Source organism: Equus quagga, chromosome 7 (assembly GCF_021613505.1).
Source record: "Equus quagga isolate Etosha38 chromosome 7, UCLA_HA_Equagga_1.0, whole genome shotgun sequence".
Classification (NCBI taxonomy): domain Eukaryota; kingdom Metazoa; phylum Chordata; class Mammalia; order Perissodactyla; family Equidae; genus Equus; species Equus quagga.
Genome location: NC_060273.1, coordinates 43,685,831 through 43,757,919, shown reverse-complemented (window position 1 = coordinate 43,757,919; position 72,089 = coordinate 43,685,831). Strand labels below are relative to the sequence as shown.

Below are 72,089 nucleotides of genomic sequence, written 5' to 3'. Positions count from 1 at the left end.
AAAATCAGTGCTATATACAGCCCTGATAAAGGCATCAGGACAGAGGGAAGCTGAGGGAGATAGTCCATGGGTTCTTCCCCATCCTGGGTCCACATACCCTGAGAGAGCTCATAAAATTTACAGTTCTTCTCTTTAGGAAATGTACCAATGGGCAAGATTTGCAGACAATTTATAGGGATTTCCATCAATGCGTTTCAATGCCCATCCTAAACCCCCTATGTATGTGCAGATGAATTCATTAGTCTATGGGGAGAGGAAAACAGCTGCCCTTGTTGGCCTGCCCATGCTTCCTGTCCAGTCTAGAGTCAAGATAGTGCACAGTGGCTCAAATCATGAAGAAGAGGGACCCAGGAGAACTGTGTGGAAGTACAGAACATGACAAGACACTCAATTCTGCCCAGATTTCCCCTGAAATAGAAACACAGTATCCGGTAGTAGACACAGGAGTGTGTAAGGTACAAACACAGCTGTGGCTCTTTGCTCAGGGAGATGAGCTGTGGGTGAAGGATGGGGGCTCTTCTGAAACTCTCCTTTGCGCCCCCACCCCACCACTGTACTGTCTCTATTTGGGGTAAAACGAGAGTTCAGGAATGTTCACACTGAAGGGAGGGACTGGCATCTAGGATCTTGTGGAGGTGGAGATGGAGGTTATGTGGGAGAAGGGAAGATGAGATGGGAGAGACTGGGAGGGAAGGTGGGATCATGGCACACATTCTCAAGGGGGCAGTATCACCCCCAAGGTGGAGAAAATGGTTCTTGAGGTAAAAACTTAATGAGGCTGAATATTATTTTATCTTGTCTTCACTTTTATTTCCTCTTTCATAAAGTCTTTTTAACTACTCTGAAACTTTTTTACTGCTGTTTTGATGTGGTCTTAGAAATTTATATGAGGTCTACAGGTATTGAAAATTCTTCTTTCCCTAATTCTGGGTTCTACAGAAAGGGCCTGTGGGGCTGACATTTCCCACGGGAGCCATTTTGGGTCAGCCTGGAGAGGGCGAGGACTGTGGTCCCTGTGGTCCAGGGGATGGGCCCTGGAGCAGGGGCTGGAAGAACAGACCCAGAGGTGGGAGGGAGCATCCCTGACCCCAGCCCAGTTGGGTGTGTGAATAAGCCACGGGGCCGTGCTTGTCTCTCTCACTTAGCCTGGTCTTTGGGGAAGGAAATTCTCAGACAAATGACACCAACACACAGGACAGAGCAGAGTAATCCCAGTAAAATAGATGGCAGGCGCCAGGCTGAGGGCTGGAAAAATGTCTCTGAAAAACAGTCCACAGACCCCTCAGTGATTGCTGACTAGAAAGGCAGTTTGATTCTCAGTTAAGAAGTCATCTGATATCCCAAGATTAAAAAGGTATTTTTCTATAATTTCTCCTACACGTTTAAAATGTTATGTTTCTTTGTAAGTCTTACTCTATCTGGATTTATTTTTGTATGTAAAATGAGGTAGATGTTCAATTTCATTTTCTTTTACACAGCTGTGCCAGCATTGTTTATTTGCTCCACACACTCTTGCATGCAATGTCACCTCTGTCACATCAAGTTTCTGCTCGGGTGTCGATTTTGTTTCCTGGCTCTTCATTTTGTGCCGTTGTCCACTTGTCCGTCTTGGTGCCCATAATTTTGGCTGGCTTCATCATCACAGCTCTGGGCTATGTCTTCATATATACTAACCTAAGCTTCTCAGTTTCTTGTTTTGCTGTGTCTTGGCAATTATTGGCCATTTGCTCAGCCACATAAATTTGGGATTGACTTGTCTAGTTCTAAGAAAACTCTATTGAGATTTTCAATAGTATTATATTGAACATATAGATCAATTATGGGATAAGTGATATTTTAAAAATATGGTACCTTCTTACCTGAAAGAAGTTACATCTCTGCTCTTATTTTAGTTGTTGTTAGTGTCTTTTAATAAAGTCTTATATATCTTCATAAGAGTTTGTAAAAGTTTTATTGAATTTTTTCCTAGGTTTTTTTTTTATCATTATACATGGTATGTTGGTCTTTTTGTGGCATATAGTTATGCAATTTATTTTCTTTATTAATCTTATGAACATGAATTGAAATAATTCATCTGTGAATTCCTCTAGATTTTCAGTGTATGCCATCATATACTCTGAACAAGGAGGGCATTCTATTTCTTCCTTTCTAAAAGTCGTAATTCTTTTATCAGCTTCTTCCCTTGTTGCGTGGCTGGTACTTCAGCACGGTGCTGAACAGCAATATTTAAGGTTGTCATCCTTATTCACTTATTGAGTATAAATGGCACACCATTATGTATGATGTTTGATATAGGTATTTTTAGATACTTTTTAAAAATAGTTTTCCTCTATTTCTGGATTCACAAGAGTTTTAATAATGAATGGATGTTGAAATTTATCTAAGCTTTGTTTACATCTATTGAGAACATGATAATTTTTCTCCTTTGATTAGTTAAGGTAAGAATTACATTAATATAAATTCCAGTGTTGACCTTGCCTTTCATTCCAGGATAAGTTCAATTTGGTCATGATGTATTAGATTTTTTTTTATATCCTTTTGGTTTGAGTTTCCAAAAATTCTGAAAAGACTTTTATAGTTTTGTTTCTGAATAAAGTTGGTCAATACTTTTCCTTTTTCAAACTGACCTTGTTTGGTTTGGCATCAAAATTATGTTAACCTAACAAAATGACTGTAATATTTCATCTCATTCTGTTTGCTGGAAGACTTGCTGTGTGACTGAAATTTCCTGTTTTCTTGAATTCTTGGTGGATTTTGTGTATAAAACAATAAAGCTCTGATGTTCTCTTTGTGGGAAGACTTTTAAATACTCATTGAATTTCTTTCAAACATATGAGAGTGTTAAAGTATTTTTTATTATCATCGCTTCATTATATTGTGGTTGGAGAGTATTGTCTGAATGATGCTAATTCCACGAAACTTTCTGAAAACCATTATATGTGTCAGTGTTTGGTGAAATTTTGTAAATATTTCACATGTGTTTCAAAATAATGATTTTTGGTGACCAAGTCCTCTAGGAATATCTATTATATCAAGGTTGCTAATTCATAGAAAATATTCTATATTGTTGCTAATTTTGTCTACTTATTTAATCAGTTTTAGAACTCATAGTATTTCAACTTCTCCTTATACTTTTACTGATATTTACTTTATATATGTTGAGATATACTACTATAAGGTGCATATATATTTAAAATTTTTTATAATTTTCTAGTGAATAAATGTTTTATGTTTATGAAATAACTATCCTAATAAGGACGTTTTTCTTAAAACTTTTTTTTCTTCTGTTAACACTAATATATTTGTTATGGTGCTCCTTTGGTTAACATTTGTCTATTATGCCTTTTCACTTTTCAATTGAATTTTAATCGAATTTTCAATGAATACCTCATAGGGTTACATTTTTCTCTCATTAATTGCAGTAGTTGAGATGTTTTTAATCCAGTCTGACATTCTCTGTCTTTTAACTGACAAATTGTCTTTTTACGTTGATTCTGATTACTGACATACTTGGATTTACATTACTTGTCCTATTATTTTTCAATCTTTCCTGAAATTATTTACATTTTTATTCTGTTCTGTTTCCCAGAGTAACGTTTGAGTACGTATTTAGTAGTATGTTTTCTATAAAATGAGTAAACATTTTTTTGTTTTTGTTCCTGCAGTTGGTGTTCTTCAATTTTGCATGTGTTGACTTTGGAGGGTTGCACCATGAAGACAATCATGTGGTGAAGGAAGCACTTAATTCTTTTCCTCTGGAATGTTAAACAATTCTGTTTCCACCTAATCAAATGTTTATGATTTTATTTTTTATACCTCATTGACCTTTGAATTTCAAAACTAATCATTAAACTGAGCAATCCTACACAACGATCCTGAGACAGAGGCTCCCATCCTCCCTCTAGGTGACCCAAGCTTCCACCCCACCCGTGCCCCTCCTCCGCGCACTCACCTCCTATCCGTATCCTGGATCCCACCTCTCAACCTTAGTTGGGGAGCTGGCTGTGTTAGCGTCTACAAACATAGGTTCTTTACCCGCCACATAAGAGGGGCCAAATTAAAACTGGAACGCCAGGCTATGGCAAGGGAAGAGTTTTTGTTTTGAATGATTCCAGTCAGGAGACAAGAGTGAGCCCTCAAATTTGTCTTGTTTTATCTCGTTTCCCCGAAAGAGGGGAGGCAAGGGGTTTTAAAGGTTTTTGAGGAATGGGGCTCTTGTGTGTGTGTGTGTGTGTGTGTGTGTGTGTGTGTGTGGTGGGGAGTCAGTGGCCTTGGTGGTCTGAGCTTTCCTACCAGCCTGTGTTTGGCCTTGGGAGGCTGCTTGCAGGAAGGAGGAGGGGATGATAAGGAAGACAGGTGGGCGACCTTGGCTGTCTGTCTCCATGGCAGATGGTGGATTCTGGAGCAAAGGAGCCAGGGAGCCAGCAGGGAAAGAGTGCTTTGGTTTTAACCCCATACACACTGGGTCTAATGTAGGGGAGCTGATATCAAGGCTGGCATCAGATGGAGCATGATGTGCTCCCAGCATTTTCTTGGACTGTAAAGGAGGTCTCCCCAGCAAACAGGCTGTGTCTGTCTGTATTCGCCTTTGAGTCTGAGAGCAAATCATGTCCCTGTGGACCTTTCCACTTGACTGTGCGCTGAGGGAACCAACGTGAGGACTTGCAGGGTAGATGGATGCCTCCATCAACATATCCCATGACAGAAGTGAGAGGAGCTGAGCCCAGCGCTGGGGAGAAAACAGGGAAGGAAGGAAAGCAAGCTTGTATCCAAGGCCACAAGTGTTCTCAGCCAGATTTGTGAAGCTATAGACATAACACTCCCTGCACTCCATGTCTCCTCATTCTCTCTCTTACAGGCACCTATACAGTTATACGACTGCTATAAGCCCTTCCATGGTCTTTGTTCAGTTAACATGCATTTAACAACTGCTATATACCTGGATATTCCTAAGCACTAAATATGATGTGAATAAGACAGAACCCCTTCTAATGAGGAACTTTTCAAGAGCTCAGCTGAGGTAGAGAGAGACCTGAACTTTCAGCCATCAGAGTAGCTAATTAAACAAACAATGAGCCAAAATCAAACAGTGAAGTCTTTAATCATTCACTGTCTTAGTATATGCACATGCTGCCTCCTCCCTGCTCCATTTCCTCCAATTAAATGGCACGCTAGCCTAGGGCCAAGAATATCCTTGCAGGGGTGGGGATTATGTCACTGTTGACAGAGCCCTGAATAAGACTCCAGCAGTTTCATGGACTCTGAGGTCAGGAGGAGGATGAGGGGGTAAGGCTACTTGTGGAAAATTGCAGTGCACAGAGTTAGAGTAGGGACAAGTGTCTTCAAGTTTTCCCCCTCCTCTCCCAAACTCTGCCCAAGGCCTCAGGTAAAGAGACCTAGGAATGAAGGCACCTCAGCCAGGAATGCAGATATGTGGAAGAGCATGAAGAGCCAGGGGTGTTGGAGCCTTGCCTACAGCTAACTCTCCAGAGATGACAATGAGCTGGCTGTGCACCAAGGCTGGTGTGGAAGAGCCATGAGGCCTGTCAAGTAAAGCCTTTTTGATTGCCTATGGTCAGGCCTTAAAAATCACAGGTGGGATTTTCCTCAGGAACCAGACTCTCAGAACTCACTGACTAAACAGGGAGACAACTGTAAACAAACACGTTTCCTTGTGAAAACTGCAAATATGGGAGCATGGTCAAGTTAGCACAGAGGAGAGAGTGACTGTCAGGGAAGCCACACCTTCCTGGAGGTGACATTGCACCCTGCTGTGTCAGATAAATGAAGGTTTTGTAGGTGGACAAGATGAGAAGAGGGAGAAGCATGCCAGACCGAAGGTCAGGTAGACACCATGGTGCAGAAAGAAGACATGTCATGATGTGTTTAAGGACCTACGCTATGGACTGAATGTTTTTGTCCCCGCAAACTTTGTGTGTTGAAGAACTAACCTCCAGTGTTATGATAATGGAGGTGGAGCTTCTGGTAGATAATTAGGTCATGAGAGTAGAGCCCTCATGATGGGATTATGCCCTTATGTGAAGAGATGAGAAAAAGCTCTCTTCCCCTCTCTCCACCATCTGAGGACACAGAGAGAAGGCAACTGCCTGTGAGGAGGCAGGCTCTCAGCAGAAAGCGAACTGGCCAGCACCTTGATGTTGGACTTCCCAGCCTCCAGAACTGTGAGCAATAAATTTCAGTTGTTTGATCCACCCAGTCTACGACATCTTGCTATAGCAGCCCCAGCTGACTAAGATGACCGTGAGAGTTTAGTATTTCTTTTTTTTTTTTTTTTAAAGATTTTATTTTTTTCCTGTTTCTCCCCAAAGCCCCCCGGTACATAGTTGTATATTCTTCGTTGTGGGTCCTTCTAGTTGTGGCATGTGGGACGCTGCCTCAGCGTGGTTTGATGAGCAGTGCCATGTCCGCGCCCAGGATTCGAACCAACGAAACACTGGGCCGCCTGCAGCGGAGCGCGCGAACTTAACCACTCGGCCACGGGGCCAGCCCCAAGAGAGTTTAGTATTTCTGCACTGTGATGTGCAAGAAAGGATGTGTGTGAGATGAGGTCTGAGAAAGTGCAGAGGCAGACCATCGAGTGAATGCATTAATCCAAGGAATGTGGACCATTGCCATGTAGACTCTGAGGGCAGTGTAGCCCTGGAGGGCTATTAACTGGCTTCCAGCAGGTGAGTTATAGCCAAACTTGCATCTTAGAGAGCCTCCCAGGCAGCAACAGAGTAACCAGGAGGCAACCACTGAAGTTACTCAGGTGAGAGACGAGAAGGGTGAGAGAAGAGAAAGGGTATCAGAAAGTGAGAACCAGTAGCAGAAGCTATTTGGGAGTTTCATTCAAAAGGATCAAGTGAGGGGCCAACCCCATGACCAAGTGGTTAAGTTCGTGCTCCGCTTTGGCAGCCAAGAGTTTCACCGGTTGGGATCCTGGGCACGGACATGGCACTGCTCGTCAGGCCATGCTGACGTGGCGTCCCACATAGCATGGCCAGAGGCACTCACAGCTAGAATATACAATTACGTACTGGGGAGTGGGGGGTGGGGCTTTGGGAAGAAGAAGAAGAAGAAGGAAAAAAAAGATTGGCAACAGTTGTTAGCTCCGGTGCCAATCTTTGGGGCAAAAAAAGGATTAAGTGGAGGCTGAAGAATGTTTAACCTGACCTCCAATTTTATGACTTGAGAGACAAAGGAGCACATCCCCGACATGGGTGATCTCAATTTGATGATTTGTTTTCGCCCATCTTCCCACTCCAAACAGAACTTTCCCTCCACATGCTGCACTCTGATATTCCCCAAGGTCTAGACCAGTGCACAAAGACCAATAAATGATTATTGAGTGAATAAATGAAAGCAAGATTGATGGTGTAAGCACTAAGAAAGGGGGTTCAAGTAAGAAGGTGTAGACTTATCTCTACCTGCTCCTCTCACTAAGTAAAAGGATAAACCCTAGAAATAGCACGAGGCAACCACAAGGGAACTTGAAATGTGGAAAGAGAAAGGTGGACTCCTAAGGACCCAAGACCGGAAGAACAACACAACAGCAGAGCATCTTATAGTCCACCCTGTGCCTAGGAAAAGAAGGTGGCACAGGTGGGCTCACTCCTCTCCCAGATCACTGATAACACCAGATGGGCCCAGAGGTACCTGCAAAAGGATTGAGCAGGAACCCCACTGACAAGAGGCCATGGGAAGAGCTCCCGTCCCTTTGGACCGGAGACTCCCTTCCCTCACCCAGACACACGAGGGAGTCTGCCCTTGGGAAGCACCTTCTACTCAAACAGGCAACACCAGGACAAATTAGTGGGATCCTCAGCATCACCAAGTAGACTAAGCAGACCAAAATGGTACAGCAAAGGCTCTGAAAATTATCTTGTCCCTGGAAACACAACTGGCAAAAGTAGACCAGAGACCTGAGTGCTAAGCTTAAGGTGATTGCCTACTAAAATAGAAGCCTTAAATAGGATCCAAGTCTTAACATAAAAGCCAAAATGTCTGGGTTTCAACTAAAAATTAGCTATCATACAAAGAACCAGGAAAATCTTATCTTAAAGGATAAAAGACAATTGACTTAAGCCAACACCGAGGTAAACCAGATGTTGGGGTTATCTCATAAAAGCTTGTTAGCTGTCGTAAAAATGCTTCAGCAAATGACTACAATTTCTCTTGAAACAAATGAAAAAATAGAATATCTCATCAAAACGAATTTATTTTAAAAAAGGATCAAATGGAAATTATACAAGGAAAAATACAATAGCAAATAAAAAACTTACTGGATGTGCTTAATACTAGAGTTGAGGTGACGGAAGATAGAATTAGTGAACTGGGGATAAGTCAATAGAATTTACCGAATCAAAACAACAGAAAAAAAACAATTTTTTAAAAAAGACTACACCTCTCAGGGACCTTAAAAAAATAGCAAACATTTGTATCATCAAAATCCCAGAAAGAGAGGAGAGAGATCGTGCAGCTGAAAAAGTATTTGAAAAAAATGATGACTGATAAACTCCCAAATTTAATGAAAAGCATGAAACAACAGTTTTGAAAAGCTGAGCAAACGCCAAGTGGGACAACCCAAAGAAATTCACTCTTAGAAATAGAAAAACTAAGCTTCTGAAAACTAAGATGAAGAAAAAATCATGAAAGCAACCAGAGAGAAAGGATGTACTGTACATACAGGAACATCGATTCGAATGACAGCAGATTTCTCTGAAGAAACATTAAAGGCCAGAAAGAAGTGGCACAATATCTTTTAAGTGATAAAAGGGCTGTCAACAGGAAATCCTATATCTGGGAAAACTCCTTCAGAAATGAAGGAGAAATCAAGACATTTCCAGATGAAGGAAAACTAGAGAATTTGTTGCTTGCCAACCTAGCCTTAGCCAGCCCTGGTGGTCTGGTGGTTAAGATTTGGTGCTCTCATCACTGCAACCTGAGTCCATTTCTTGTTCAGGGAACCACACCACCATCCGTCGGTTGTCATATTGTGGTGGCTGTGTGTTGCTGTGATGCTGAAAGCTATGCCACTGGTATTTCAAACACCAGCAGGGTCACTCATGATAGGCAAGTTTCAGTGTAGCTTCCAGACTGGGACAGACTAGGAAGAAGGACCTAGCCAGCCACTTCTGAAAAAACTGACCATGAAAACCTTATGTATAGCAGTAAAGCATTGTCTGATATAGTGCCAGAAGGTGAAAGGATGGTGCAAAAAGACTGGCCGGGGTTCTATTCTGCTGTACAGGGTCACTAGGAGTCAGAATTGACTTGATGGCACTAACAACAAAACCTAGCCTTAAAGAAGGGCTAAGAAAATTCTTCAAACAAAGAAAATGATAAAAGAAAAAATTTTAGAACATCAGGAAGGAAGAACACGCGAAGAGCAAAAATAAAATAGACTATTCTCATAAGTTTTGAAAATTCACTTGACGGTTGAAACAAGTTATAGCACTACCTGACATGGTGCTCAAAGCAGTGTTATTTTAACAGTGGAGAGGGAAAAGGGACCTGAGTGAGATTTCCAAATTTTTCTTAAAGTGGTAAAGTGTTGATACCAGTAGACTGTGATCAAATATTTATGTATATTGTAATATCCAGAGTAACTGCTAAGAAAACTATACAAAGTGATATGCTCCAAACATTACAAATCAGTCAAGATAGGATCCTAACAAAAAATGTTCTAGTAACCCACAGAGGTCAAAAAGAGAGAAACAAATGAAGGGAAAACAGAGGGAAAGAGCAGAAATAAATGGCATGCTTAAGCCCTAAATCTCAATAATTACTTAAATGCTACTGGTCTAAATAAATGAATTAATAAATCAATTAAATGTTGGAAATTGGCAGAATTAGGTTAGAAAATAGCCCAAGTCTATGCTGTCTATAAAAAACTCATACCAAATACAATGACATAGGTAGGTTAAAAGTAAAAGAATGGAAAAATATATCCTATTGTGTTCACCCCCCAGAAGCAGGATGGACCACCCCCTCCAGCCTTGCTCAAAATTTGGTACAGATGTCAAGACCAATGACATCATACGTGCATCAAGAAGGTATGATAAAGGTTACTACTCACATCATGAGGCTTTCTGGGGAGACAGAGCAGGCTCCCCAGCAGATCTGAAAATGGCATGAGAGCAAAGATAGGAGACTGGTTTGCTTTTTACTGTGGTTAGAGGGGCAGGTTGAGGTATAGTTTCCTTCACATGTGGGTCAAGGATTCTGGGATTTGAACTCCTTGCTGAAACCAAATGAAGGCATGTCAGGGATATTTTTATCAGCTCACCCAGATGTGGGCAAAACAGGAAGGGAGTGGAGTATGGATTGAAAGTTGTCAGCGTTAAAGTATCAAAAAATGGAGTCAGACTCTTTATTACATATACCATGCAAACGTTAGTTTAAATAAAGCAGGAGTAGCTATATTAATACCAAATAAAGTACATCTCAGAACAAAGAACATGACAAGAGACAAAGATAGACATTCCATAATGATAAGAGGAGGAACACACTAAGAAGACATAACAATCCTAAATATGTGTGCATCTGACAACAGAATATTCATGAAAACAAATCCACAATTTTAATTGGAAATTTCAACACCTCACTCTCAGCGACTGATAGAATTACTAGACAGAAAATCAGCCAGAAAACAGGGTATCCGAACACCACAATCGACCAACAGGATCTAAATGACATTTATAGAATACTCTTTCCAACAACAGTGGAACACATATTCAAGTGCCAACGACCAACATTCACCAAGATAGATCATATCTTGGCCTGTAAACGAATACCAACAAATTTGAAATAAGTGAAATCATACAGAATATGAAACTTTCCCAGACAAACAAATCTGAGGGAGTTCATCACCACTAGACCTGCCTTACAAGAAATGCTGAAAGGAGTTCATGCTGAAATGAAAAGATGCTAATCAGCAACATGAAAACATACAGAAGTATACAACACACTGATAAAAAAAATACAGAGTCAGATTTAGAAAACTCCAATTCTGCAACAGGATGCTGTGTTACCCACTTAACTAGAGTATAAAGGTTAAGGGAAACGAGTATTAAAAATAACTACAGCTAATATAATTTGTTAATGAATAAATAATCTAAAAAGAGGTAAACTGTGACATCAAAAGTACAAAAGGGGAGGAGTAAAAGAGTGGATCTTTGTAGGCAATTGAAGTTAAGTTGCTATCAGCTTAAAATGGACTGTTTTATCTATGAGATGTTTTATGTAAGCCTCATGGTAATCACAAAGCAAAAACGCAGAAGATTCACAAAAGACGAAAAGAGGGGAATCAGCGCATATCACCATGGAAAATCTCCAGTTCACAAAGAGAAGAAGCAAGAGAGAGAAAAAGAAAAACTGGAAGTATGAAACAGCCGGAAAGCAATTAATAAGATGGCATTAGTTAGTCTTTGCATATCAATAATTACTCTACATGTAAATGGATTGAAATCACCAATCAAAAGGCACAGATTAATTGGATGGCTGATAAAACAAGGCTCAACTATATGCTGCCTACAGGAGACTCACTTCTTCTTTAAGAACACGCATAGGCTCAAATTGAAGACATGGAAAAAGATATTTCATGCAAGTGGAAACCAAAAGAAAGTAAGGATAGTTATATTTATAGCAGAAAAAATAGACTATAAGCCACTCAAAGCTATCTATAGATTCAATTCGATCTCTATCAAAATTCCAATGATATTTTTCACAGAAATAGAAAAAACAATCCTAAATTTGTGTGTAGCCAAAAATGCCCTGAATAGCTGAAGCAATCGTGAATAAGAACAAAGCCAGAGGAATCATACTTCCTGATTTCAAACTGTACTACAAAGCTATAGTAATTAAAATAGCATGGTCCTTGCATAAAAAGAGACACATAGACCAAAGGAATTGAATCAAGAGCCCAGAAATAACCCTCCTGCATATACAGTCAACTAATATTTGACAAGGGGGCCAAGAACGCTCTATGGGGAAAGGAGAGTCTCTTCAACAAATGGTGTTGGGAAACTGTATAACCACACAGAGAAAAATGAAATTTGACCCCTATCTTACCACTCACAAAAATTAACTTGAAATGGATTAAAGACTTAAATACTTACCTGATACAGTAAAACTCCTAGAAAAAACATAGGGAAGAAGCTCCTTGACAGTGGCGTTGGCAATGATTTTTAAATAGACACCAAAAGTACAAGGAACCAAAGTGAAAATCAACACGTTGGACTACATTAGACTAAGAAGCTTCTGCACAGCAAAAGAAACCATCAACAAAATAGAAAAGACAACCTACTGAAGGGGAGAAAATGTTTGCAAATTGTATATCAGATAAGGGAGTAATATCCAAAATATACAAAGAACTCATACAACTCAACAGCAAAAAAATATAGACAATCAGATTAAAAAATAGGCAGAGGAACTGAGTAGATATTTTTCCAAAGAAGACATCCAAATGGCCAACAGATACATTGAAAGATGCTCAACATCACTAATCATCAGGGAAACACAAATCAAAACCACAATGAGATCACCTCACACTTGTTAAAATGGCTATTATCAAGAAGATAAGAGACAACAAGTGTCGGTGAGGATGTGGAGAAAAGGGAACCCTCATACACTGTTGGTGAATGTGTAAATTGGTTCAGCCACTGTGGAAAACAGTACGGAAGTTGCTCAAAAAATTAAAAATAAAACTACCATATGGTCCAGCAATTCCACTTCTGGTTATATATCCAAAAGAAATAAAAACAGGATATTGAAGCGATAAATGCATTCCTGTGTTTATTGCACCGTTATTCACAATAACCAAGATATAGAAATAACCCATGTGTCCATCAACAGGTGAATGGGCAAAAAAGATGTGGTACATATATACAATGGAATATTATTCAGCCATGAGAAAAAAGGAAATCCTGCCCTGTGTGACAACATGGATGGATCTTAAGGACAATACGCTAAGTGAGAGAAGTTATACAGAGAAAGACAAATACTGTGTGGTGTCTCATATGTGGAATCTCAAAAAAACTGAACTCAAACAGAGAGTGGAATGGTGGTTAGCAGGGGTTGCGGGGTGGGGGAATGGGAGAAGTTGTTTAAGGGCACATACTGGCAACTAGTAGTAAATAAGTCTTGGAGATCTAATACACAGTACAATGATTATAGACAACAAAACTGTACTATAAACATTAAATTTACTAAGAGGCTAGATCTTAATTGTTCCTACCACAAAAAGAAATGTTAATTATTTGACACAATAGAGGTGTTAGCTAATGCTACAATAGCAATCATATTGCAATATAAATGTATCAAATCAATATGTTGTATACCTTGAACTTACACAATGTTATATGTCAATTATATCACAATAGAAAATTATTTGACCATAAAAAAGAAAATGAGGTAGATACATATATACACACACACACAATAGAATATTATTCAGCCATAAGAAGGAAATTCTACCATTTGCAACAACATTAATGAAACTTGAGGACATTATGCTAAGTAGGATAGTCAGACAGAGAAAGAAAAATACTTTATGGTATCACCTATCTGTGGAACCTAAAAAAGCCAAACTCATAAAAACAGACAGTAGAATGGTGTTTATCACGGCCTGGAGAGTGGGTAAATGGGAAGAAGTTATCTAAGGGTACAAACTTGCAATTGGTAGATAAATAAGTATTGTAGATCTAACGCACAGCGTAGTGATTATAGACAACTATACTGTAGTATAAACTTCAAAGTTGCCACAAGACTACATCATAATTGTTCCCACCACAAATAAGAAATGATAATTATGTGACATGATAGAGGTGTTAGCTAATTCTGCAGTGGCAATCATATTGCAATATATAAATATATTAAATCAACGTTTTACATCTTAAATGTACAATGTTATATGTCAAATATATTTCAATAAATTAAAATTTTTTAAAAAAAAAACAATCAAACAAGGAAATTTTAAAAAAGGGCAAAAGATCTGACAGATGGTTTGCCAGAGAAGATTTACCGATGTCAAATAAGCGTGTGAAAGGATGCTCTATGTTATATGTCATTAATGAATTGTAAATTGAAACAACAATAAGATGCCACTACATACCTATTAGAGTAGCTAAAATCCTAAACACAGACAACACCAAATGCTGGTGAGGATGTGGAGCAGCGGGAACTCTCGTTCATTGCTGGTGGGAATGCAAAACGGTATAGCCAATTTGGAAGAGAGCCTGGCAGCTTCTTACAAAACCAAATATACTCTCACCATACAATCCAGCAATTACACTACTTAGTATTTGCCCAAATGAATTTAAATATACATCTGCACAAAATCCTGCACGGGAATGTTTATAGCCAAAACGTGCAAACGACCAAGAGGTCCTTCAACAGGTAAATGGATAAACAAGCTGATATATCCATACGATAGAATATTATTTATTGATAAAAAGAAATGAGCTATCAAGATAAGAAAAGACATACAGGAAACTTAAATGCATATTGGCAAGTGAAAGAAACCAATCCGAAAAGGCTACACACTGTATGGTTCCAAGTACATCAATTCTGGAAAAGGCAAAACTATGAGACAGGAAAAAGATCAGTGGCTGCCAGGGGGTTAGTGGGGAGGGAAGAATCGGTCAATTTTTTTTGTAAACCCAAAACTCCTCAAAAAAAAATAAAGGCTAAAAAAACTCCCTCAACATACTCTGATCATACAATCCAGCAATTGTGCTCTTGGGCATTTATCCTAGAGAAATGAAAACTTATCTCTATACAGAGACCATGGAAGCCTTATTTGTAAAAGCAAAAAACTGGCAACAATCTAAACATCCTTCAGTGGGGGAATGACCAAACAAACTTGGTCCATCCCTACCATGGAACACTATTCAGCAATAAAAAGGAACAAATTATTGATACAGGCAGCCCAAGGGCATGATGTTGGGGGGAAAAGCCAATATCGAAAGGTCATATAGTGTATAATTCTATTATGTAACATTTGAGAAATGACAAAATTATGAAAATGGTGAAGAGATTAGCAGCTGCCAGGGACTGGGGAGGTTGGTGGGTAAGGAGAGTCAACGTGACTAGAATTCTCCTTCAGCTGCGGGCTTTCTGTGCCCTTTGGAACCTGCTCAGTCAAGTGACGGGAAAGCCAGAAGTGCTGAAATGTTGACAATCCTGGAGGCACATCTCACCAGTGGGTGCAAGAGGCAGAGGATGTTGGGGTGATTCTGAGCTGCTCAGAAGGTCCCAGTAGGACTGAGTCCCACTTGCCCACAGCAATAATCAGCTCATTAGCACACCTTTTATGGTTTTCCTCCCTTCTGGCTTCACTCTCCCCACTCCCTCACTTTTGTTCCCAGAATCACCTCCTAAACAAGCCACCTGCAGACGGGCCTTGTCCCTGGTCTGCTTTGGGGCCTCAGCCTAGGTCAGCCTGGCTGCTATTGGTGCTGCCGTCAGGGCTGGTGGGGGGCTCTCGAGCTAAGGGAACATGGTCTGGAGTCTCTCTGTTCCCCTGTCCAGCCCTCGCGTTGTCATTTTCCTTGCCCCTTTCCACCCTTTTGACTCTTCCTTCCCCTGGGGACCAGTGAGGAAATGCTGCTGTTGAGCACATACTCTGTGCCGACAGAGCTCTGTGCTCCACGCTTTGTATACATGAGTCGTGGAATCCTCACAACAGCCCTGTGAGGACATCATCTCCACGTCATGATGAACAAACTGACACTTAGAGAAGTTATGGGCCACAAAGCTCATAAGCAGAGGACATGGGCTTTTTAAAACACAAAATCTTTCTGCTCTGAGATGATTTCCCTGATGCTCTGCTCCCTCTCCAGAAAACAGACAGCAGTCAAAGAAGTGCCTCAGAAAATGAAGGAGAATTCATTTAAAAGAGTTTCTCTTCCGAGCAACACGTATGGATTTTGTTGTGTGAAGACAGCATGTGTTGTGAAGCCCTTATTTCCTGCTTCTTAGCTTTGTTTAGCAGACAGGTGGCAAGATGGAACCGGCACAGGGAGAAGGTGAAGACAGTTAACTGAACCTTTTACAGCCGGACACCGACGACTCAGAGACCTGTGTTATGCTCTAAGCAGCAGCCTTCTCTGTAAATTTTTTTCAATTACTCGACGTCCCATATGCTAGGCTTTGTGTAGTTGGTAACTGACAGAAGTGAATTTCTGCCCAGGATAAGCCAGAATCCAACTTATCCTTACTTAAAAATCAAAATACCTTCTCCCACCCTGTCACATACTACAGGGGTTTCCAACTCAGCATGTCCACAGCTGGGCACACTGTCTGCTCCCCAAATGTCCTTAACTGGGTCTCCTTCCACCCAGGCACCCAAGTGAGAAACCAGGGTCCTCTACTCCTGATCTCCCCACCAAACCCCACAGCCCACCTGGGACAGACAGCTTATTCACTAGAATATCCTTAGTGTATCCCTTCTCCACTCCTGTGGCTTCTTTCAGCACCCCGCTCCCAATATTTGTGGACTAGTATCATAGTTTCCACAGTACCTGAGTCCTTTGTGCTGCCCCGTCTCTTCCACACTCTGACGTTGGTAGATGCCAGGCTTTCACTAGGAGATGCGGGGGAATGCAAACAACAAAGATGCCCCCATCCCATTGTGCTACAATCAGTGGGGCTACAAAATTCAAATTGAGACAGAGAGCAGTCAGCCTGAAAGGTTTACCTGACCCCAGCTTGAGGAGACTGAGAGCCAAAGTGAGCAGGAGGGCCATGCATGTGTCTTGTGGATCAGTCTCACTCCGTGGAAACAGATGACAGCAGGGACAGGTGAACGGGTGAGTTAGAGAGAAGAGGAATCAGCACAGCTCTCTAGGCGAGGAGCCATGGAGAGGCTGAGCGTGAGCTGTCAGGTAACTGCACTGTTCTTCTTAGAGTCTCCCTGACATGGACGTGGCTGTATGTGCTAGGAGAGTGGGGAGTCTGGACTTTGAACCATTGCACTTACCGCCAGGCCATAAGCATCTGTCTCAGACCCAGAAAGCAAATACAGAAAGTGAGGGTAGGGCTGACTGGGAAGGGATTTTATCCTGGGTCAAGACTGTGCCCTGGGTGGGTGGCACGGGAACATCAGATGCAGGGATATTTTTGTCCAGTCTGGGCAGGCGGAGCTGTATAGGGGTGAGGATCTAGCCCTGAAAGAGAAGTCATCCCAGCACAGGGTAGTGGGGTGTCCAGGCAAACATGCCATGCTCTTTGAGGAACTAAGAGCCGCTGAGACTCACATTTCCTGACACAGAGGTAATTCTGCTTCTAATCATGAAGCCAGATGGTGAAGAACAAGACAAGGCTTTGGTCTGCAAGGATCCAAAGAATTGGGAAAGGTACCAGCGCAGGTTCAGGCACGGGGGAAAGGCAAAGACCCCTTCACTTGATCATTCCGTAGGTACGCTAAGCCCAGGCCCCCACAATGAGAGACTCTGCACTTTTTTCAAGTCCATAGAAATTCACAGAGTGACCACTCGCTATATCAGAACGCAGGTTCCCACAGACACCACCACGGAGAACACATGCTCTGACCATAACGTAACTAAGGCTCAAAGTAAATGAAAAACATAGGAAACTCTATACACTTAGAAATTGTTAACAACACAATTTAAATAACACGTGTCAAAAAGTAATCATAATAAAAGCTAGAAAGAATTTAGAATAGAACAAAAATGAAAGTACTACATTTAGGCTAAACTCCAAAACACTGACAACACCAAATGACAGTGAAGATGTGGAAAAACATTCTCATTCATTGCTGGTGGGGATGCAAAGTGGCACAGCCACTTGTGTGTTTTATTGAATGATAGTTCACATGCGATTGCATATGTTAGTTTCAGGTGTATGACATAGTGATTTGATACTTTTATACAGTACAAAATGATCACCATGATACATCTAGTTACTATTTGTCACCATACAAAGATATGTTTGTTTTTTAGGTTCCACACATAAATGAAATCATATGGTATTTGTCTTTCTCTGTCTGACTTATTTCAGTTAACATAATATCCTCTATGTCCATCCGTCTTGTCGCAAATGGCAAGGTTTCATTCTTTTTTTATGCCTGAGTAATATTCCATTGTGTGTATATATATATATATACATACACACTACATCTTTATCCATTCATCTGTTGATGGACACTTAGGTTGCTTCCATGTCTTATCTATTGTAAATAAAGTTGCAGTGAGCATAGGCGTGCATATATCTTTTTGAATTAGTGTCTTCATTTTCTTCAGATAAATACCCAGAAGTGGAATTGCTGGATCATCATTTGTAATTTTTTGAGGAGCTTCCATACTGTTTTCCACAGTGGCTGCACCAATTTACATTCCCAACTGTGCACAAGTGTTCCCTTTTCTCCACATTCTTGTTAACAATTGTTATTTCTTATCTTTTTGACAATAGCCATTCTGGCAGGTGTGACGTGAAATATTAATAGGTTTTGATTTGTATTTCCCTGATGATTAGTGGTGCTCAGCATCTTTTCATGTGCCTGTTGGCCATGTGTATGTCTTCTCCGGAAAAATGTCTATTCAGATCCTCTGCCCATTTATTAATCGAATTGTTTTTTTGATATTGAGTTGTATGAGTTCTTCATATATTTTGGATATCAACTTCCTATCGAATCTATCTTTTGCCAATATTTCCTTCTGTTCAGCAGATTACTTTTTTGTTTTGTTGATGGTTTCCTTCACTGTGCAAAAGCTTTTTTAGTTTGAAGTAGTCCTATTTGTTTATTTTTTATTTTGTTGTCTTTGCCTGAGGAGACATATCCAAAAAAACGTTGCTAAGACCAATGCCAAAGAGCTTATTAGCTATGTTTTCTTCTAGGAATTTTATGACTTCACGTCTTTCATTTAAATCTTTATTCTATTTTGAACTTATTTTTGTATATGGTGAAAGATTTTGTATGGTGTATATGGTGTACAGTTTTATTCTTTTGCATGTGGCTGTCCAGTTTTCTCAACACCATTTATTGAAGAGAATGTCTTTTCCCATTATATATTCTTGCCTCCTTTGTCATAGATTAATTTACCATATAAGCATAGGTTTATTTCTGGGATCTTTTGTGGTTCCATACAAATTTTGGGATTATTTGTTCTAGTTCTGTGAAAAATATCATTGGTATTTTGATGGGGATTGCATTGACTCTGTAGATTGCTTCAGGTTGTATAGACATTTTAACAATATTAATTCTTCCAATCCATGAGCACGGTATATCTTTCCATTTATTTGTGTTGTCTTCAATTTCTTTCATCCATGTCTTATAGTTTTCAGAGTACAGGTCTTCCATATCCTTGGTTAAATTTATGCCTAGGTATCTTATTCTTTTTGATGCAATCGTAAATGGAATTGTCTTCTTAATTTCTCTTTCTGATAATTTATTATTAGTGTACAGAAATGAAACAGATTTCTGTATATTAACTTTGTAACCTGCAACTTTACTGAATTCATTTATTAGTTCTAGTAGTGTTTTTGTTCTTTTTTCTCAGGAATCCATTGGCTATTTGGGGTCTTTTGTTGTTCCATATAAATTTTAGGATTCTTTCTTCTATTTCTGTAAAAAATGTTGTTGGGACTTTGATAGGGATTGCGTTGAATCTATAGATTGCTTTAGGAAGTATGGACATTTTAACGATGTTAATTCTTCCAATCAAAGAGCACGGAATATCTTTCCATTTCTTTGTGTCTTCTTCGATTTCTTTCAACAATGTTTTATAGTTTTCAGGGTACAGAATTTCACCTCTTTGGTTAAGTTTATTCCTAGGTATTTTATTCTTTTTGTTGCAATTGTAAATGGGATTGTATTCTTAATTTCTCTTTCTGCTACTTCGTTGTTAGTGTATAGAAATACAACCTATTTTTTTACATTGATTTTGTATCCCGCAACTTGACTGTATTCCTTTATTGTTTCTTAAGGTTTTTTAGTGGATTCTTTAGGGTTTTCTAGATATAAGATCATCTCGTCTGCAAAGAGTGACAGTTTCATTTCTTCTTTTCCAGTGTGGATCCCTTTTATCTGTTTTTCTTGCCTGATTGCTCTGGCTAGGACTTCCAATACTATGTTAAATAAGAGTGGTGACTGGGTATCCTTGTCTGGTTCCTGTTCTTAAAGGGATAGCTTTCAGTTTTTCTTCGTTGAAAATGATAGTTGCTGTGGGTTTGTCATATATGGCCTTTGTTATGTTGAGGTATTTTCCTTCTATACCCATTTTATTTAGAGTTTTTATCATAAATGGATGCTGTATCTTGTCAAATGCTTTCTCTGCATCTATTGAGATGATCATGTCGTTTTTTTTCTTCATTTTGTTAATGTGGTGTATCACGTTGATAGATTTACGGATGTTGAACCATCCCTGCATCCCTGGAATGAAACCCACTTGATCATGATGTATGATCTTTTTAATGTATTGTTGTATTCGATTTGCTAGTATTTTGTTGAGGATTTTTGCATCGATGTTCATCAGTGATATTGGCCTGTAATTTTCTTTTTTTGTGTTGTCCTTGTCTGGTTTTGGTATCAGGATAATGTTGGCTTCGTAGAATGAGTTAGGAAGCCTCCAATCCTCTTCAATTTTTTGGAAGAGTTTGAGAAGGATAGGTATTAAGTCTTCTTTGAATATTTGGTAGAATTCACCAAGGAAGCTGTCTGGTCCTGGACTTTTATTTTGGGGGAGGTTTTTGATTGCTGTTTCGATCTCCTTACTGGTGATCAGTCTATTCAAATCTTCTACTTCTTCTTGGTCCAGTTTTGGGAGGTTGTATGTTGCTAAGAATTTATCCACTTCTTCTAGATTATCCAATTTGTTGGCATATAGCTTTTCATAGTATTCTCTTATTTCTGAAGTATTTCTAAGGTGTCCATTGTAATCTCTCCTCTTTCATTTCTGACTTTATTTGAGCCTTCTCTCTTTTTTTCTTGGTGAGTCTAGCTAAGGGTTTGTCGATTTTGTTTATATTCTCAAAGAACCAGCTCTTGGTTTCATTATTTTTTTCTATTGTTTTTTTAGTCTCTGTTTCGTTTATTTCTGCTCTGATTTTTGTTATTTCCTTCCTTTTGCTGATTTTGGGCTTTGTTTGTTGTTCTTTTTCCAGTACCTTTAGATGCGCTTTTAGATTGTCTATTTCGGATTTTTCTTGTTTGTTGAGGTCGCCCTGAATTGCTATAAACTTCCCCTTAGAAACATTTTTGCTGTATCCCACAGATTTTGGCATGTCGTATTTTCATTTTCACTTGTCTCCAGGAATTTTTTGATTTCTCCTTTGACTTCTTCATTGACCCAGTCGTTGTTGAGTAGCATTTTTATTAATCTCCACATTTTTGTGGCTTTTCTGGTTTTCTTCCTGTAGTTGATTTCTAGTTTCATACCTTTGTGGTCAGAAAAGATGCATGGCATTATTTCGATCTTCTTAAATTTATTGAGACTTGTTTTGTGGCCTAATATGTGATCAGTCCTGGAGGATGTTCCATGTGCATTTGAAAAGAATGTGTATTCTGCGGTTTTTGGATGGAATGCTCTGTATATATCTGCTAAGTCCATCTGGTCTAATGTGTCCTTTAAGGCCAGCGTTTCCTTATTGATCTTCTGCTTGGATGATCTATCCATTCGTGTAAGTGGAGTGTTAAAGTCCCCTACTATTATTGTGTTACTGTCTATTTCTCCTTTTATGTCTGTTAATAGTTGCTTTATATATTTAGGTGCTCCTATGTTGGGTGCTTAGATATTTACAAGTGTTATATTTTCTTGTTGGATTGTTCCCTTTATCATTATGTAGTGCCCGTCTTTGTCTCTTGTTACAGTTTTTGTTTTAAAGTCTATTTTGTCTGATATAAGTATTGCTACCCCCACTTTCTTTTCTTTGCCATTTGCATGGAATATCTTTTTCCATCCTTTCACTTTCAGTTTGTGAGTGTCTGTAGGTCTGAAGTGTGTCTCTTGTATGCAGCATATACATGGGTCTTGGTTTTTTATCCAATTGGCCACCCTATGGCATTTGATTGGAGCATTTATTCCATTGACATTTAAAGTAGCTATTGATAAATATGTATTTATTGCCATTTTGTTACTTTTTCTTTCTGGGTGTTTTGGTAGTTGTTCTCTGTTCCTGTCTTTTTCTCTTGCTCTCTTCCCTTGGGGTTTGATGGCTATCTCTAGTAATATGTTTGATTTCTTTTGTCTTACTTTCTTGTTTGCTTATTATATATTTCTGATTTGTGATTACCATGAGGATCCTATTTAATATTCTATGTATATAACAGTCGAGTTGTATATGTATATATCGAGTTGATAGACTCTTTAGCTTGACCTCTTTCTAAAAGCTCAACTTTTTCATTCCCCTCCTCCCACATTTTATGTTTTTCAAATCATATATAGTCTCTTGTTTAGTGGGTGTCTCTCCATTACCTCTTATCATTGAAATAGGCTTCTCTAGCTGGGGCAGCCTTAATCCTCATCACAAACACTAGTTTGGCTTCTGGCAGCATAAGGCTATATCCTTAGGATGATCCTAGCCCCGTGAGAAAGCCCAATCCTGCTGGGAGAATTTGTTGTTGGTTCTAGCCAACACCTGATAATGGGCCCTCGACCTCCCTTTCTTAGCACATTTACTAAAAAAGGCTTACAGTTGTAAATCCTGCCTATGTAACTTTAAGGTGTATATGTATCTCCTCTAACTCAAGAGTGTCTTTCCTTAGAAATGTAATCATTAGGAAGGATGGGGCCTCTGTCTCCCAGTCTCCATGAGAGGACAGAATCATAACTTTGATAGTTGCCAGCCAGCAGACCCAGTTGGCCTAATGTCATTTACACCAACCAATCCTTTGTAATTTTTCACTTCTCTGACTTGCCCCCCTTGCTCATTCTCCCTTTGAAAATGCCCAAACATCTCTGCACAAGTCGGAATGGATTTCTTTCCCCTACTGTCAGTAGTTAACTGAATATAATCTGTTTTGCCACTTTAACTAATGTCCAACTGTGTTTATTTTTGACAAGAGCCTCTAAAAAATTTTAAGAAGAGGAAGTAATGTGAGTGGCTTTGCATGTGGGAGAATCACTTTGTCAGTGATATGTAAGTAACGTGTGTTTTATGAGAAAGCCAGGAGAAGAGAACCTACAACAAACATCCTAGTAAATAACACTGAAGAATAGCCCACTGCGTTCAGACAAGGTGGGGTGGTCCCTAGCATTGTATTTCACTGTGCAGAGGAGCTTGAAGCTAGCCCACAAGCAGGAAAAGGAAATAAATGGATAACAACTAGAAATTAAAAAAATAATACAGTCATTATTTTCAGATGATACTTTGAGTGTAAAAAATCCAAAAGAATGAACAGATAAACTATACAAGTTAATAGGAATTTTTAGCAAAATTTCTGGATACAGAATATGTAAAAGTAATATATAAAATACATGTCAGTATCCAAAAATAAAATTTTAAAAAGTTATAATTTATATAAACATGAAAAAATACCGAGTGCCCAGAGATAATATAACAAAAACCATACAAAAATTTTACAGGGGAAATTATAATACTTTATTAAAAGTTCTTAAAGAAGACCTAAATAGACAGAGAAACCTACCTTGGTGATGGTTTGTAAGATGGAAGATTAAAAATTGTAAACATCAATTCTTGCCAAATTAATGTGTATTTTCATTGTAATTTCAATCAAATCATAACTAGCTTTGTTTTTGAAACTTGGATGGCTAATTCTAAAGTTTATATGAAATGTAAAGAGAAAAGAATAGTCAAGACTATTCTATTTAATAATTAAGACAGTTATTATTTAGTAATAATCCAAGAAGACATACCAAATCAAGACTTCTTATAAAACTATTGTAATAAGACATTGCGGTGTTGGCACAGAATTTACCAAATAGAACAATGGCCCAAAAGAGAGTTCAGAAACAGATCCATATTTGGACACCATATATACTAGAAATGGCATGGAAAGGATTATTTTTTCAATCAACGCCGCCAGAATAATTGGTTTAGTACATGGGAGCTTAAATGGTCCCACTACATCACACTATACATACAAATCAATTCTAGGTGATTTAATTACCTAATGTTAAAGACTAGATTATAAATCTTATAAGAAAGTCCTGAACTTACAATGGTTTGACTTATGATTTTTTGACTTTACATTGGTGCGAAAGCAATATGCGCTAAGTAGAAACCATGCTTCGAATTTTTAATTTTGCTCCGTCCTGGGCTGGTGATGTGTGGAACAATCCTCTTGGGTGATGCTGGGCAGCGGCAGCGAGCGCAGCTCCCAGTCAGCCGCGACCACGAGGATGAACAACCAACACACTGACAGCCGTCCTGACCCACACGGCCGTGCTGTTCCACTTTCAAAATAGTGTTCAATAAATTGCACAAGACATTCAACACTTTATAATAAATATGAAACAGGCTTTGTGTTAGATGATTTTGCCCAACTGCAGGCTAATGTAAGTGTTCTGAGCACATTTCAGGTAGGCTAGGCTAAGCTAGGATGGTCAGTAGGTTTGGCATAGTAAATGCATTTTTGCCTTATGATATTTTCAGCCTCCAGCACATTTACTAGACGTAACCCCTTCTGAAGGTGAGAAAGATCTGTATAGGATAAATTAGAGAATATCTTCAAGATAGGGAGGGATTTCTTTAATAAGAAAAGAAAAGAACTAACCATAACAAAATGAATAAATTTGACCATATTGAAATTAAGAACGCCGTTCGACAAAGACACTATAAAAACAGCAAGACTAAAAAGCTCAGAGGGAGGTGACATTAACAGCACATTATCCACAAATGATTCATGTACAGACTATGTAGAACCTCTCCCAGACAATAAGGAAAAGACAGATGACCCAAGAGAAAAAGAGGCTAAAACAAAGGAAGCAAATGAGGAAATCCCAATTTCCGTTGAGGTTTTTGGATTACAGATTATTTGGGAGTACATTGCTTAATTTTCAAATATATGAGGATCTTCCAGATGTGATTCTGTTGTTCATTTCTATTTTGATTCTGTTTTGGCCAGAGAACACACTTAGTACATTTGTTATTTTAAATTTGTTAAGGTTTGTTGATGGCCCAGCATATTGGTTCCGTGTGCACTTGAGAAGAATGTGTATTCTGCTGTTGGTATGTGAATTTTCTATAAATGCCACTCAGGTCAACCAATAATGTTGTTCAAGTCTTCTACAACTTTGCAAATTTTCTGTCTGAGAGAGAAGTGTTGCAGTCTCCTAGTAGAAATGTGGATTTGTCTATTTCTCCTTTCAGTTCTATCAGTTTTGTTTCTTTTTTTTTTTTTTTTGAAGCTCTGATGTTCAGAGCATACATCTTTGGAATTGTTATGTCTTGGAAAATTGAACTTTTTCTCCTTTGCAGGTCCTTCTTTATCCTTGATAATTTTCCTTATTCTTAAGTTTACTTTGTCTCATATTAACACAGGGACTCCAGCTTTCTTTTGATTAGTGGTTATGTGTATATCTTTTTTCTTCCTGTTACTTTTGAACTACATATTTAATTAAATTTAAAGCAGGTTTCTTATAAATAGCACTTAATTAGGTTTTTTTTTAATCCAATCTGACAATCTTTTAAATTTGGTATATATATTTAGACCACTTACATTAAATGTAGTGATTGATATGATTGAATTTAGGTCTACCACTTTATTATTTATTTTCTCTTAATTTCCTCTGTTTTTTCCCTCTTTCTTTCCTTCTATTGGATTATTTGAATATTTTTCATTTTGCATTTAAATTTATCTATTGGCTTCATAGTGGCTTCTCTGGGGATTACAATATACTTACCTAAATTTTCACACGTATTAGAGTTAATATTTTACCACTTCAAGTAAAATGAAGAAAGCTTACAAACACAGAAGTGCCTTTGCCCTCCCCCTTTATGTTACAGTTGTCATATGTATCACAGTCACGCACATCGATCGCCCTACCATTCAGAATTATGTTTGCTCTCAACTGTCAGGCATACTTAAAAGAACTCAATGAAAGAAAATAGCCTATTCTATTTACCTAGATATTTACCATTTCTACAGCTCTTCCTTCGTTCCTAATGTTCCCTTCAGCCCAGAGAACTTCCTTTAGCATTATTTTAGAGCCCGTGTGCTGGCGACAAGTCCTCTTAGTTTTCCTGCCTCTGAGAGTGTCTTTATTTCTGTCTTTATTCCCCATTCCTGAAGGATATTTTTGCTGCATATAGAATTTTGAGTTTTCAGGTTTTTTCCTTCAGCAGTTTAAAGATATTTTCCACTCTCTTCTGGCTTCCACAGTTTCTAACAGGAAATCTGGTCATTCAAATCCTCGTTTTCTCTTGCTGCTTCCAAGACTTTTTCTTGTCTTTAGAATATTGAATTCCCACAGTTGTTCCACTTAAGGACTAAATACAATGTGTAGATTAAGAAGGAAGAACAACTCCTGTATCCTGTTGTTAGAAAAGAGAAAAAGAACATTATAAAAGGGTGTAGATGCTTATAACTGGGAGAAATCTGTGCTGGCTTGACAGCAGAGGGAAAGGATCGGCTGAGGGGCTGAAATTTTAGGGATGCAGTGGAGAATATTAAATTCATCCCCTTCAAGCACATTTCTGTGAGCACTTCAATCCTCGCTAAAACATATTTTAGCTGACAGAGTTTTGTCAAATTCTCTGAGACCCTGAGGTAACTGTGAAATCCCTCAGGTGCCCTGCTGCACCTGGGGATAAGCCGAGGCCCATTTCTGTGTCCCACGTAATTCCATCTCCCCTTTCTACCCTCCCTTCTCCCTGAAGTCCTGCATCCCAGGCTCTCATTCCTACTCTCTGTCTGACCCAGTCGGGGATGCTCAGCACAGGCTGTCTGGGGAGAAGGAAGAGCTCGGGGAACTCAAGGTCCTCAGACAGCGGATGCGTCCAGTCACTCATGTAGCTCGTCGCCTGCAGGAAGGGCTACCGTCCTGGATTTCAGCCCATGAATGATCTGTTTTTACTTCACAGAAATTCCAGGAAGATGCCTAGTAAGTGTCTTATAATGTTCAGAGTCTTCCACACACTTTTCTCTATGTACCCTAGTTCCTCCCGTCGGTCATCTACTTCTCTGTGGGCTGGTTTTGTTTTTGTTTTATTATTAGACTTGAGAAGAAGGTACAGACAGGCAGGTGGGTGAGGTGATTTCTCTCTTCACTGTTTTTCCCCCACTGATGATCCTAGTCCCTGTGTTCTTATAATGTAAAGTCCGTGTGAGGACAACATGGGCTTCAAGAAGCCTAAGAACCCCTGAAACTGTCTGTAAAAGGTTAGGTGGGTGTGCATTTTTCATCGGCATTCGTAGTTCCACTGTTGACTAGAGTCAGAAGTCACCAGAAGGATTAGCAATGCTGGCTTCTTCCCTCTCCTGGCCTTATGCTCTCCATCTGAGCACTGGCTTGCCTGCCTTCTCTGCTTGTCTTCAGAATGGAGAGAACCTCAGCAACACACAGGTACCAACGCCTGAGGGATGAAGGAGCAGAACCCGGGTGTGGGACAGGAAGTGACAGACACCGCACTGCAGGGTAACACGGGCCCCCCCAGCCTGCAGATGACCAATCTGTGAGGCCGCCATCCACTGCAGGGGGCAGCTCCTCCTGGACCCGTTTCTTGCCCAGCTGTAGGAGGGAGAGAGGGCAAAGGCTGGGTCAGCCAGAGTGGAGATCGCAGACAAAGTTCAAGGGAATCAAAGGCACTGGTGGACAAGTGTCACAAAAGAGAAAACTCTGAAACAAATCCAAGACTAAATGGAAACCTGATATAGACAGAAGGGACATTTCAAATATGCGATAGCGTGTAAAGGAAATTTAATTCTAAAGAAGATGTTGGCACAGTTATTAGCTTAGAAGAAAATAAAATAGAACGTTTACCTCATTTTATAAACAAAAATAAAATCCAGACAGAGCAAGTCTTATGAAGAAGTACAATGTTTTAAACATGTAGGAGAAATTATGGAAAAGTATCCTCTGCATTTTAAAGTATGAGAGGATTCCTTAACTGAGAATCAAATTGCCTTCTCTGTTCAGCAATCACTGAGGAGTCTCTGGACTGTTTTTCAGAGATGTTTTTCTAGCCCTCATCCTGGTGCCTGGCTTTCATTTTACTGGAGTTTACTCTGCTTTGTCCTAGGTGGTAATATCAAGGGTCTGAGAATTTCCTTCCCCAAAGACCAGGCTAAGTGAGAGAGACAAGCACGGCCCCGTGGCTTATTCACACACCCAACTGGGCTGGGGTCAGGGATGCTCCCTCCCACCTCTGGGTCTGTTCTTCCAGCCCCTGCTCCAGGGCCCATCCCCTGGACCACAGGGACCACAGTCCTCGCCCTCTCCAGGCTGACCCACAATGGCTCCCGTGGGAAATGTCAGCCCCACCAGGCCCATCCTATCTCACAGAGGGCCCTGAATTAGGGGAAGCTCAATCTTTAGTACTTTTGGGGCTGTACAAATTTCTAAGGAGATCACCAAGACTCCAGTAAAAAAGTCTTAGTGTAGTTGAAAATACTTCATAACAGAGGAAATAAAAGTGAAGACAACAAGATAAAACAATATTCAGTCACAATAGGAGTGCTCACCCCAAGAAATAATTTTCTCCTCCTTGGAGGTCATACTGTCCCTTGATCATGAGCCATAATCCCACCTCCCCTCCTAGTCGCCTTCTCCCACATAACCTCCATCTCCACCTCCACAGGATCCTAGATGTCGTCCCTCCCTTCACAGTGAACATTCCTGAACTCTTGTTTTACCCCAAATAGAGACCCTCAGTACAGGGTGGATGAGTGGGGCACAAAGGAGAGTTCCAAGAGAGCCCCTGTCCTTCACCCAGAGCTCATCCTCCTGAGGAAGGAGCTTTGGTTGTGTTTGTACCTTACACACTCCTCTGTGTCAACCGCTGGATATTGTGTTTCTGTTTCAGGCAAAATCCGGGCAGAATTGGATAAGTGTCTTATGCTCTGAGCTTCCACACCCAGTTCTCCTGCGCCCCTCCTGCTGCACAGTTCAGTTCATCTGTGTGCTGTCTTGGCCGCAGACTGGACAGGAAGCATGGGCAGGACGGCGAGGACAACGGCTCCCCACTCCTCATCCATTAACTAATGATCCCCAGGTACGTAGATGGTTTCAGATGGGCATCAGGGTCCCCAAATCCCCTAAAACTGTCTATAAATTTTGCCCATTGGCACATTTTGTGGGGAGAGGAACTAAAGATTTCCGAGGTTGTGTGGACCCAGCGTAGGGAAAACCTGTGGGGCATCTTCCTCTGCCTCCTGACTGGCCTGATGCTTCGAGCCTTTTCCAGGCTTGTATTAGCCATGGAATACTCGACTTTTGTGTCATGGAAATTTTATGAAAACTGGATAAGAGTGTTATCCAGAGTTTTTCTCTCAGATTCTCCCCTGGGACCCTGCTCTGTGATGTGAGCCTCTTCTGTGTTTTTGCTTTCAAACTGGAGAAGGAAGCATGGAGAGGCAGGTGAGAGAAGCTAATCCCCCACAAACCACCATATCTGTCCCTTACAAGCCCCTAGTTTATGATTTCTTAGAGTCAGAGGTCCTTGGGTCCTTGTAAAGGTAGGCTTGTGATGGAGACCCTGAAATTGTTTGAAGATACCAGGGGAGGTGCATTTTGTAGAGAATTTCCATGGCCTTCATTGGATCCGGTAGGTCCGTGACACCCCAAAACGGCAACCACCCTTGGTGTCCCATCTCCCTGCCTCTTGCTCTCCATGTGAGCACTGACTCATTCATTCTGTCTGCTTATTTTCAGAATTAAGAGAGGCCCAGAACACACAGATACTAACACCTGAGTAAGACGAGAATGGACAGACCTGTGGGTGGGCGAGGAAGATGAAGCTGATCGGTGACAGATATGGGCCTGCTGAGGGACACTGAGGCACGCCAGACTGCAACGAACCTGCTCCACCCTAGGGGACCACTCCTCCAGACACACATCTCAGCCCAGGTGTAGGAGAGGAGAGGGCAGGGCCTGGTCAGCTAGGGTGAGGGTCACAGGGTAAGCTCCAGGGAATTGAGGGCACAAGTGAGTGGCCAAGCGGCTGGAATGAGGGGTAAGGAAGTGAAGTTGGGCAGGACTGAAGGTGGGAGGAAGCAGGATAGAGGAGATGATCAAGGTCTCACAACGTCAAATAGTGGGTTCACATGGAAGGACAGTGGTAGGGTTGGAGTGATATACAGGAGCTATGCACTCACAGCTGTGCATCTGTGGGCATTGATGAGGCCCCAGGGTTGCACTGGAGATGAGGGAGGGTCCAGGGGGACACTGTCTGATCTAGACTCTAGCTCTGGGACCTCACTTGACCCTGCCCTGAGCCAGTCTGCTGTAGCAGGGGGTGACCTCTGGGCCCAGCCCACGTCCCTCCTCAGTACTCACACTCTCTCCCACACTGCGCCCCAGTGGAGGTGACTCTGGACCCAGACAATGGCTCGCCTCCAGCTCTGCATTTCTGATCTGAAAGCTGTAACCTATAGGAACACTCCCCAGGAGGTGCCCTCCTCAAAGAAGAGATTTCAGAAGAAGTGTGTGGTGGTTTCTCAGGGTTTCTGGGCAGGGAAGCATCACTGGGAGGTGGACATGGGACACAATGAAATGTGGTTCTTGGGCTAGGACAACGTGAACAGGAGGGAGAAGTATCTGACTTTATCTCCCAACAATGGGTACTGGGTCCTGGGACTCTGGAGAAAACATCAGTGTTTTTCATCCATGTAATCAAATTCTCTCCAAGAATACCTGCTACACTAGTGGGGGTCTTCCTGGACTATGAGGGTAGGGCCATCTCTTTCTTCAGTATAAGCGATCACTCCCTCATTTATGCCCTGACACATCAGTTTGAAGGATTATTGAGACCTTACAGCCTGTATCAGGAGAAGGATGAGGAATATGTGAGTCTCACAGTCATCTGCCCAGGCTCCCCAAGATCCAACTGTCCCTACACCCCCAGACACAGACAACCTAGAGCCATCCCCACGGTAGCCACACCCTTCCTCTCCAAGAGTAAGAGGAAATCACACCTCACATTCCCCTTTAGGTGTTCTCTCAGCTCCCCGAGCCCTGCAGCAGCCAACAATGATGGCTTCCAGATGAGCGGAGAGTCACGCTGCACTGTGGTGGGGAGGGAAGAAGGCTGACAGTGGATTGAGTTTGCACCAACTCTATGCAGCCAAATGACCTTTGATAAGTAACAGCCTCTCAGGCTCCTTTTAACAGGGACAGGGATTCCCACCTCAGGGGTTGGAGTAAATATTTAGGAGACAATGAATGTTTTTTTTGATGAAGATTAGCCCTGAGCTACCATCTGTTGCCAATCCTCCCCTTTTTGCTAGGGAAGACTGGTCCTGAGCTAACATCCGTGCCCATCTTCCTCTATTTTATATGTGGGACACGACCACAACATGGCTTGATGAGCGGTGCGTAGGTCCGCACCTGGGATCCAAGCCAGTGAACCCTGGGCCGCTGAAGTGGAGTGTGTGAACTTAACCACTGCACCATCAGGCCAGCCCCAGCAATAAATGTTTTAGAACATTTCCATCATCCCAGTAATGTTTGCACAACTTAGTAAATTTACTAAAAAACCCTTGACTTGTATACTTGAAATGGATGAATTATGTATGATATGTAAAATATACCTCAGTAAAATTACCTATTTTAGAAAAAATAAAAAAGAGAGACGACGCAAATCAAGCTATGTCTTGTAATGGCCTGGTGTTAGCTAATGATGTGTTCTTTATATTGCACTTTTTCCAGGCCAAACTCTGTTTTTATATCCCATGTTAGTTCAGTTTTCCATTCTCCACATTACCCGTGGGGTATTCGTTGAGCACTTGCTCTGTCTTGGCCAAAGAATTAAAGAGTAGGAGGAGGAGCCAGCCCTGATGGCCTAGTGGTCAAAGTTTGGCATGCTCCACTTTGGCGGTCCGGGTTTGGTTCCCGGGCATGGAACCACACCACTCGCCTGTCAGTAGCCATGCCTTGGCAGCTGCTCACATAGAAGAGCTGGAAGTACTTACAACTATACACAGCTATCTACTGGAGCTTTAGGGGGAGGAGAATAAACAAAGGAGGAGGATTGGCACAGATGTTTGTGTAGGGTTAATCTTTCCTTGCAAAAAAAAAAAAAAAGAAGAAAGAAAAAATAAAGAGTAGGAATTACAATTCCTTCTCTAAGTCCAGCATTACCCTGATACCAAAACCAGACAAGGACACACAAGAATAGGAGAAAACAAAAATTACAGACCCATGTCCCTCATAAACATAGATGCAAAATTTCTAAAAAAGTTTTAGCAAATTGAATCTAATGATATATTCAAAGCTAATACATCACTACCAAAGGCAATTAATTTGTGGATTGTAGACTTGGTTTAATAATCAAATTTCAACCAGAAAAATTTACCACATTCACAAACTAGAGGAGACACAGAACACTTTGGATGGATTTTAAGGGCATTGTATTAAGTGAAAAATATCAATCCCAAAAGATTTCATACTGTATGATTCCATTTTATAGAACATCCTCAAAATGACAAAATTACAGAGATGGAGAACAGATGAGTGGCTGCCAGGCTTGGGGAAGGGGAGGGAGGGAGGAGTATAACGGGCAACATGCACGCGATAGACAGTATCTTGATTACGGGGGGTGGTTGTATGAATCTAGAAATGTAATAAAATTGCATGCAGCTCACATGCACACACATATGCAAATGAGTGCATGTAAAAAACTGGTAAAATATGAATTAGGCATGTAATCTAGTAACAGTATTGTCCCAATGTCAGTTTCCTAGTTGTGATATTGTACCGTAGTTGTCTAAGTTGTCACCCCTGGACAGGCTGGTGAGGGGTACTCAGGACTCAACTATTTTGCAACTTTCTGTGAGTCCACAATTATTTCAAAATAAAAAAACTCTTTTAAAAAAACAACTTTAAATATACAATTATCTCAAAATAAAAAGTTTAGTGAAGAAAGCAACCAGCTGGGCCGCAGTTCATTATGTATTGCAGTCGAGATAAAGAAATGGTAAACAGAATTTCAAAGATTCAACTAGTGTTAGCCCACATCAAATAATGAAAAGAAGGCTTTTAAAAATCTCTGTAGCTTCAAATATCAGAACAATTATTTTCAACTAATCTAACCTGCATGATGCCATTCACTGCATTATCCAAAGTAAAGGAGGATTAACATCATGAACAAGAAACCTTGTATGAGCAGGTGAAAAAGTTATTGTTGACGTAATGTGGTAGTTAGATAAGAAACGATGAGCACCAATGTAACGAAGATCTCCCTCCAACATCTCAACCACCATAAGCTTTTCACAATAAAGATGGTTCAAGTAAACCAAAGCAGCCATGCACAGGACTGCAGGCCCCAGTGGCTGTGACTCGAGCTCAGGAAGGTGTCAGGGTTCAACCACCGCAGACCTGGGCTACGGGACGCTCTGGAGACACTGCCTCCCGGGGCAGCTTTCTGAGCTTTCCTGCCTCAGGACAGTGGTGGGGATCAGCACTGTAGGTCCTGAGTCAGGAGCGAGGCCTGTGCACTGTGCCTGGGGAGGAGGCATGTCTCCTGAGGACCCTCAAGGAGAGGAAGCAGAGGGGGTTGGAGAGGATGGACTGAGTCCGGGGGGCTAGAGGGAGCAGGGGGTCTTGGAGCACTTGGTGAATGGCAGAGGTGAGAGCTGGTTCCCTGTGTGTCCTGAAGGGAGTAAGAAGTGGCAGAGGACGGTCATGAGGGATATGTGGTGGGCTGGGTCATGTGGTTTGCTTGTTGTCTAGAAACAAAATGGTCAGCTCAGAGGACACCATGGAAGGAGATGTCAGAAACTCGCCTCCTGGAAAGAAAGAAGAAAGAGAGCCATGGAGGGGCTGGACAACCAGGGAGGGCCTGGCTGTGTACATGTACACAGCTACTCACCCACACATAGAGGGTGTGTGTGAGAGAGAAGGAGAAAGAGAGATTCAACTCGTGAGCACCTATGTGGTTTAATCTCTCTTTTTATGGCCAAAAAACAGCTGAATTACTCACATACAACCTGACTTTAATCTGAGATCTGGTCAGAACCAAAAAGCCCTTATATTTAAAATATATATATTCTCATCAAAGTAAAGAAGGCTCATGTTTAAAGAGTAAAATTAGACAAAAAACATTGTAATAAAAAGCAGCAGTCCCCTGACCTCCCTCCCTTCTTGCTTTCTTCCCTACCCACCCAGTCTTGTTGCCTGAGGGAGAACTTTGTGACTTTTGGTTTTGGTTTTTCTGTAGTTACTTCCTGAAGTTGGAATTATGTCTTTCTATCACCGTCCGCCTCTACCGACTCCCTGCGCTGAGGGATCAGGAGTAACTTTCACACCACCCCCTACCTCCTTAGCCCCTCTTCCCATATTAGTGTTACAATCCCATTGCCTCCTGTGATCACATCTACATTTTTGAACAATCATCTTTCAACTAAGAAAGTAAAAGAAAATCTTCAGAAATGAAGGGAATCGGATAAATTATGCTACCAAAGGACATTTACAGAGATAAAATACTGGACGATATTTCAAGCAAAATGATCCCAAAAAAGAGAAAGTGGATGAGACACGTACACAAGAAGCAGTGATGAGCCACAAAATTGCCAAAAATGATGACTGTTACGATACCAGCTGCTAATACACCTGTGATTTTTTATGTTATTTCTAGAAAATACTTCGTAAAATAGAGGCAAGAAAAATTGTATGTAAAAGCATCTGAAACAAAACATCCAGATGATTTCCACCAAACCTGGGAGTTTGGAGGGAAGAGTAGAAAGGAAGGAAGAGAAGTGAAAGCCAACTCAACATTCTGACTCATTCAGAAGCGACCAGCTGTTCTCATCACTGAGAAAAATGCCCATTTATAAATTTCTAAGGGGGATTTCAAACGGATTAGGTTATGGAACTTTGAAACCACTAGAGGGGGCACAAAGAAAGAAAACTATGATCCGCCTCGTCAGGAAAGAAAACAAAAGAAAAACAAAGCACGTTTCAAAGGAACATAAAATAAGAGAAGAATAGTAGAAGCAAGTCAGTAACCCCCAGAAGTGCGACAAATTGCATTCTCCTATTAAGAGACAGAGACTTTATCCTGTGACAGAAAAATATCTACGCCTCTTACAATAGATTATAATAATGATGAAAGGAGCAAACGCCATTAACCCTACACCAGACACCGTTCTAAATGCTTTATGCAGAGACACTTATTTAGAGCAACTTATTGAGGGATATATCTAAAACAAGATAACACAGCAAGTTTGTAACAAACGGATGGACCATCAAACACACAAAAAGCATTCTTCTAAGTAATTCCTTCCTTATCAAGGAAAATGAAAGTGAAATGACAGGCTGCTTGGAAATAAGCAATAGTGAATAAGCCTTACACAGGACCAGCTCCAGGGTTACACAGTGAATAAAGATGAGTCTCAACGAACTTGTTAGAAAACACAGGAGATACAAGGGAAATGAGGCCATAGACATGTCACTCAAATACCAAAACAGGATAATAAAATGACTCCTAAAAAAGTAGGTGGAAAAGTCTAAAGTACAAAAGCAGGTATCAAATAAATAGGGAAATAGGTAGCCTTGTTAAAAAAAAATAACAGTTTTTTCTTTCAAAAGGTCAAAAACTAAACTATTTTTAGCGAGACTTCAAAGGAAAGAAGGAAGGAAGGGAGGAAGAGAAGGAGGAACACATAAATGATATCAGAAACAATAAGAGGAATATACCAACAGATAAAGAGGCTAAAAATTATGAGGTTATCATGCATAGTTGAAATCAACAATTATGAACAATATATGAAAATATAAATTAAATGAATAATTCCCAGGAAAATATAAATGGCCAAAATTGGCATGTTTGTCTATTTAGGCAGAGAACCTGAATAGAATATATTTTTATAGTAGTTGTACATTTATTCCTCCCAAAGCGCTTGTCCAGATGGTTCTCTAAGTTACTCTATCAAACAAACATTTCTGTGACATACAAAAAATTTCTTAGCAGAGAAGATGGAAAGCTTACTGCTTACTCCTTCTCGGATGGCTGCACAATCTTTATTCCAAACTGGATAAAGATAACACTGAGGGGGAGAAAAAGAAAGATAAATGAAAGAAAATTATATACTTACCTCATTCACGAATGGAGGAGAAAAACGCAAAATTAAATATTAGTATACAAACAGAGCAGAATATTAAAAGAGTAATATACCATGGCTAAGTAGAATTTATTCTAGGAATACAAGAAGGGTTCAGCATTGGGAATTCTATTAATGAAGCTCATTTCGCTATGGGCAAAAATTATTAACTATCAAATTAATAGATGTTTAACAAGCAATTGATAAATTTAACAACCATTCCATATTTTTAAACTCCACTCAGTAACCTAGGAATAGAAGGAAAATCCTGGGTAGTGTATCTATTACAAAACATGTAGCAGACACCAGTTAACATTAAACACCAACAGGGTTCACTTTAAAATCCAGAATAACACAAGGACATCTGATATCAACGCTATTATTTAGCACTGTTCTTGAGAACCCCAACAATGCAATTTTTAAAGCCATAAATATTGAAATAGAAAAGAAAAAATTCATTTCTTGCAGATGATAAAATTGTTTGCCTAGAAAACCCAACAGAATAAACTGAAAAACTATTTGAACTGGTAACAGAGCTTTAAAGGGTGATCAAGTACAAGATATAAACAACAGGGCAATGATTTTTCCCAGACACCAGCAGTAAGGAATTATAAAACTCTTTAAAATCCCTTTTGTAATAACACGCAATCTATGAAATAAAATCCAGGGAAAAAATCTTAACAATTAATGTAGCTGAATAAGAAAACTAAAAGACTATATTGAACGAAAAAAGTGGACCATATTCTTGGATGGGACACTAATATGTTATAAGATGTCAGTTATTCTAATCCAAATCCCAAGATTTTTTTTTTTAAAAATAGAGGAGATGATTCTGAAGTTCACATGGAGGAGGCAATATGCAAATATAGCTCAAACACTTTAGAAAAGGAAGTATAATCAGAAGTGAGATGCCCTTCGGATATCAAATTGTCACTAAAACAGTGTGTTACTGATATGGGAAGAGATATGGATCAACAGAACAGAACGGACCCAAAAATATAGGGAAATGTAGTAAGTATAAAGATGCCACTTCAACCAGGGAAAACAGGAGTTTATCTAACAGGTGATATGATATTTCCTTCCCATGGGAAACTTTATGTTCTCCCACCACACACACACACACGCACGCACACACACACACACACACTCCTGATGAATATAAATGAAACAAAGCCTATAGAATTATTAGAAGAAGATCCTAGAAATATTTGTATCGTATGTTTGTTATTTAAAATTGTATTTATATCCAAAATATGGAACAGATACCAGAAGCTATAAAATAAATTATTAGCATATTTATCTACATTAAAATTTTCATCTCTCTAAGATGAAAGATACCACCAACCAATTCTCATTCTACATGGCTCTGGATGTAAGGAGAGGATGCTGGCTACTTCTTTACTGCAAAGGAATTCTTCTGAGGTGGGAGTGCCAGTGCTGAGGCCTTTGAGCAGCACTCTACAGTCACCCCTGAAATGCCTGTTGACCTCAGAGACTTCAGGCTGGTTGGGCAGTGGAAGGGTGTGTGCAGCCCTTGCAGCCTCTGACATCCCCCAGGACCCGGCTAAAGATGAGCACAGCAGCTCAGAGAGCAGCGTGCTTCACCTTCTCTCTCAATGTGTGTGTGCTTTTCCCCTGTATGACAAAAGCACAATGGTGGGTGCTGTGCCATCTGACAGGCACAGGACTTTCAGTCTGAGTTCCTTGGAGAACAAGAAAGGAAAGTATATAATGAGGAAGGCTCATGGGGCAGTGTTTTGGGCTGGAGTGGACGTTGATGAGAAAGTATCGAATCCATTCTCTCTGCCCCTGAGCAGACCGAAAACATTCTCCCTAATGATTGTTCCCTTTGTGTGTCAACCCATGTGACCGACCTTTGCCGGGAGGAATCCACTGGTGCCTGAGATATGCTGAGGGCCACAGAATCACATAAAGACATTTGAAAATGTGCCTCATGAGACATTTTCACAAGTCCAAACCATAGGTAGCAACTTGAAGAGTGAGAAGGAAGAGGTTGTACACAGAGAGATGGAGTTCACCCGTGAAGACATTGGAAGAAGGAGTTTTGTGAGGACCTTGGGGAAGGAGAGCATGGCCTGGCAGAGAGAAGAAGTGGGCAGGACACCACATGCAAAAGCATCGGGGTGGATGTGAAGGCTGCATGTGCTGGGCTGGTGACGATTAAGGGCCAAGAATTAAAAGAGAGAAGGCTGGAGAGCTAGGATGGTCGCTCAGAGGGGGGATGGCGGTGACACAAGTTCCTGTGTGGACTCTGAGGATGAAGGAAACATTTTATTTTCAAACTCAGGAGAGGAGGTGACTCCTCACCCTCCCAAGCCCAACTTTGTGCTCATGACTTTATCTTAAGACCCCCTTACTGCTGTTTCTTTTGCCATCCTTCCTTGGCAGAAGAGAAGGACTAATCCATCTACTTGTGAGTTGGGCATGACTTTCATTCCATTTCCTCTGGTGCTCCATGCTGTGTGTGAGAATAGCCTTTGTGTTGAGGAAGGGAATCTCCTGCTCTCTGCCCTGGAATTCCCTCAGACCATGTCATGGTGAAGGCTGGTGTCCGCCAAGCAGAGCTGGCCTAACTGACGTGACGGAGAGGCTAAAGTGAGGTAGGTTCTCCACTGTCCAAGGGCAGGTATGGGTCCTTCTGGTCCCACTTACAGCCCACCAGGAGTCCAGCGCTTACTCTCTTTTTGGGTACAGAACTTTGTGCGTTTCCTGAGCCCTTGGACTGGAGGTGCCCCTATGCAGCTGGTGAGATGGCCATGGGGCCCTGACCCTGCTGGATGAGCACCCTGATGGCAGGTAGTGCTAGGTGGGGTGTCCCTCCCTCGTCCCAGCAGGGCTGTGCTTGGGGTCACAGAATGGACTCTGCCTGCTGCCTTTGCATTCCTGCTGTGACAGTCTCACCTCTCTAGATGGCATGGAGGACCCAAGGGCAAGAGCAATGAAAAGCCATTGATTAAAATAATAAGAATAATAAGTTTTGGGGCTGGCCCCGTGGCCGAGTGGTTAAGTTCATGCGTTCCGCTGCAGCAGCCCAGGGTTTCGCCAATTCGGATCCTGGGCGCGGACATGGCACCGCTCATCAGGCCACACTGAGGTGGTGTCCCACATGCCACAACTCGAAGGACCCACAACTAGAATATACAGCTATGTACCAGGGGGCTTTGGAGAGTAAAAGGAAAAATAAAATCTTTTTTTAAAAAAAAAAGAATGATAAGTTTTCACATACTGAGGTATATGAGGAAGTCATTCTATTTTAAATCTGATTTCAGCCTAAAACTTGTTTGTCCCAGAGCAGCCTGACTTGTGGCCCACCGAACATGATTTGTATATATGCTTCAAACATTTTCTCAAAGCAAAGAATGCCCTCTTTAAAGATGGGGATGTAATATCTCCCTCTCTCTCATGACGATACCAGTACTTCTTTGAAGAGAAGCTTTTCTTCCCAGAGAACTAAGGCCAAGCTGACGTGCTGTGTATGTGCTAAACTGCAGGAAATCTCTCCTTGTGACTTTGGGAAAAAATTGTATTCCTGTCACGTCTGATGTATGTTCTTTGTGCTGGAATGTTAAATAATCATGCAGTGAACCACGCTTCCCCAGAATGCTTTCTTCCCTGGCAAAGGGAGCACTTCTGGACTGTTGCTCACATTAGGCTCAATAAATATCACTCTATCTTTCTTATCCATAGATTGGTTATCGATTATTTGCTCGAGATTTCTTGGCATAGTCAGCAGGATTTCGGAGAAACCCACCTGAGACCACCTGGATTTACTTTGAACCAGTGCTTGGTACCAGCATGGGTCCATTGAGTGCCTCTGGATTCACTGCATTCTTCAAGTGCCCTGGTGAGTTCTCCTGAAATCCAGACTTCCTTGTTTAAGTTGATCATCCTGATGTTTATTTGAGCTGTTTCAGGTCTTAAGACTAGGTGTCTTAAGGGGGTACTGGTACTTATCCTAGGTAAGAGAAACCTAGGGGGACATACCCTAGGTCAGAGGACCCTAGGGGAACATTTCCTAGGCAAGAGGGCCTAGGGAACTTCGAAGTGAACTGGGTTTTGGCTGTCCTTTTAATTTGGCTTTATGAAAAGGCTCGTAAAGTCTGAACAAACTGTCTGATAGCAAAATGAGAGACTGAACTCCTTCAGCTCCAAAGAGAAGGGGCACCAGCTCCTTCCAGCCATAAGGCATTCTCAGGCAACTGAGAACCTAGTGGAAATGTCTGAGGTCAACTCTGACAATGAGTGGCAGTCCCACAGGAAATTCCATCATAATCATTCACTTTAAATAATTAAAGGCTTGTTCAGGGATGTGCAGATGAGAATTGGTCATCCAGTGCTCTAAGCCCCCACCAGTGTTTTAGACTACTGACAGGAGAAACCGAGACATGTAAGAGAGTGTTTGTGGCTTGAAGGAAGTGGCAATCACAAGCAGCACAATTCTGACCCACTGTACTGTCCTTAGAAATTGTTCAGACTTTATAATAAAACAAAACCAAAAGGAAATAGGAAGTTGTGCTTCTAAAGCCAACCAGCACTTGGACAGGCAGCCACCCACTGGAATTCTGGCTAGCTTCATGTACAATATGCACAGAACTGTTACTTGCAAGTGCTTGTTTGACAAAATATAACTTGAGTCTCAAGTGGCAAAAATGGGGAGTTAATTTGCTTGCATGCACACTTGGAAAAAGCCAGCTATAAAATTAAATGACCAATGGGAAGCCTGTTTTAGTTGATATTTTGAAGCTTATAAATGAAATCAGGAATCCCTTATTTCCTCTTTAAAAATAATAATTTCAAATTAAATGAGAAACATGCCAAATTGGAGAATGATAGCTGCATCAGCAACCACACTAGCAAAAATGAAACCAAACCTGCTGCTCCTTTCTCCTCTCTCACTGAGCTCCCCTACTTCAACTCCCCCAAAATCCCTGATCTAAAACTAAGCAAATGGTGGGGCTGGCCTGGTTGCACAGTGATTAAGTTTGTGTGCTCTGCTTTGGCAGCCTGGGGTTCATGGGTTCGGATCCCAGGCGTGGACCTACACACCACTCATCAAGCCATGCTGTGGTGGCATCCCACATACAAAATAGAGGAAGATTGGCATGGATGTTAGCTCAGGGACAATCTTCCTAACAAAAAATAAAAATAAGCAAGTGGTAATGGGTAAACTTTTGAGATAATTTGCATAATTGCAAATGGCCATTCAGGGGAAACTTTGTTTCAGGTAAGTCCACCTTAAGGGTCACCTTCAAAAGAGAGGATTCAAAATCTCTTAGAGACAATTGAATGCATTCTTTGGTTGATATACATAAGCTTCTAAAAAAACAAAATTACTTCAAAAACAGCTATAAAAAGGATCCTTACAGCGAAAAAGAAAAAAAATCTTTAATAAAAATCTTTAGCCATCTGAGTAGGTAAACTTAACTTAGTCCGTCTGCTAGAAACACAATTTGGATCCAACTAGTCTTTTGAGTTTTGTAACTGAAACATGGCTAAAATTTTTAAAGATCTCTGTTTGTGTCTATCTGTATGTCTAGGTATGTATGTCTCTCTCTCTATTAACTATACTGCCGCATGGTATAATTTCTAAAAGAGCTCTATTTTATTGTCTTAAAGTAAGCACTAACATAAATTATTTCTAAGTGTACTAGAAACTAACCCAAATGCCTTTTAAGTTAACATGATATAATATAATCTTTGGTAAATGAAAGTATGTTGATTTGAGATAAACATGCTTTCAGAGTTATCAGCATGGATATGATACAGACATGTTATCCTTGTTACAAAATTTGTTAGCAAAAAACAATAACAGAGTCACAGCTGATTTTGTCTAATGTCTCATGAAGTTTTTGTAGGCAATCTAAATGTAATTATGGGGAACAAGTAAACTAAATAATGTGAAAAAGGTAGAAGTTTTTGAGTGAACTTTTTAACAACAATTATGTGTTATGGTATATGTACTTAACTTCAAAACCTTTTGATAACTTGAAACCTTAGGGTGTCAATAAGTTAAAAGATAAAAATTTATTAATTATCTAGGTCATGTCCACATAAGGTAAAATGCTAGAATTACTCAACATAGATTTATCTATCTTTGGCTTCTGATTTCAGAGAAACTGGAAAAATATTTGGGCTTATTAATAAACAGGTTTTGTGCCATGCTGAGAAATTTTCTATGAGAAAGAACATGCTTCTAGACAATCTGTATACAAGGAAAGTAGGATGCATGTTTTCAGCAAAGAAGGTATAAGGACTGGAGATACTTTTGTTTTGTTAAGAAAGGTAAATTTGTCCTAAAGTACTAGGAAGGAAAAAAGAAGTCATGGGCAAATTCCTAACGTAAAAGAAAGTAATATGTTTGTGGAAGAAAAACCCTGAGGAAAGTTCTGTGCATGGTCAAGTTGGCTGAGATTGAAATGAATTTAATTAAGTTTTAATATCAAAAGTAAGCTGGTACAAAAATTAGCATTTGCTTTTCTTTCTCTTAAAAGGATACTTTTCTTGGATTTTTAGTCTGCTCTTGATGAAGAGATTGTGAAAGGTTTTTCTTCACTTTTAACTTCATCTTCAGAGATTCATGACAAGGACTCTGACATTTATTTCAGAATGCAAGTTCCTGATAAACTTTCAGATCCTAAAACTGAATTTGGTAAAAAATTACAGAACTCTAACAAAGAAACTGATGACTTCATAAAACTGCTAGCAAAAGAGCAATTGAGGGGGTTTCTAGGACTGATCAGATACTGAAGGAAGTTGGGTACCTAACTTTTCACTCATTTATCAACCTTTATAAATATTGCTTAAGTCTCACCAGTCTGATTTGATTGAATGGACACCAGAAGGAGAAAAAGCTGTAAAAACCTTAAAGTCCATCTTGGTTCAGGTCCCAGCTTTAGGTTACCTTAATTTCAACTTGCCATTTTTTCTCTTTGTACACGAAGATAAAGGAAATGCTTTAGGTGTATTAACTCAAGAACATGGAGATCAACATCAAACCATAGATATTATAGTCAGCAATTAGACTTGGTAGCAAAAGGAGTGCCACCATGTATGAGGGCTATTTCAGCAACAGCTCTCTTGTGTAGGCTATTGAAGAAATGGTGACTGGGTCTCCTTTAACTATTTACGTCCCACACACAGTTGAATCTCTTCTAAATTCTCACCACACTCAGCACTACTCTGTAAGCCAATTAATCTCTTACAAAGTTCTGTTGCTTTCTGCACCTTATTATTGCATCACCTTAGCCTGATGTAATACTCTTAACCCTGCAACTTTGCTTCCAGCACCACAGAAGGAGAATTACCATGACTGCATTGATAACGCTGATCTAATTTGATTTAAAGATGGATCACACTTAAAGGATGAGCAAGGACATTACTGGGCTTGATATGCAACATCGTCCTCAGTGGACATAATTGAGAGTTGTTATTTGCCAGAAGAAAAGTCAGCACAGCAAGCTGAATTGCTTTAACTCTAGTTTGTCAGTTGGCTAAAGACCAGGTGGCAAATACTTATGCTGAGAGCCACTATGCTTTTTTTTTTTTAAAGATTGGCACCTGAGCTAACAACTGTTGCCAATCTTCTTTTTTTTTCTGCTTTTTCTCCCCAAATTCACCCAGTGCCTAGTTGTATATTTTTAGTTGTGGGTCCTTCTAGTTGTGGCATGTGGGACGTTGCCTCAACGTGGCCTAGTGAGCCGTGCCATGTCCACACCTAGGATCCGAACCAGCAAAATCCTGGGCCGCCGAAGTGGAGCGCGCAAACTTAACCACTCGGCCATGGGGCCAACCCCATCACTATGCTTTTGGAGTAGCACACGACTTTGGAATCCTATGGAAACAGTGGGGAGGGGTTAACCCCTTCAGAGAAACCTATAAAAAATGGAAAACAGGTTGCAGAATTATTAAATGCTGTACCACTACCAAAACAATTGACAGTTATTAAAATACCAGGGTATTCCAAATCTGACACTTTGAAAACTAAAGGAAATCAATGTGCTGATATAGCTGCTAAGCAGGCAGCTTTAAAAACTTACCCTGTTCAGCCTCAAGAATGCCCACTGCTCTCTGTCAACCCTGCTAACCCAGTGAAAGATTTCCCTATATAGGCACAAAAAGTCACCACAGAAGAAGAGAAATAGATATGGCAACAAAAAGGGGGAATTTTTGACCCAGCACACAAATGCAGTTTGGACCCAATAAAAAACAAAAAATAAAAATAAAAACAAAATATAAAAAATTGTTTTAAAATCTTTTGATATTTTTGACTAGCTTCCCCAACATTCAAATCCTAAATTAAGTCTTTCTTTTGACATAGAAGTAACTTTGAGAATTTCCAGTGGATCCCTGGGACTTCTCAAGGAATGTGTTCTCTCTTCCTATAAAAAAGAGATACCAAACTAATTAGGCTTGGTATGTTAAATTACATGGGAAGGATTGTCAAATAAGTGATACTAAGCCTCTTTTGTGAATATCCTTGCATGTGTATATGTTATTAATATAAGTGTTTTAGAAATTATATGAAATTTTTGAAAAAGTTCTAATATGTCCTGGTATAATATTATCACTTGCAATTCTAGTCATTATCTTAACCCTTCTACCTTGCTTCCAGCACCATAGGAGGAAAATGACCATGACTGCATTTTATTACCTAACCTGGTTTACAGATGGGTCTTACTTAAAGGGTGAGCAAGGACATTACTGGGCTGGATATGCAATAACATCCTCAAGGAACATAATTGAGAGTCCTTATTTACCAGAAAGAAAATCAGGACAGCAAGCCAAATTAATTGCTTTAACTTGAGCTTGTCAATTGTCTAAAGATCAGCTGGAAAATATGTATAAAGCTGAAGATGCCACTGCAAAGCAAGCAGCTTTGAAGGCATGTCCTGCCCAGCCTTGAGGATGTCTGATACTTCCTATTAACTCTGCTAACCCAGTGAAAGATTTCCTCCTACTGGCTCAAGAAACTGCCATGGAAGAAGAGAAACAAATAAGGCAACAAATAGGGGGAATTTTTGACACACCACACAGAGGTGGTTCAAGACTGATAAAAAAACCTGTAGTGCCTGTTGGAGCACAATTGCCACTACTCCAACAAGCACATCATTTAACCCATTGGGCACCTGAAAAGATGATTTCATGAGGGAAACAATATTTTTGGAAACTTTCTCCCACAGTGGTTCATAAAGAACATGCTTGTTGTACTATGTGTCCTAAATATAATTCCAGGTAAACACTTCATGAATTGCAAGGTCACTTTTCCGCTCCTAAGGGACCCTTTGAGGTATGGCAATTGGACTTTGTTCAAATGCCACCATCTCAAGGATATAAATATATCTTGGTAATGATTTGTATGTTTTCACATTGTGTTAAGGCCTTTCCTTGCAAAAGAGCAACTGCTTTAACAGAAGGTAAACTGTTTTTGGAAAGCATAATTCCTGTTTAGGGAAATCCTTCCAAGTTACACAATGACCTGGGAACTCATTTCACTGGACAAGTAAGTAAATCTATCTGTGTCATTTGGCCAATAACACAGCACTTTCACGGTACTTCTCATCCCTAGTCCTCAATATTAGTGGAAAGAACTAACGGCACTATCAAAACAACTGGCAAAACGTTCAGAAGCATTTAATCTCTCATAGCCAAAAGCTCTTCCATAGTACTTCTCATTCTTAGATCTACACCTTTTGGTAAACATTGGCTGTCTCCTTTTGAAATAATAACAAGATGGCCTATGCAATTAGATGAAGGAATGTATAAACCAACTTTGCTCAAAGGAGATATCTTGCATTATTGTAAACGTCTTATTAAGACATTGAAAAGAATGAAAAATTGGTAGCAGATTGTTTTCATAGTGAGCTCCTGGAAAATGAAGACCTTAAGGATCATGGACTACGACCTGGAGATTTTATTTATTGAAAGAGACAAAGAGACACCAAATTAAAATCTCTTTGCAACCTCACTGGAAAAGACCATACCAGGTACTCTTAACCAACTCATGTGCTGCAAAATTAAAAGACATAAACTCATGGATTCACATTTATCATTTAAAAAAGGCTCCTCTTCCTGATTGTATTTCAACTCCTGTTACTGACACTCAGCTTCAACTGACTAAGACAAGCACTACCAAACAAGGATGAGAAGAAGCTGACATCTGTTATAAACATCTGTCCCCAGACCCTGGACCAGGCTTGTATTCCCAGCCTTACATCTCCTCATTTAAACCCTTGTAATGCTTAAGCTGTGTACCCATTTACAAGATCTTTTAATTAACTACCAGAATGTCATTTAAGGTTTTTCTGATACTATGGCTGTTTATTCAATCCACGTCTGAATGAGCCTCTAGTGGCATATCTTCTTACAATGGACTCATTCTTTTGCTTCACATAATAAACAATGCAATTGTTGGTATGTGGCCAACTTCCCCTTTCTAGTACATCTTGGTTACCTTGGTGGGTTCCCCCTTTCATGGTACAGGTTGGAAAGCTCTAAAACAATTTATTATGTTAGAGAGGTCTAGTTCCAATGTTCACAATTCATCTGGTATACTAATTATGATCCCCAAACCTGACCAACACTATTAATGGTGCAGAACATGGTTATTCCTTTTCTGTTGCTCAAACTATTCAATTATTCCAACAATTTGCCACTAAACAAAAGAAATTGGATTCTACAACAAGAAGTATGAGAGGTGGAATGAACTGGTATGGATTTGTTTGGCTCACTCCTAGTTATGAGTCTTTAAGTACATCAGCACCTTTATGCTAGGAACAGAAAAACCATTACAAACAAAACTTACCTAAGTGTACCTGAAACATGGGATGGATACCCCCAGAGTCATACCAAAATATTATCATTCTTAAAGAAACTGATTGGTTTGGAACAGACTGGTCTCAAAGGCTAAGCATTTACTGGGTGGCACCTAGTGGAACTCAATGGTTATATGGAACAAATCTTTTGCCTTGGCTACTGCCTGGATGGCTAGGATGCTGCATCTTGGGTTCCTTTGGATGTAGGGAAGGATTCATCCTAAGTTAACAACTGTTACCAATCTTCCTCTTCCATTGGTATGATCAACCAGCAGCTATATTGGTTCCCTCCATGGGATAGAAGATGTCATGTCACATTTAGAAGCCCTGACTAAATTTACTAACAGGCCCTTAACTATAGTTGAACAGCAATAGCTTTATTGAACACTGAGATGTCTTTAATGAGAAAGGCTGTCCGAAACAGAATGGCCTTAGATATTCTAAGTGCATCCCAAGGTGGTGCATATGCTATAATTCAGACTGAATGTTGTGTTTTGATACCTGATAAATTTTCCAATGTGTTATCTCTGTTAAAACACATGAAAAAAAAAAAACAGGTGAATGTCCTAAGCAATCCTTCACCAAGTCTCGATTTGTTAAGTTAGCTGCCTTCAGATAATGGTTCCCTTCTGTGGTCCAGGTTACAATTCTTATTTTAGTTACTTCTTGGAATTCTTTTATTAATCATAATATTCAAGCTAATTACAGTTTTCTTTACTCAATGTTGTAAGACTGATATGCAAGCTAGAGTAATGATCACTCAATAACTTGAGATGGTCAATCATTCTTAGAATTCTGAACAAGCCTCTTTTTCTGATAAGGATTATGCTTAAGACTTTTCTTCTGAACTGAACAGTTTGTTATCACTACTGCCATATCTGCTCTATAGTTGTTAACTGTTTAAGTAATGATCACAAAATCTTGTTGAAGCACACGTACAATGTTTGTGAGGCAATCAAAACTTACTGACCTCCGGAATGCTTCCCCTATCAGCATTTACCTCTATGTCTGCTCACTAAGCTCAGCTATTTCCCCTCCAACATGGATAACTGGGCAAATCAATAAAATAAAAGTCCAGCTCTGAGGAGCATGATGGACCCAGGGCAGGTAGCTACTACCCTGACACCAAAGTACAATAACTTAATAAGTGCTTTCTATCGAAAAATTATTGATCAAAATGGGACAAATGATGAAAACAGTAAGAACAATGTTTTCACATATTGAAGTATATGGGGAAGCCATTCTGGTTTAAACCTGATTTGGACTTAAAAGATTTTCCCAGAGCAGCTTGATTTATGTCCCACCAAACATGCCTTGTACATCTACTTAAAACATTTTCCCAAAGCAAAGAATGCCCTCTTTAAAGATGGGGATGTAATATCTCCCTCTCTCTCATGCCGATACCAGTTCTTCTTTGAAGAGAAGCTTTTCTTCCCAGAGAACTAAGGGCACGTTGACCCGCTGTGTATGTGCAAAACTGGGGCAAAACATCTTGTGACTTTCTGGGAAACAAATGTATTCCTGTCATGCTTGATGTATGTTCTTTTTCTGAAACAGGATATAGGCATGCTGTAAACCAAGCTTCTCCAGAATGCTTTCTTCCCTGAGGGAGGGAGGGCTTCCACGTTAGTCCCTACATTAGGCTCGATAAATATCACCCTATCTTTCTTAGCTATAGATTGGTTACTGATTATTTGTGTCAAAACCAGGATTAACATTTCCAAATAGCCCCTCAGTACAGCTGCCATTTTTATTCTCTAGCCCAAATCACTTCAGATTCTTTGAACTTCCAAATGGCTCTTGGCTGCCCAGGACAACATTCCACTTCCCTGTGTGGCATGAAAGGTCCTTTGTAATTGGGTCGCATCTATTTTTTTCCAACCTTCCCTTCCGCTGGTAAGTTCCACAAACTCTCCCAGCAAGCCCATAGACTTTTCATCCCCCCCTACAGCTACCCCTCTCCCTCCACCCAGAATGTCTGTCCCCTCCCCTCACCCTTCTGCTTCCCTGATCCTGTCCTTTGTTCAGTGTCCATTTTAAGTTTAATCTGTCCCTGAGCCCTCCTCTGTCTCCCTAGCCCCAGGGACCTGCACCGACCATTTGAGCTCACCACATAGCTCCCTGACCGTCCTAGGACATCTTTATGTATGCATAAGCCTGGGATGTATGCACCAGCCTGCCTAAACATGGAATGTCACCTTCAAGTCAGTGCCCCTTAGCTCCTTGTTCTCACCTCTACCTACTCACTCAGAGCCTGAGCACCTGCCAGGCCCCACCCCAAACATCAGGCATTTCTGGGAGTCTCTGGGGGTGTCCTGCATGTGCTTGAGCTACCCTGTGCCACAGCTCTGACCTGTCCCCTAGGAAGGATGCCAGTGTTGGGTGCAGCCAGGTTGGCTGGCACCTTGGTACACTGTACTTCTCTCACACTAATACCAAAGTTGCACCAAAGCCCATGTCAAAATGGGGTGGGTTGCAGTAGTGGTTGCTTCTTCTTTTTTGAGTTCCACTCCGTTAGAGTAATCTCAATACAGTGCCCCACTGCATTTCCAAGTTGTCGGTGAACAGCTCTTGCAGGTTTTACTTATAGCAGTGCTCCCAGGCTATCTTCCTTTCTGCCTTCGCCCTACAGATGAGGGCATGGAGGGTTAAGAGCCTGGCATCAGCCCTTTCCTAACCCTTAGTTAGTGGATATTCCAGTCCAGTCTCTGTATCTTTCCATATGACAGTGAAAAGAGAGGGGCTAATTAAAGGTGGCCATCCCACCTCCCTGGGTCCCAGAGATTCTGTGCAGCCAGCTGGAGCATTTTCTTTCTGCTCTGAGCCTTGGCAGTTTGCAGCTTCTACAAGACCCCCAGATACCTTTGTTCTCCTTCTAAGACTTTGGCAGGACACTCTCTATGGAAATTCAATTCATGATCTGCCTCACAGAGACAGGATGTGACAAGGACTTCCTCCCTTTGTTCTCTCTATCTCGATTTCTATAGCAAAGAACAGAAAAGCAGCATGTGACTTAGGTGGAAGATGAGTGAACAGTTCTGTCACAGATGAGCTGGCCCCTCTACTCAGCTGTCAGCCTGTGTCTAGGGGACCTTAGAATCTGAGATCAAGAGACTTTACCACAATCATCTCCTTTGCAGAGGAGTTGAGATCACCAGGACTCATCTCTCATTGCAGACCCTTTGCTGCTACCTGACAGGTATGTGGCTCATTCTCAATGCCTACCTAAACTTCCACCTTTCAGAAGCAGAAAGCAGAAAATGGCAGTAGGAGGCTTTGCAGAGAGCAAAAATGGGCTGGCAGCACCGTGTCAGCTGAGCCTGGCTGCAGGATGGGTGGTTCAGGTGTGGCCCAGGGGAGATGTCTGTTCAGGCAGCTCCACAGAGGAAGCAGGATTCTGACGCACCCTATTTCCACCTCAAGCCATTTCAAGCCTCGCTGAGGGTTCCTGCTTGGAATGGTTCATCTTCCTTCGAGGAGAGTAGGGGTGGAAATCCTCCTATGGGCCTGTTGAAGTCAAACCAAAACAAGCCAGGTGGCATTAACTGACAGTTTGTGGAGGGCAAAGCAGCGCAGCCGGCGCTGGATAGGGAGAGGCTGCAAGAGTGCAAAAGCCCTATCCCTTGGAGCTTACAGCTTCGGGCGCGGGGAATGGGAGCAGGGCGAAGCACACGGCCCTCACACAGCCCAAGCTCACGAGGACAAAAGCAAAAAGATAATAATCTTTAAAGAGACACTCAAGAGCCGAAGGGCTGGAAATAAAGACAACATTTAGGAATAGCTACAGGAGGAGAAGCTGAAATGGGGTTGGAGTGGGGCCAGGGAGAAAAGGAGAAATGGGCTTCCCCTGCATGGAGGATGGTAGCATCTCTTCACTGTTAGTGTGCACAACGCTTATTCCTCCCTCTGTGTCTTCAGGAGGAAATAACCCAGAGGCCCCCAGAAAGCAGGAAGAATGTATCCCACCAGCAAAGCTTAGCTCCAGTTCAAGACCCCCTTTCTGGCCATCCTTCTCCTCAGTGGGTCCTCCATCTTCCCCAAATATCCAACACGTCCGGCCTCTCACCTTTCCACACCAGAAACAGAATCTGAAATCCATTTAGTGTTTTTCCTCACAAGGGTCCTTGCTTGATAAGGGTCAGAGCCTTTAAACTTCTGAGTGAGGCTGGTATGTGGGAACTTGAGGCAGCATGTGGGGAGGAGGATGCCTTTAAGGGCATGAGGGCCTTCAGCCCCTCTGAAGTCACTTCAGGAAACTGCCAGGCTATCTCCTTCCAGTTAAAGGCTTTCAAGGCCATGTCCGTGTGTGTTGGGAACAAAGGGACCAATGGGGCATGGACCTCCTGTCCCAGAAGACGCTGTTGACAAGGTCTGAGGGAGACTCCAGTTTTAAGCAGTATTATCAGCCGTGGGGTTTTTAGATTTTTATTCATTTGATTGTTGGTTGGCTGGTTTCTTGGTTGGTCTTGTGGCTGACACCTGTGGACTCAAGCCACTTCTTCAGAGCATGTGAGATGTCATCAGGATGAACATTGTGTCAGGGTCCCTGGCCAGGCAGTCCCTAACATGGTCATGGTTTGGGCGACAGAAGGCCTGAGAGAACACGCAGCCCTGACACACAGCACAGCTGTAGCCAGAGAAGTGCTGAGCTTGAGAGGAACTCCTGCTCCACCACCTCCTAGCTGTATGTTCAGGGCAAATCACTTAGCCCCTCTGTGCCTCAGTTTCCCTGTCTATGGTTTGGACCTATTAGTAAGAATAATATTAATACTGCTGGTATAGGTAAGTGCTTGGTAGATAGTGTTCAATTCGTGTTAGTTTTTAAAAACTGTGGGCACATGCACATGTGTGCATATGTGTGTGTGTTTGCAACCTCCTGTACCCTCAGTAATGGAAATCACATGGATGTATCACAACAGACAACTGCAGTCCTACCAGTAACTCCAGGGTTCGGAACACCCTGACTGCCCCCAGGAGGGGGCAGCCTCCCCCTGTCCAGGAAAGTTGGAGCACATGCTTCTCCTGTGAGGTGCCCCCAACCCCAGCCATGGGACCTAACGCCCCAGTGCTGCCCTGTAGGAGGACGCGAATGACCACCTAACACAAGTCGTGACTAATTCCTCAGAATCCAGCTGATCCAAGTGGATCATGTGAGTCCTTCTTGTTTTGGAAGGTGTTAGCTGGTGCTGATATAGCCCTGATAGCTGTGCCCTCCTGGGCTCCATGTGAGAGTCCAGAAAAAAAGACTGGGACACAAAAGAGAAGGGGACAGGGAGAGGGAGATAAAATGCAAAGCTGTGTGCACCCCCTACTCTGGAGTTCTTTGTTGCCGGTTTCCAGGCCCATCACAGACACCTTCTTACCATCCACCAAAAGGACAAGAGGCTGGACTGTCCAGCCGGAGCCTGAACCCTGACCCAAGGCTTCTGGTCTGCTGGCCATTGGGTGAATAGTGATTCCAATAGCTGCCCCCAGAGGGGACTCCTGCCTCCTCCCTGCATGGGGCTCCGCTTGAAGAACGAATGGAGCCTCCCAACTTACCCCTCCACCTACAGGAAGGCAGGGCCCCCAGACACTGGTCACTCACCTCATAGGCCCTTGCCCCTCCTTCCTGCTGTATTCTCACCAGCCCGGGGCCTTCCAGCTCACAGGTCACTTGACGACTCCCCCATTAACTCACCCACACACCTCCTTGACCACTCCTCTCCTGCCTGACCCAGCAGCTTTCAAACTCCTCTGTCCACTGCCTGCTGGTGGTATCGCTGATGGCATGCTGGGGGCTCTGCCGTCACAGGACCCCAGGAACATGTGCCACCCGGCAGGTCTGCAGGAAAAGGAAAACAAAGCAAATGGGTGGGGTGGCAGAAGGAGGAGAAGGGAGACTGAGGCACTGGAGAGTAGAAGCCCACGGTGGGCCCTCCCCCTTGGGGGTCTCTGATGGAGTGAAAGAAGAAGGGTGCGGTCTCTCAAAGAAGACAGAGAGCAGATGTCTGGAAGGTGGAGGAAGAGGGTGGAGTGCTGGCTTTTATTTAAAGAGCACCCAGCCAGCCTGAGAGAGGCTTAACAGCCCTCTGAGTGGGCACTGGTTTCTCCCACTGTTCAAGCAAAGAAATCGAAGTTCAGCCACTTTAAAGAATCTGCCTAAAATCCCACAACTAAACAGAGGAGAGATGTAGAGAGGACTGTCTATCTAAGATGTGGCAGCTGCCCACACTCACTGGCTGTCAGACTGCCAGACGTTACTGCAGGGCCCAGCGGGCAGCAGGAGTGAGAGTGGAGGCCCCACCAGTGCTGGGACTGGATCTCCTGGACCACAGATGGGGGGCATGGCCAGAGGGGATGACCCCATCCCTGTGGCCTCAAAGATACTGTGGATGCAGCAACAGTCACCAGCTGAGTTCCTGGAGGCTCCACCTCAGGTCTTAGGACTGGAGGAAGGTGTCCCAGATGGGGCTGGAGTTGGCCAACATCTTCCAGGCACGTGCGCCACTTCTGAAAGATCAGAGCTCTGTGTTTGTTCCTCTGTTTTGTGGACCTGATGTTCCAGGACAAAGGGAAGCGTGAGAAAGTTCCAGCAGGGAGAATGAAAATGGTCTGAGAGTCCTTGTCGATTTCACTTTGTTTGGAGAAAGTCATTCAATCCTAGCCAAGCCCGCACACATGTGGCACTATTCTTGGCTCTGAACAATATGAAGCTCAGCAGCTGCTTCCTTTGGGACCTTTAGCCCTGTTCCTCACAGCTCCGTGAGTCCTGCAAGGCCAGCGACACCATTAGCAGTGCTGCCTGGTAAAATCAGAAGCAGCTCTAACATCCGGCTGTGGCTTAAAAGAAGCCAGACACTGGGGCGTGTAAGAACTGAACGAAAAATAATTGAGGTTTAAACAGACCTCAAGCCTGACAGGCTGAGCTCCAGCTCCCTCGCATCTCTACACCATCTCTGTCCCCCTGCAGGTGGCCCCACTGCGGAGGAGATGGTGGATTTCCCAGTCTCCTTGGACTCCTCCCAGCCAGTGCCTCTGCCCAGCAGCCTCGTCTTCCTCACTGGCCTTCTCCTTCTCCTCTGGCCTGGGGAGCTGAACTCAGGTAGGTGTCTGATCTGCAGCCCAGCCAGCCAGGACAAGAGCATGTCTGCTTCAGCCCATCTCTCCTGCCAGCTGCTCCTGGGCTGAGATCTTGTAGCCTTGTACCATACCATCCTAGTTGCTAAAATACAAGATTTTCATCCCAGTTGTTAAAGAGCCACTGCCCCTGAGTACCATCAAACCCCAGAGTGTTCCTCTACCTCCTCTCCAGCCACATGGCAGCCCTTACACACTCTGTCTCCATGACCCTACAGCTTACAGGCATGGCAGGGTGTAGCAGGAGGATGCAAAGAACCTCTTACTGGTCTGTGCTTGGGCTAAACCAGTTGGTAAAATTTTTTTCCTTGGTGAGGAAGATTGGCCCTGAGCTAACATCTGTTGCCAATTTTCCTCTTTTTGCTTGAGGAAGATTGCCGCTGAGCTAACACCTGTGTCAATCTTCCTCTATTTTACGTGGGACGCTGCCACAGCAAGGCTCAATGAGGGTTGTATAGGTAGGTCCTCGCCTTGGATCTGAACTCGAGAACCCCTGGCTGTCAAAGAGGAGTGCAGGAACTTAACCACTAGGCCGCCTGGCTGTACCCTTGCAGATTTCTCTTTCCGGCATACTCACATTTTTCATGACTATTACTTGTTCAAGAAACCGGACTCTCGTCCTGTAGTGTGTCTCACCTTCCTCATTTGAAGGGTTTACTGTAGATTGCTGAGCTGCAAAGGGACGTGATAAAAACGTATCTGAGGAGGGCTGATTTTGGCCGTTGTTCTGGCTTCTTGCCCTAGAGGCGCTCAACGAGGAGGTCAAGGTGGTAGGCCCTGAGGAATCCATCCTGGCGCTCGTCGGGGAGGAGGTGGAGTTCCTGTGCCAACTGTCGCCGTACCTGGACGCCGAGCACATGGAGATCCGCTGGTTCCGGAGCCACGCCTCCGACGTGGTTCACCTGTACCAGGAGGGGCAGGAGCTCCATGGGCAGCAGATGGCGCACTTCCTGAATAGGACCCAACTCGTCAGGGACGACATAACGGACGGCAGCGTGACCCTGCAGCTCCGCGGCGTCCTCCCAGCCGACGCGGGCCCGTATGGGTGCAGGTTCCTCTCCAGCACCTTCTCTGGGGAAGCGATCTGGCAGCTGGAGGTAGCAGGTGCGTGACCCGGCCAAGCCCGAGCAGGGGAGAGGGGAGAGGGGTCCACTTGGATAGACCTGCTTTGCTCAGGAGTAGGCAAATTAGAGATATTTTCCCTTTCTCCGTGATTAAAACAAACAAACAAACAAACAAACATTAAAAAGAAAGATTCATTAGAAAATGAACGAAAGAATTGTTCATAAGAAAGATACACAAATGGCCCTTAAACACAAGAAATGATGATCACTTTTACTCATAATGAAAGAAGGGCAAATTAAAGCTACACTGGGATGCAAATTATTTTACCTATCAGATTAGCAAAAATTCAACAGTTGGACCACACAGTCTTGGTGCAGCTGTGGGGAAGCAGGCACCCTGCTCTGAACATGCCGACTGGTTCAAAGTTCCGAAGCTCCAGTGCCGGGGAATTGGGCGATAGCCGACAGGACTGTCTGTGCATCTACCTTTTGGACAGCAATCCCACCTCCAGGAGTTTACCCTGAGTGTGCACCTCCTACACTTCCAATATGAAAGAGGCATATGTATAAGTTTCATCTTTGTAGCCTTATTGATAATTGTAAAACAGTGGAAACTACCTAAATGTCCAAGCATAGGCACTGAGTATGGTCCATCTCACAACGGAGTGAGTGGTACTACTCAGCTGAAAGATAAGGAGGGGCTCCGTGAACCAGTGTGGAGTGATTTCTAAGATGTTGTTAAAAGAAAAAAGCCAGCTGCAAAAGAGGTTCTCTAGCATGGAAATTTTGTGTAAGGAAGAAGGAGAAACACTGTACAAGAGAAACACAGGAAGGATGAACTAAAGACGAATGAAATTTGTTACCTAAGGAGGCGGCTGCAATGAGATGAAGGGGTGGAGAAAGGTCTGGGGTTTTCCTGGTACACATTTTTTAGAGTATTGGTGTGTAAACCATATTAATGTTTTGCAAATTCAAGCTAGAAAGCTAGCTCCACAAGGATGAGTGAAAAAAGAGTGCGTATGACACAGGCCCTTGAGCTCTGATGGGATTCAAGAGACAGAAGAAAAGCTGTTAAAATTTGCAGTGGGACTAGTTTTCATTCTAGGGAACTGTCCCATGCATAATATGACTAACTGCCAGTAGTCCTTCCCTGCCAATGGCACCCCTCTACATTTCCAAATGTCTCTCAAGGGTAGTACTGTCCCCATGTCCCACATGCCACCACTGATTGAGACTGTCCTTGCAGTCCCCAGGCGGTGGGCTGTGAGCTCACACGCGTGTTAAGAGCCGTCACAGTTTATGATACCTTATCGTGACCGCAAATGCCAAGTGGTGGCATGAACTTCAGGTCCAAGTTCTGGGAAGGAGCCTGATCTTTCCCACTCCTCCTGCCTCTCCCAGGGCTGGGCTCGGACCCTCACATCTCTCTTGAGGGCTTCAAGGAGGGAGGCATTCAGCTGAGGTGCAGCTCCAGTGGCTGGTACCCCAAGCCCCAGGCTCAGTGGAGAGACCATCAGGGAAAGTGCCTGCCTCCAGAGACTGAAGCCATCATCCAGGACACCCAGGGCCTGTTCAGTGTGGAAACATCTGTGGTCGTCTTGGAGGGAGCCCACAGCAACGTGTCCTGCTCCATCCAGAACCCCTTCCTGGTCCAGAAGAAAGAGTTCGTGATCCAGATAGCAGGTCAGTGGATGCTGGCTCACCCTGTCCTCTCAGTCATCATGTCCTCCAGGTCCATTGTCTCAAAGGCCATCTACAAGGACACAATGGTACTTGGCCCTGGCTGTATAGGGGGTGGGCTGACCTTGACACCTAAGAAGTCAGCAATTTGGTTATCAGGAAGCTACTAAGAGTACAATTAATAACCCAAAGAGTAAATGGGGGAGGCCCCAGAGAGCCACAGGCCATGCAATAAAACCCAGAACCTCTTCTCATTAGAGGTCATCATGAGAGCCCATGTGCTCCTAACATCATCCCTCAAACAGTATTTATTGAGCACCCACAGTGTACCCAAAACCCTTGCCCTCAGTCTGACATTCCAGTGGGGGAAGCAGACAAAAGCGTGAATTACATCGTAGGTTAGAAAGTGTTCAGTGTATAGAGAACAATGAAGCAGGGAGCGGTGGTAGGTGTGGTGGTGTGTGTATGTCGATGGATGGGTCAGGGAAGAAGTCGGTGAGGCAGTGAGTTCAAGGTGAGGCCATTATCTAGTATCAAAGTCTTATTATGAGACACCCACTGAAGGGTCTAATATTCATGGCTCCAGTCATTTTAAATCTTGAGGAAAAACCTAACCTATGAGCCATTTTTCACATTGGTCCAAATCAATAGCTATATTACCATAACAGAAAGAAATCTCACCCTTATAAATGAGACCTTGTCCTCAGGGAAGAGGGCTTGATTGCACCATGTGTCACACAGAGTTATCTGAAATTCACCTGGTAATTGGGGTGGCCATTTCTGTTCGCTAATTGTTTTTATCTAAAGGAAAAATAAAACATCTCCCATCTCTATGTCAGGCATGTAGTTACAGCTCGGAACAAGGCACATAAATTACACTTACGACCTGGAGCTGGAGACACTTTCTCCTTGATGTTACACTTCAAAGAGAGGGCTCTGAGCTCCTGAAAAATAAAAAATTCTAAGTTTTAAAGCTGGCCAGAGGCTTATTCAGCTTTTAAAATGATTTACATACAGTCTCAAAGGGGTATAAAAAGGATTTACAAGTTTTCTAAAGGAAATACTCTAAGAAAAGGGAAAGAGAAAGTGTCTTTCCCCTTTTGCACCAGGAAAAATCCAAAGGTTTTCTTTTTAGAGTTGTGTTTGTCCTTTACAGAGGGTGTAAGTCACATGGATATCTGCAAGGAGGTCATTCAGATATAGGGAACAGCAAGTGCAAAGGTCCTGGGATGGGAACGTGGGTGGCTACTGGAGGAGCAGGGAGGAGGCAGAAGAGGCCGGACAGAGGGACAACAAAGAGATTGCAGGTCAAGGTGGCATCTGACCCTGAGCCCTAGCTCTTAGCCCTTGGGTCAGGGCTTTGCGAACCATCTGTGGTGACAGACCAGTGTGTTGCGGTCCAATAGTTCTATATCAGACAATAAAAGTGCATTGCTAGAGAAAATAAAATTAAAAAACAGAAGACTACATTATGCTAAGTGAAGTAAGACAGACACAAAAGGACAAATACTGTGTGATTCCACTTACACAAGCCACCTAAAGTAGTTAATTCATAGAGACAGAAAGTGGAATGGAGGTTACCGGGGACCAAGGGAGAGGGAAGGGAGAGTTAGTGCATGATCGGTACAGAGTTCCAGTTTCAGAAAGCGAAAAAAGTTCTGGTGGTGATTGTTGCATCCTGTGAATATACTGAATGCCACTGAGCTGTACGCTTAAAAATGGTTAAGATGGTACTTTTTATGGTTTTTTTTTAAAGCCATTAGGGAAGGATTTTTTCTTTTTAAAGATTGGCACCTGCACTAACATCTGTTGCCAATCTTTTTTCTTCTTCTTCTTCTCCCCAAAAGCCCTCCATCCCCACCCCTCAGTACATAGTTGTATACTCTAATTGTGAGCGCCTCTGGCTGTGCCATGTGGGATGCCACCTCAGCGTGGCCTGATGAGCCGTGCCACGTGTGTGCCCAGGATCTGAACCAGCGAAACCCTGGGCCGCCCAAGCAGAGCATGTGAATTAGCCACTCGGCTGGCCCCTAGTTTTTATGTTATGTATATTTTACCACAATAGAAAAGGAAAATATACTTTTTAAAAAGACCACTGAGATAAAAGTACCAATTTCCTATAATTATTTTCAACAGACACAAAATTGTTTTGTTAAATTGCCACAAGAATTTCTAAAGAATTACTATCCATTATTTGGACCTCTCTTTACTCTCTGGCCACTGTGGGCGCTGCCCTGGGCCACATCCTGCCTCTGGGCAGATCCTCCCTAGGGAGCCTGGAGAGGGCACAGGGGAACTGTCAGTCAGCCCCCACGTGGCTTTGTTATCAATTCTTCCAACGGTGTGAGGAGAAGTAGAAGCCCAGTATTTGCAAGAAGCAGCGAGGTGACTTGTGGATTCGATGGCGCGGATAGAAAGCAGTAATTCGCTGGGCTTCAGATATCAACAATACACCGCGCGTTCTCCTTATCCTCAGGTGTGGGGCAAGAGTGGAAAGAAGCGGAGGAGGCCAAGGCCATGCTCAGAGAAGTCTCAAGCTGGGGAGTGGGCGGGGCCCTCGGCTCCTGTCCTTTCACAGCTGTCAGTTTGCAGCAGTTTCCCCTTTCCGCTGAACGAGTTCGAGTCCGCCGCTGTTCCTCGGTTCCGCCTCTGGAGACCTGCTCTCAGGCCCATTTTACAGATGGCTTTGGTGGGGCCAAGGAGGTGGGATGAGCCAACAGGTGGCTAGGAAGGTTTTCCGGCACGCAGGGTCTAGAATAGTTTTGTCGCTTAGTGTTTGGTGTTTAGCCTAAATCTAGACAACTCCCTGGGGGGTGTTTTCCAGACGTGTTTTTACCCGGAAGCTCCCCATGGAAGAGAGCTTTCCTCGGGACTCTGATGGCGCTGCCGCTCCTCCTGGCTCTGCCCTCGGCGCTCGCGCTGTGGCTCTTTCAGAAGCAGCGGAGGCGCCAAGGTACGAGGCGGGCCGGGCCTGGCCCGAGGGGGCTGCGGGAGGGCGCGCCCCCTCACCGCCTCTCCCCTCCCCGCCCCCTTGCAGAAAAGCTGAAGCAGGAGGCAGAGAAAGACAAAGGTGAGCAGGGGTGAGGCGCGCCCTGCGCTCGCATCCCTGACGAGCAGGGGGGAGGGCGCCGGGCAGCACGGCCAGCCCCGCAGACGCGGGCTGGGCTGCGGCAGAGGTTTGCTCCTCCGCGCCCACTGCCTCGGGGCCCGCGCCTGCCGCGCCTCCAGCCCAGCCTCGCTCCCCAGAACGCACGGCCGCTCGAGTTTGTGCACGTTGGAGAAACGAGGCTTCAGTGTTCGTCGGTAGAGATTTTCCTCTTTTTCTCTTCATTTCTTTTCTAGGGAAACTCACAGCAGAGCTGGGTAAGTTCTGGGTGCCACGCACACAGTGCTGGCTGCAGGCTAGTTGGGTGCCCCTGCTCGCGCGCAGTGGAAGGAAAGGTTCAGTGATTTTACGCTCCCTCTGGAGAGCGATGGACGGCAACGATCCTTCCTTCGGTGCCTCCCACCTCTCCACTCCCAGACTGGTGCGCAGCTGCCAAGGACATCTGACCTGAGACCCCCTGGACAGACCTTCCCAGCCCCTCCCCTGCAAATTATACGATTCAGTTACAATTCCACCATTAAGCATTTATTCCCTCCTGTTCGTCTTCCTAGAATGTCCTTGTCTCTTTAGTACAAATGCCTCTGGGAAGGAGCTCCTTTAATTCGCACCAAGTGGAGTAATTTTTCAGATTCGCTTTTCTTCCTGGAGGGGCTTAGCACCTTGAAGCCATGGTGCGTGCGTGCGTGCGTGCGTGCGTGTCGGGGGGAGGGGGGGGCGCGGCGTGTACAGAGGAGGGGAGAGTGAGTCCAAAGGAAGGGGAATGGAGAAGGCTGCCATGGTTGGGGGAAGACCTCAAGAACCACCTTGCCCACTCCAGTAAAACTCCAGACAAAATTGCTAGGTTGGACAAGCTTGTCTTGCAGTCTACCTAGTCCTGCAGTGAAAAAAACCCCCAAACTCAGCTATAATAAGTCTTTAACATTCTAGCCGGAATTAGTGTATAGTGTTGCCTTTCCCAGGAGCATGTGGTTTTAAGAGGACTTAGGGGGGCCACCCCGTGGTGAAGTGGTTAAGTTGGGGCCCCTGCTTCCTTTGCCAGGGTTTGAGGGTTGGTGGTTTGGATTCCAGCACAGACCTGCATCACTCGTCAGCCATGCTATGGCAGTGACCCACATACAAAATAGAGGAAGTTGGCACAGATGTCAGCTCAGAGGGAATCTTCCTCAAGCAAAAAAAGGAGGAAGGTTGGCTATGGATGTTAGCTCAGGTCAAATCTTCATTAGCAAAGCAAACAAACAAACAAACCCCAAAACAATATGAGGACCTAGGGTGGAGAAATCAACAGAATGCATGTCTGGTGGCAAAATATCAGTCTTGGTATCTGGCCAGGGGAATAATGGAGTGTGATGTCCTCCCAGTCCTTTAAATAATGTCCCCGGGAAGCGACTGACCCGGAGGCTCACGCAGGCTCTGCTCAGTGCCTGGACTTGTGCAGGACCTCTTCTCCAAGAAAGCTTGTGATTTCAGGGCAAATGAGCAGTAGCCTCTTCAAAGCAGCCCTGAGTCCTGGGAAGAGACTCCTCTGTACCAAGACTGTTTTCCCTTCAGGGCCCTGTGCAGAGAATAGGGTGAGGCACAAGAGTCCTGCAGGTGGGCCTCTTTTTTTAGGGCAATTCAGACACAAGGATGGGATTGGGATGAGCAGGGGTTTAAGATGAGGAGCCTCTTCCCAGTGGCCTCACTGCCTTGGGAAGGTGTCTCCACTCATCCCCAGGCTGTGATGTTTCTCTATGTTCTGCTTACAGAGAAGCTTCAGACGGAGCTTGGTAAGTGACCCTTCTTAGAACTCTTCTTGTCCACCTTTTAGCAGCTGGGTATCCATGTGTGTTCTTCTCATTTCCCAACCTGGATGGAACCCTGCTGGCTGTGTGGGTGGCAGGAGCAAGGGGAGTGAGGCAGGGGTGGGTGCAAAACGCATCATGTGAGCAGGGAAGCTGCAGGGACCTGGTGTTCTAATTCCGTTTTCCCTTGGCTGCTTCAGACTGGAGAAGGGCCGAAGGCCAGGCCGGTGAGTGAAGCTCATTTCTCTCCCTTTGTCCACTTTACATCTCAGCATCCCAGTCACTGCTCTGATTAACCAACCATGCTTCATTCTGGTTTATTCCACGGCCACACGGCATGTATTAATCTATGTCCCTTGGTAGAGGTTATATTTGAGTTTTACTTTTGCATTTACTTTTATATTGTCCTGAGGTGTAAGCATACTGTAAATCATTGGTGCCAATCCTATTTGCACATCAGAATCACCTAGATTCCTGCTGTCCACTTTCAAAGACTCTGACTCATGGCTCGGGAGTGGGCAAGTTACCCTAGATGTAACTATTTCTTCCTGTACTTTCCTCCATTGCCCCCATAAAGCAAACAGTCTAATATGTATCTTTATTTTGTATATACAATCATGCGCTGCATAACAATGTTCCAGTCAACGATGGATCACATATTGGATGGTGGTCCCATATTGGATGGTGGTCCCGTAAGATTAGTACCATATAGCCTAGGTGTGTAGTAGGCTATACCATCTAGGTTTGTGTACACTCTATGATGTTCACACAACAATGAAATCATTTGACTACTCATTTCTCAGAATGTGTCCCCATGGTTAAGCAATGTATGACTGTATTCTTGCAAAATGTGAATTACAGTTTTGTACACATACATTTTAGTTTCTGTAAATGACGTTTATCGTGTTGTGCTCTTCCTTGCTTTTCTCACTCACTACTGTGTTTCATCTGTCACCACATGTCCGTCTGGTCTGTTCTCCTTCTTGCTGCAGAGCACCCCATTTTAGCCAGCCACCCTCCTGGAGTAGACCTCCAGCCTGCCTCTCCCTCCACACCACCACAAACCACGCTGAATGAGTAGCCTCAACTGTATTGCCTTCTGGCCCTGTGTGGAGATTTCTCTGGCATGTACGCCCAGGAGGGGAATTGCTGGCCCATGGAGGCTATGCTAAGTGAGATAGAGGGACCCCCTTAAGGCAGCGCCATTATCCTGCCATTGGCAGTGCATGGGGGCTCCACATGCCGCATCACACAGGAGCCTGCTTTCTAGGTGAGCCAGTCAGTGGGGATGAGTGATGGCTCATTGTGCTTTTAGTCTGCACTTCTCTGAACACTAAGAAGTTTGGACATCTCTTTATATTCTAGTTTTGGGGCTACATCTTCTGAAAATCGCCATTTGTGACCTTTGCCCTTTTTTCATATGGAATTGCTATCTTTTTCTTATTAATTCACAGGAGTTCTTTATATATATATGTATATATAGGCTATTAATCCCTCATTGGTCTTAAACATTGTGAATTCCTTCTTCTATTCTGTCATCTGCTATTTGTTTTGTCCATGGTGCTCCTTATTGAAAAGAAGTCATTAATTTCTATAAAACCTAATTCAGCAAATTTGTCCCTTGTATTTTTGAAGTTTTCTTGCAGAGGACCTTCCTCACTCTTAGGTCACAAAGATAATCTCTTACTTTTTTTTTTGAGGTTATGATAGTTTAAAACATTGTGAAACTTCAGTTGTACATTATTATTTGTCAGTCACCATATAGGTGTGCCCCTTCACCCTTTGTACCCATCCTCCACCCTCCTTCCCCCTGGTAACCACTAAATAGTTCTCTTTGTCCATGTGTTTGTTTATCTTCCACATATGAGTGAAATCATACAGTCTCTTACACTTTCTTTTATCCACTTTATGTGTGTTATGTGGAGGTCTTTAATCCATCTGAAATGCGCCATTTTATTTGCTGTTAGGTGAGAACCCAGTGATTTTTCTCCATATGATGGGGCAGTTTTCCCAGTGCCAGCTACTCCACCATCTGTGATTTCCCCATTGATGGGGGTATCACTTTTAGTGCATATTCGGTTCCCGTATTTAGAGGGTCTGTCTGTTGGCCAGCTATTACTTCATTGTTTTTACTTCTGTGGCTTTTATAGTACCTGAAAGTACAAGTTCTCCATTTCTGCTTTCTTTTTAAAGTTAATGGACCTTCTTAAAATAGAAATTTTAGGATAAATTTATGAAGTTCCTAAAAAAAAATCTAAAAGTAGTTTTGCATGGAATTACTTTGAATTTATAGATAAATTTAGGGAGAATCAACATCTTTATAGAATTGAGTTATTCTTTGAAAGGGTTACATGTTTTTAAAGTTCTACTGGTTATTCTGTTGCAAAACCAGGGTAGGAAGGCCCTGCTGTAAATTGATGGAGCTCTGAAACGTCTGCTGTTGTTTCTGCTATTGCTTTTGCTACAGTCACGTGTTGCTTAAGACCAGAGATATATTCTGAGAAATGCATCATTAGGCAGTTCTGTGAACATTGTAGAGTGTATTTACACAAACCTAGATGGTATAGCCTACAACATACCTAGGCTCTATGGTACTGGTACTAATCTTTTGGGACCACCATCATCTATGTGGTTTGTCACTGACTGAAACATTGTTGTGTGGTGCATGACTATATTTGCATGACTATATTTTGCGACCTCTCTATTGAACACAGAACAAGATAAAATGAAACAGAAATCCACTCAGAATGGCTCACATTAAGAAAGGAGGCAAGACAGGGTATCTAAAGGACATCTTAGGACAGGAGCCATGCTCAGCTGAGCCTCCGGGGGACTGACCTGGTCAGAGCTTGAGGCTTCATTTCCATCATCCTGGGCATCCCAGCCACTTGTATGGGTTCTCTTTGCCTACATGCTCTATTCTCCTGCCTTGCCTGGCACAACTTCAGCCTCCGTGCAGCTTTGGTATAACCTAGCACTGACACAAGCCCCTACCCAACCCCAAATTCCTGGGAAAATTCTATGGTGGACCCAGACCCGTTTGGATCCAAACCAACGGTCACGGTGGGAATGGGGTTATTCAGTTTGCAGGCATCCCTCATGCATCTTGAGTCTCCCTCAAGGTTCCAGAGTTAGTGACTCAGATCTCTGACTTCTTTTTCTTCTCTCTTTGGTTTCAGAGTGGAGAGCAGCCCAACAATATGCAGGTAACTGAAACCAAGGAGCTGTGACTTAAACAGAAGGGAGGTGGAAAGATCTGAGCTTAGAGGAAGGGTCTGTCTGGGTGCCAAGTATGGGGCCTGCACACGCAGGGACACAACATGACACATGCCTGTGTGTGCACACATGTACACACGTACATGCTTGCATGCACCCATGTGATTGCCCTCACACACGTACACGTCTGTGTGCACGTGCTCCCACACGCACCTTGCTTTCTGGGTTTTGGTATACTGGGTTTGTTTCCATCTGGCAAGAAGGCAGCTACTAGAACCTGTTTGCGGGAGAGAATACAGTTTGTGAGGAACCTCTCATCTGACTGAAGGATCCTTGGGGTTCCCACGCATCAAATGGATGTGTTTGGGGGGATGGGGTGTTGGAGTACAGGGCGTCGGACTAGATAATCTCAGCAGGCTCTTTCAATTTTAAAATCCTAATGTTGCTGTAAAATCGAGGCCCAGAGCTCACGTGATGCTCTCAAGGTCACACAGGGTGGCGGCAGCAGCCAGGACTCGAAGCAGCCCTGAGCTCCTTCTTGAGCAGAACTTGGGCGACGTGAGCCCGCGCTCGTCCCCCATGGACCTACTTGTTTGCTATCTCTGCTCTGCATGGCCCCTAGTATGGAAATCAGGAACCTTCCAGTCCGGGCAGGAAACAGGATTCCTCTGCACACTTTCAAATGCTGAGGAGTGACTTGCATGACGCTTCAGCGCCAGAGTGTTTTGGGGGGAGGGGAGTGTGTGATGATTCCACGGATAGCTGCACTGGGAGAACCAGAGGTTTGCTTGTCAGGGGAGGGGACAGGCCGGGCCCAGAACCGTCCTCTGCGGGTGCTAACCCCGTGCTTCTGCGCAGTGGACGTGACTCTGGATCCGGCCTCCGCGCACCCCAGCCTGGAGGTCTCCGAGGATGGCAAGAGCGTGTCCTCCCGCGCAGCGGCCCGCGGCCTGGCGCCAGGCGATCCGCAGCGGTTCTCGGAGCAGACGTGCGTGCTGAGCCGCGAGCGCTTCGCCGCCGGCCGCCACTACTGGGAGGTGCACGTGGGCCGGCGCAGCCGCTGGTTCCTCGGGGCGTGCCTGGCCTCGGTGCCGCGCGCGGGGCCGGCGCGCCTGAGTCCGGCCAGCGGCTACTGGGTGATGGGGCTGTGGAACGGCTGCGAGTACTTCGTCCTGGACCCGCACCGCGTCGCGCTCGCCCTGCGCGTGCCGCCCCGGCGCGTGGGTGTCTTCCTGGACTGCGAGGCGGGACGGCTGTCCTTCTTCAACGTATCCGACAGCTCCCACATCTTCACCTTCACTGACACCTTCTCCGGGTCGCTCTGCGCCTATTTCAGGCCCAGAGCCCATGACGGCAGTGAACATCCGGATCCGCTCACCATCTGCCCATTGCCCGTTAGAGGGACATGTGTCCCCGAAGAGGACGACAGTGACACCTGGTTGCAGCCCTTTGAGCCCTCAGACACTGCCGTGGGCCTGTGGTGAAGCGCAGGACTGGGTCCTGGGCAGCTTCCTGGACACCTGGCAAGCGCTTTGCTCTCCCTCTTTCTCTAGAGTGAATCAGTGCACGGCCTGAGCGCCCACCCCAAAATGTCAGCAAAAGCTAAAGACTCAGCGCAGCAGAAGGGGACGGAGAGAGGAACCTTTGGCTATGTCGACGCGCGCGCGTGGAAATATGATTTTTCTTTACGAAAAAGAGTTCCAAAGCTCGTTTGTGTGTATAGTAGGACTGAACAAATGAGTAAAAATGTGTTGATGTTGTTGGGAGCCAGGGCGTTCCGTGTGGAAGAAGAGGAAAGAAAGTGGAATGGGAGAGAAAATTATTGGACTGAATTAGAGGTATCAGTTAATTCGTATATATTTTCTAGCTCTAAAAACGCCTAGAAGCAATGTCACGTCATAGGCAATGAGTTCACCTAGGGCTCAATCCTAGTTTTAAACGTCAGTTCCCACTAAAATGAACTTAGATAAAGCTGATTCCAGGGCTGGGCAGAGAAAGCACAGGGTGAATCTGGACCATCTTTTGCCAAAAAGTACAGACGTGCTGCAAAACTGATGGGGACACAGCAAGAGGACATAGATGCTGGTCTGAAGAGGCTCCACTGACCGCTTGTGGGGCAATTTGATCATTAAAGTAAGAATGACAAGAATTGCTCAACAAGCAAATTTACCAAGTGTGCTGAGAGTTAAGTTTCTCAGTCAGAGAAAGGAAATACAGAAAATACGAAAGAGGGAAGGAGAGAATGAAAGACTAACTCTGTGAACTCGTGGTTTTTTATTTTGTATAGGTACATGGAACACATGTGATAGGTAGGTAGCTGATAGATAGATGGCTAGACAGACAGATGGACAATGTGTGCATCCATATGATTCCTAGCTCTGTCTGTTGTGAGGGCTTAGAAGCAGTAATGCCCCTCTACCAGTGAGCACTCCCGGCACCCAGAATGTGGTTTTTAGTCCTGTTTCCCACTAAAAGGAACCAAGGCTCTTTGGAGAAATGACGGACTCCAGGGCTGGGCCTGGGAAAATACAAGATGGGTGTGATATTCTCTTTTATAATAAGAAATATATATTTGGTCTTCAACCTAAATTCTGGAACAGAGCTCCTAAAACCTTTGGAATTTCCTAATGTGATGAGAGTGTATTTTGATATTCATAACAAGCCCCTTTCAATCACAATGAGTTTAAGTCAACCCCTTAACTTCTGAAAAGTCCCAAGGATGGAGCTGCTTGCCAGGAGAACCAACTATGTGATTAGGAGGTTGTAGTTTAGCCCCACCCCCTACCCCTGACCTCAGGGAGGGGAGAGGGGCTGGAGATTGAGTGCAGTCTCTGATGGCCAACGATTTAATCAGTCACACCTATGTAATGAAGCATCTGTAAAACCCAAAAGGACTGGATTCAAAGAGCTTCCGGGCTTGTGACCACTTGCAGACAGAGAGGTGTTCAGAGAAAGCAAGGAAGCTCTGCGCCCATTCCCATAGGCCTCGCCCTGTGCAACTCTTCCATCTGGCTGTTCCTGAGTTATATCCTTTTATAATAAACCAGTAATCTAGTCAGTCAACTGTTTTCCTGAGTTCTGTGAGCTGCTCTAGCAAATTAATTGAACCCAAGGAGGGGGTTGTGGGAACCTCCGTTTTATAGCACATCGGTCAAAAGCACAGGTAACAACCTGGACTTGCAATTGGTGTGTGCAGTGGAGGGCATTCTTGTAGGATTCAGCCCTTAACCTGTGAGAGCTGACACGATCTCTAGATAGATAGTGTCAGAATTAAGTTAATAGCTTGGTGGTGTTGGAAAAAACATGCCAGAATGAGTCTCAAACATCTTGTACCAGAAAGTGAGGAAGCATTCCAAGAATGATGGGGAGATGTCAGTTGCACAGAAAATCAGCTTGAAAGAACTCCCACTGGCCAAAGATCAACATCAAGGCAATCAATGGCAGTTATGGATTAAATAAAATAGGAATCCAAGAGGATCTGTATCTATACTGATATACATAAATAAATGAATGAATAAATGAGGGAGAAGAGAAAGTTCTAGCCTACAGCAGAAGTCTCAAATATCTCCCCACACACTACTAATTACTTACTTATTGATTTAGAAGTACAAAACACTTAATCAACTTTACAGTGGAGGAGCCTGGCAGACACTGTATTAACCAAGTGACAAAAGTTAACATTACCATATTTGACCTAAGTTTACACTGCGTGCCTCCTGACACAATGCAGTGAAAAGAATACAAGAGCATCACTTTTGAGGTATTCCTACCCCGCAAAATTAATACGTCATTAGGAAACATCAAACTGGCTGATACTCCTCAAAAATGTCAAGGTCATAGAAGATAAGGCAAGATTAAGGAATTGTTTCAGATTGAAGGGGACAAAAGGGACATGACGTGTAATGTCCTAGGTGACCTGGATGGTATCCTAGACCTGTAAAAGACATTATTTGGAGAAGAAGAGACATTTTGAAAAATGGCTGTGGATCAGATAGTAATATGGGATAAATGCTAACTTCCTGGTTTTGATGTAGGAGAATATCCTTATTTTAAGAAAATATACACTTAGGTATTAAGGAGTAATGGGACCCGATGTTTGTACCTTATTTTCAAATGGTTCATTCAAAAATATACTAATGTACAAAGAGAATGATAAAGGAGTGCAGTAGTGTCTGGAAAATGTTTAATAACTGGCTTTCTGGGTAAAAGAAAATCTGTAGCATTTGCTGATTTCCATGGTGTAAGTAGTCCCGCTGTGGCTGAGTGCAGGCTGCCGATGTGACATCACTGGTGGAGCTGGAGAGAGAAGCACGGTCTGCTCTCGCGAGACACCAGCTCCGGCACAGGATTGGTTTTACGCAATTCCACATAAGGCATTTGGCCATCTATTGTCATTTGTTTCTCTAACAAATCAACTAAGTGCATTTTTGAACTTATGAAAATATGCTCAGTTACCTCTTATGATAAAATTACAGCCTTATTAACATACCATGTGTGATATTCAGAAAAAGGAAGTTTTATTTTCTGTAATTTGCATTAGTGTGCAAATATTTTGGGATCCTACTGACAAATGTTTTTGTGATAACATTAAAAATATATTCCTTGACCGTATGCAACCATTATCTGTTCCTTTGAGATCATTTTTATGTGTTAAATAAGAAAAGCAAACATATAGCTGATACAAAAGGAAGCATTAAATTATTTTTTAAATAAACAGTAGCTCCATTGGCACATTTTAAATAAGGGGAAGCCTGGCCCTAAGGTTGGAAGGGATCTTAGATATTCAGCTGCATGCTCTGTGAGCCATAAAGCCCATGCTTGAGGCCACTCAGGAGGCCAGGACACTCAGAGTAGACATCCATCTTCTTCCAGCCCATGCCCCATGACCCTCTTGCAAGTTTCTAAAAGCAGGGCATGATATATTTAGTTCTCCCTACTGTTCACGTTTTCTACACAGCTATCCCTCAAAAGTGGGAAAGGGTGAGCCCAGCACTTATGGGTAGATCCCATCTGGTGAACAAACACGCCTGTGAGGAGGGTGCTGCGAGGCTTCTCCTGCTTGAGGCAGCCTTGGGACAGCTGGCTCACAAAGGCTGAGAGAGGACCTCGATCCCTTTGGCAGGTGCAAGTTGAGTTATCATTGGCCACAGGAATCTTACACGAGAAGACAAGTATTCTGATGAATTGGGCACACCCACCATTTTTGGTGGGCTTATAAATTGGTGCGGCCATCTTGAGGTCAATTTTGGTAATGTCAACCAATTTCTAAATGTGAACATTCCTGACCCAATAGTTCCACATCCAGGAATCTGTTCTACAGAGATAGTCACACCAGTACCTAAAGTTACAGACGCTGCTCACCAAAGCTGTGAAAGCAGAGGTCAGAAACCACCTACTTGCTATTAGGAGACCAGATCAATAAAACATGGTCTCTTCATACTATGGCACTGTAAATTTTTATGGTGCACATAAATTTTTATAAGGAGCATGTATTGCTTTTATAATTAAAAACGTAAGTCAAGGCTTCTTTTCTTTCTGCCTCATGTTAACGGGAAACGATCACAAGAAAATCTTTTTTAAATCTATAGTTGAAACCTTCTGATTTAAGTCTTACTACGGGATAGTGACATGACGTGTTTTCATGTCTTTTAGGGTTTTCAGATCACTGCCCTTGCTTGCCTCTGTGGAACACTTCTTTCTTGTTCCTCAGTAGCATCTTGGGCAGGGCCCACAGTGTTCATGTAACTTTAATTATTAAATGATTTGTCCAGTTTTCAAACTCTGAACTCATATCCAATTCTGATCCCCAGCAGGTTGGGGGCCTGCAGTGGGGAGGGAATTGTTCTGCTCCAGAAACTTCCCCTTCCTCCCTCTGACAGGCTCTTGCTGTTCCCTCAGCACCCGAGGCAAGAGAGAGAGATGAGGAAAACCATGGCACCGCCAGGACCTCCTCTGGGTCCTCCCCATTCCTCAGTTCCCACAGGTTTGGCTGAACCCCTAACCTCGGCTCTGTCTGTTCATGCCAGGACACCCCAGTGCTCCTGATGCTGGACCCATGACCTAGCAAACAGCATGCTTAGGAAAGATGCAACAAAGTGTCTCAATGTGGCCAGCTTCCCAGATGTTCTTTTGCCCCACAGAAAACTCACGCCTTGTGTGCGTGCCTTGTTGAGTAGGGTTTGGGCAGGTTCTCTCAAAGGGCCACACACCCCCGTTTTGTCTTCCTTTGGGCAGATCAACAATCCTATCAAACATGATGCCAAGCTCTTCTTCTTGTAGGCATCCCCCAAAGTTACATCGTGTTCTTTTAGGGTTGGCTTAGGGGAGTGGCAATACCGTCACCCTCCTCTCCACGGAGGGCAGGAAATTGCCTCTCACGAGCATTACTCTCCCAAGAGTAACCCGCACATCACCCCATCTCCAGTTTCCTTCCCAAACCCCCCTCCAAAGGAAAGCTGCTCCTCTTTTAGCCACTTATTTCATACATTTATTTCTTTTATTTGTAGCTTATGTTCAATGCAAATCCATTCTATAAAATGAGAAAGCAGGAAGAACCAAAGCATAATTATGCAAATTCAAAATAGATATTCGCCAGAAAAAATACAAGCATAAAAGCAGGTTCGTTCATGCACACACAGCAGCGGGAGACCCAGCAAATGTTGCAAAGGACAGCAGTGCTTGCTTTTCCTCTTAAAGACGGTGGCCACATCAGCTACTGGAATGTCTCAGCTGACCAGTGTGTGTTTATGTGAGCCAAAATTTGTTTCTAAAAGTGTTTTTTCACCTTGAAACTGTTATAAAAGATACATTTTCCAGAAATAAGCCTCCCCTCAGGCTTTAGCAGCAGTTTCTAACATCAAAAAACTGACTGATACATGTGTTCCAAATGTAACCATTTTGACTCTTAAAGGTTAAAAAAAAGCATTTTCAAAAATTATTTAAAAGAATTATTGCAAACTTAATAATGCTGGTGTTCTCCCAGGCTTTCTCCAGCATGGGCGTCTCTGGTTTGGCATCCGTGGCCCTGGGCCCAGCCTTTGTCCCGTTCCCACCACTTGCTTCCTTCCTGGGCCCTTCCGCTGGCAGCTCCATCCTGGCTTCAGGCAATGT

The 72,089-nt window shown here is 42.9% G+C and overlaps 1 protein-coding gene and 1 pseudogene across 4 annotated transcripts; one reads left to right on the top strand and one right to left on the bottom strand.

Moving 5' to 3' along the window:
• Nucleotides 1-9,470, bottom strand: part of LOC124242590 (butyrophilin-like protein 3) — a 10,937-nt pseudogene extending 1,467 nt beyond the window's left edge.
• Nucleotides 9,471-50,031: 40,561 nt separating this feature from the next.
• On the top strand, nucleotides 50,032-69,585 carry LOC124241559 (butyrophilin-like protein 9). Of its 4 annotated transcripts, XM_046665416.1 has the most exons (11): nucleotides 50,032-50,212; nucleotides 53,966-54,097; nucleotides 54,877-55,236; nucleotides 56,598-56,879; nucleotides 59,701-59,829; nucleotides 59,914-59,946; nucleotides 60,219-60,239; nucleotides 61,728-61,748; nucleotides 61,964-61,990; nucleotides 64,943-64,969; nucleotides 65,838-69,585. In XM_046665416.1, exons 2-11 carry the CDS (start codon nucleotides 53,986-53,988, stop codon nucleotides 66,461-66,463), a joined length of 1,638 nt encoding a protein of 545 aa, XP_046521372.1. In that variant the 5' UTR covers nucleotides 50,032-50,212; nucleotides 53,966-53,985; the 3' UTR covers nucleotides 66,464-69,585. The 4 variants fall into 4 exon arrangements, with proteins under 4 accessions (XP_046521372.1, XP_046521373.1, XP_046521375.1 ...); XM_046665417.1 differs by lacking the exon at nucleotides 59,701-59,829; XM_046665420.1 differs by lacking the exon at nucleotides 50,032-50,212 and having other exon boundaries at nucleotides 53,997-54,097; nucleotides 54,879-55,236.
• Nucleotides 69,586-72,089: the final 2,504 nt, after the last annotated feature.

Coding starts and splice junctions, on each gene's coding strand:
- LOC124241559 (XM_046665416.1), top strand. CDS start 53,986: ATGGTGGATTTCCCAGTCTCCTTGGACTCCTCCCAGCCAGTGCCTCTG. Junction 54,098..54,876: donor GCCTGGGGAGCTGAACTCAG/GTAGGTGTCTGA, acceptor TTCTTGCCCTAG/AGGCGCTCAACGAGGAGGTC. Junction 64,970..65,837: donor AGCAGCCCAACAATATGCAG/GTAACTGAAACC, acceptor GCTTCTGCGCAG/TGGACGTGACTCTGGATCCG.